The sequence below is a fragment of the Podarcis cretensis genome (assembly GCF_951804945.1).
Source record: "Podarcis cretensis genome assembly, chromosome: 1".
In the NCBI taxonomy this organism is placed as follows: Eukaryota; Metazoa; Chordata; class Lepidosauria; order Squamata; family Lacertidae; genus Podarcis; species Podarcis cretensis.
In genome coordinates this window covers 17,243,179-17,315,267 of record NC_137170.1, presented here as the reverse complement: position 1 = coordinate 17,315,267, position 72,089 = coordinate 17,243,179, and the positions used below count along the sequence as shown (strand labels likewise).

At 46.1% G+C, this 72,089-nt stretch overlaps 1 long non-coding RNA gene across 2 annotated transcripts; it reads left to right on the top strand.

The window, feature by feature from the left end:
• Nucleotides 1–57,100: 57,100 nt before the first annotated feature.
• LOC307200829 lies at nt 57,101–58,844 on the top strand. Of its 2 annotated transcripts, none has more exons than XR_013832442.1 (2): nt 57,101–57,281; nt 58,602–58,844. It is a non-coding gene; the product is annotated as an uncharacterized lncRNA (long non-coding RNA). The 2 variants fall into 2 exon arrangements; XR_013832443.1 differs by having other exon boundaries at nt 58,583–58,844.
• Nucleotides 58,845–72,089: the final 13,245 nt, after the last annotated feature.

Genomic DNA, 72,089 nt, shown 5'->3' with positions numbered 1-72,089 from the left:
ACCACTGTTCAGGGTCTCTCTTGCCTCTCTTGCAAGGAGGGGAGGGAACTCTGTTGCAACAGAAAAATAAAGATCTGTCTTGCTTTCACTGCATCCTGCTTCCATCCATTCATCTCTGACCGATCATGGACTTAAGGGACTCAGTCCCTTGGGCAGTTGGGCAGCAAAAGCCAACCGTTTTATTTTCTATAACACCTTTCACTGGAATAAGACTTACTTTGGGACAGTCCTGAATGTTTCCTTGACCTGTAAGCTCATTTTGTATACTTCCTTATCTTTAAATATATTAGACAGCCCTTCAAACAGAGAACCATCTTCTGTAAAGCAGGACAAGTGGCCATCCTATCTCTAGCCAATCGAGTTTATTCCCTTCGTAGCCTAGTTTGTTGTTAACAACTGATCCCATGCCATTATTATAGTTATGGGAGGTAGATTATATATTTGGGCTCCCTCCAAGCTCATGGCTTTATATCTGTAACCTCAGAGTTTGTACTAGTGGCCAAAGCTGTCTGTTTGTTAAGATAATGACCAAACCTAGCTTGTTTAGCATCCTTTTTTACATGTCTAAAGTGTAGGTCAGGCGCAGGTGTGTTGCCATAGCAACAACTAGCTAGTGGTGTTTCCCAAAGGAGTGGGCAGGCCTTCACTCCCTCACCTGGCTGGAGGCCACATCATGCTAGAAGTTGAGAGCAGTAGTCCAGGGTCAAGCCTTCTCGGTAGTGGCGCCCACCCTGTGGAACACCCTCCCATCAGATGTCAAGGAAATAAACAACTATCTGACTTTTAGAAGACATCTGAAGGCAGCCCTGTTTAGGGAAGTTTTTAATGTTTGATGGTTTATTGTGCTTTTAATTATGTTGGGAGCCAACCAAAGTGGCTGGGGAAACCCAGCCAGATCAGCGGGGTATAAATAATAAATTGTTGTTGTTGTTGTTGTTGTTGTCTCATCTGTGGCTCGGAAGACACTGACTTGCTCTCTGTGTGGAGTCCAAAGCTGAGGCTCTCTGGAAACCTAATGAGGAATCTAGATCTGTTGGAGTGTTAATGCTGTGAGCTCTTCTATATTATGCTAATTTTTTATATATACCACCATATATATCAAAAAAGACACCACAGTCTTCACTGATCTTCATTCCAAGGAAGCCAAACTCAAGGTCAGTGCCAGCACTCCTGATGTCTCTCACCACTTGGAGATTGGGGCGTACATAACATCCTTTCCCCTATAGGTGAGAGTGCTCAACTGGAGGGCTTTGAAAATCCAAACCCCATTAAGCTGCTCTGTCACAGCTGAAATCATTTCAGGTTTTGCCACTTGTTGGAAATTGGGTCAGTTTGATTTTAATCAGGGAGGAAATGACTTGGCTGGGAATTGTAGGATCAAGTTGTTGACTCTGAAAGGAATTTGAGTTGCTCGGGATAACGCACTGGAGGGCAGCACCGGATTTCCTTTCTCATTGAGCATACCTGCATGGACCGCATTTCACAACCCATTTTCTTTCCGTCAATGGGAAGCGAATTAGCGCACTGAGCTTCTGGTCTGCAAATACATGTGTACTTTAATCTCTGATTATGCCGCAGTTCAACTGCTGTGTCAATGAGAAGCCTTGACTTTATGGTTAATGTTTACCATGGGCAATTCTGGTAAACATGGGGCCTAATGTAACATCCGCTCAGGACATCAAAGTTACATCAGGAGCATCATAATTACACAGTAACTGGGTTTTTTCTCTCCAAATGATTGGAATTCATTGATACACTCTTGTTTGTTAGAATGCCAAGGATATGCTCTGCATGGAGCCTGAGCTATGAACCATTTCAGTACTGCTGGTGACATGGGCTGTGCACAAATCATACATTGACTGCACAGTATTTCCCTCAAGGAATCCTGGGGGGGGGGACTGCTTGCTGTTAAGGGTGCTGGGAATTGTAGCTCTGTGAGGGATAAACTACTGTCCTGGGGAATCTTTGGGAGAAGAATGTGCTGTCAGTGTGGTTTAAATATACACTGTGTGCAGTGGCGTAGCATGTGTTGACAGTGCCCGGGACAAGGCAAGGATTGTGCCCCCAACCTCTTGCTGGCATTGTGTGGGAGGCAACAAGCGAACTTCACTGCACCCCTGAGGCAGCTGCTCCTCACAGAGGTTACCTACTGGTTGCCGTGTTGGCCCTCTCAGCCCGGCAAGCTCCCAGAGGGAGCGGTGGCTGGCGCTCCTTTGCGGGCTTGCTGGTGTCCCATCAGTGCTGGAGCTATAGCTGCAGCATGCCTAGGAGGAGAGCAGCAGGGAGCAGGCCAAGGCACCAAGCACAGCCCTTTCCCAACAGCCTCTCCTTTGCCACAGAGCACAAGAACGGGTGCCAGCGGATTCCGGGCAAGTGAGCTGCTCTCCTCTCTGTGCTCCCACTGTGGAGTATGCACAAGGACACACACTAAGAGGGAAGTACCAGTGGAGAGCCAGTGTGGTGTAGTGGTTAAGAGCGATAGACTTGTAATCTGGTGAACCGGGTTCGCATCCCCGCTCCTCCACATGCAGCTGATTGGGCTAGTCACACTTCTTTGAAGTCACTCAGCCCCACTCACCTCACAGAGTGTTTGTTGTGGGGGAGGAGGGGAAAGGAGAATGTTAGCCACTTTGAGACTCCTTAGGGTAGTGATAAAGCGGGATATCAAATCCAAACTCTTCTACCAGCACAGGCTGGGAAAAGTTTGGCATCTGGCCAGCAGCCATGCCATGGGGGTACCTTCAGAATTCTGTGCCTCAGGCCATGACCCCTTGCCCCCCCTCACTACATTACTGGCTGTGTATGCCTCCCGAAGTCCCCCAAATAAGGACCCCCCAACTCTTCATCACCACAACCATCATATATTCTTATACTGCCTGCCTTCAGTTTTAGGCATTTTCCTGACCCTGGGTAAAGATCATAGATCGTGTGTTGCAGAAACCTGAATTCAGCAGTAATGGCAAGGAGCAGACAGGGTGAACTGTCTGCTTAAAAACACATTCCAACACACACTGGAAGAAGGTAAGACAAGTTATTCATTCCGTTGATGTAACCTGCTGATAAAAGGACACTAGTGGTGCAATCAGTTGAACCAGACGGTGTTAATTTAATTGATTCACAGCCCAATCTCATGTATGCACTCAGGAGTAAACACCGCTTGTTCCATTGGGTCACTTCCAGATAAACAACATAGGATGGCAGCCATAGTCTCAAATCGGGCATAAGGAATCAAGGAATTGATGGTCTTGGGTAGGGCTCTTCTTTAGATGGAAATATGCATTTCAAAATGTGATGAGCCAGTCTTCTTGTGTTTGAGGGTCCTCCTGTTCATTCGGCTGAGTGACGCCCTGGACCTCTGCCACAAAGTACTACCCTGAAACATCATGGGTCTCAGGAACAAAACCTTGCCCCATGAAATTCAGAAATCCCTTTTCTTAACCATCTTGCACTAATACAGACCATTTTATGCTGGCAGGTGATTTTATCTGAAGTTCACTTCACCCACCAGCCTCCATTGTATTTTGCTTGACACTGTGCTTTTATAATGATATTGGAATTTCAAGCGCTCACCCTGAGCGATATGCATTCATTAGACAGGGTGGGGTACAAAATTTGATGTAAGTCAGTACATAAGTTAATAAATGGCTGGTTCTTTAACAGCATGGTGTCCCAAAATCAGATATAATGCGGAAAGTGCTTTGAATTTTGGTTGGATAATATCCTAAATTCATGGCATTTCTCTTTTAAAAAAAACGAAAAACAAAACGAAAACATCCTGTTGAATAAGGGATTTTAAACTGTTGAACAAAAGCGTTTTTCTATGGAAGCAAATAATACAGACCTACTTTCTTATTCCTTGTCAGTTTAGATTTTGAGTTTTGGCTTGTTATTAGGCTCGCTTTATCTACAGCATTAAAGCATATGACAAAGAAAAGCTGTCAGACTGAGAGGCCGGTGGCAAACTGCAGCTGATTCTGCAAAGTTGTCCTCATTTGACTGAACTTTCTGAGTGACATAACAGATTTAAACACTAGCCTCTTCACATGTGAAGAGACTTTCCCTTTTTTCCCCCTCCTTTCAATCTGGCCTCAGGGAAATGAGTTTGACAGTCTAAATTTAGCCTCCAGTGAAAGTTTATCCACATTTTTTTAAGAGAGAGAGAGAGATCACTACACAATTATGCACGTCTGTCTAATTGGCAGCCTCTACGCAAGAGAAATCCAAGCTTGGGAATGGCTGGGGTGGTTCAGGTCAAAGAGGGGGCTGGCAGAGCAAATTGTGAAGCTCTCACCAGCCTTATCCGCCCCTTACTTTCATAAACGCTGACCCCTAAATGTTCATAGCGGAACATGGCGTCTGAGGACACATAGTGAGCTACACCCCCCTGGGAACTGCTTTGGAACATTCCAGGAGCAACAGAAATCAAACGTTTGGCGCTGGGAGCGACAATGTGCCCACAGTGGCAGGGGTGGTGAATGGATTGAATCTACTTCATTATAATTTGGAACTGGAAAAGATGGGAGCTGTAGAGTATTGTTTTGTGTGTTTTTTAACCCCACCTTTCAAATACAAATAACGAAAAGCTTACAGGTCATGAAAATAAGGGGAGTGAAAATGGCCTTCAACGTCCTAGTGAAAGGGGGAGGGAATGTACCAGTTATTCTTAACTGCAGGCTGAAACTAGTTTGGTGCCCATTCTCTGGGGAATGTTAGCTGAGGGGGTTGGATTGTTTATTGTTCATTTAAGGCATTTATATACTGCTTTTAAGGCAAACATCGTAAAGCAGTTTATATACAACAATGACTTTTCGCATGTGGCAGTGGGTGCAATATTTGACATGTTTGAGTTCATTTCTGTGAAGATCAGCGCACCTCTTTCTTGCTGCCCATCACCATAGCCACTTTGTGCTGACACCTGCGACACATATCGCAGTAAGAGTTTGGGGCGTCACATTTTTTAGCCCCCAAAAGTGCTGCATGCAATTGTTAGATGTTGGGAGGAAGCAAATCCTCAGACCAGGGCTTGAAAATAGCAGCCTATTGTTATTTGAAGATTCCCCAGTATCTTTCAAGAATGATTTTCTTCAATTAATATACAGTGGGACCTCGGGTTAAGTACTTAATTCGTTCCGGAGGTCTGTTCTTAACCTGAAACTGTTCTTAACCTGAAGCACCACTTTAGCTAATGGGGCCTCCTGCTGCCGCCGCGCCGCCGGAGCACAATTTCTGTTCTCAACCTGAAGCAAAGTTCTTAACCTAAAGCACTATTTCTGGGTTAGTGGAGTCTATAACCTGAAGCGTATGTAACCTGAAGCGTATGTAACCTGAGGTACCACTGTACATACAATATATGTAAAATAGACATTACAGTAAATGACATGCCAGATTCTAAAACGATCAATACCTGCCTGTCCTTGCGCAGAACAAGCTAGCACCCAACTACCCCTAGCAGCGAAGGGAGAAGAAGCTCGGACCATCTAAGCAGGAAGAGAATGAGTTGTGTGCTATAATTTGCTTGCTATCACCGCCTGTGGTATTGTTGCAGGGCAGTTTAGCTCTGTAAGAGAGCTTGGCTTCCTAGAGTGGCCAACCAGGCCTGACTCCACAATTCTTGATTATGGACACCTTTGTCTGCCTTTATCAATTCCTCCACAGGGGCATACAAAGAATTTTACCTTGGGTTGCATGCCATCCATTTGGTATCACCACCAAAAGCATGACACTAAAGGGAATGTTCATGTCCCCACTCTGGAAGGATGTGGGGATCCAGAACTGACCTCCAGAGTCACTTACAGACTCATTGTTAAAACCGTGTTTATGGAAGACAATCTTACTCAACTACGAGTGATTGCCAAAGAAGAAAAAGAAGAAGACCTGGTAAGAGCATGGAAATCATTCACAGGCACATACAGAGGGTGCATAGCAGGTGGTAATATTGAGCTTTCCTGTTGGGGAATTGTGCAGTTGCTTTGGGACAGAGAGGAAAAATAAGTAATGGCGTCACGTACCTCGGTCAGATGGGGGAGGGTCTAGGGGAGAGGTGGTATGGAGAGCGGTGGGGTAAGGTAAAGGTAAAGGTACCCCTGCCCGTACGGGCCAGTCTTGACAGACTCTGGGGTTGTGCGCCCATCTCACTTAAGAGGCCAGGGGCCAGCGCTGTCCGGAGAAACTTCCGGGTCACGTGGCCAGCGTGACATCGCTGCTCTGGCGAGCCAGAGCTGCACACGGAAACGCCGTTTACCTTCCCGCTAGTAAGCGGTCCCTATTTATCTACTTGCACCCGGGGGTGCTTTCGAACTGCTAGGTTGGCAGGCGCTGGGACCGAGCAGCGGGAGCGCACCCCGCCGCGGGGATTCGAGCCGCCGACCTTTCGATCGGCAAGCCCTAGGCGCTGAGGCTTTTACCCACAGCGCCACCCACGTGCAATGTTATAAAAGGAAGGAGTAGACATCTGATATCTGTCACCCCTGCTCAGCCTCCCTGTAACTGAGATTTAATGCCAAGTCAGTCCTGCTCAATCCCTACTCAGTGCTATGTCAGTCCACAATAAAACAGCATTCAGTGCATGCTGTGGATCATAGAATCATAGAGTTGTAGAGTTGAAAGGGACCCTGAGGATCATCTAGTCCAACCCCCTGCAATGCAGGAATACACAGCTGTCCCATATGGGGACTGAACCTTCGACTTTGGCATTATCAGCACCATGCTCTAACTAACTGAGATGATCTAGTGATTATTACAGAGACCAGGGCAGGTGAGCTGGGAGGTCCCTGATTTTACCCATCCTTGCCCAGCTGGGTATGCAGTGCAACATCCCATAGGCATCTGTTTGGCCACTGTGTGAGCACAATGCTGGACTAGGTCTTCTTACTCCTAAAGTGCATCATAAATACAAAGCATCATTATCAAACTCTCCTGGGAAAAGATTGCCGGAAGAAATATCAGCAACCTCAGATATGCAGATGACACAACCTTGATGGCAGAAAGTGAGGAGGAATTAAAGAACCTTTTAATGAGGGTGAAAGAGGAGAGCGCAAAATATGGTCTGAAACTCAACATCAAAAAAACGAAGATCATGACCACTGGGCCCATCACCTCCTAGCAAATAGAAGGGGAAGAAATGGAGGCAGTGAGAGATTTTACTTTCTTGGGCTCTGTAGCAAAAGGAAGAACAAAGAAACAGTGGGGTCACTCAGAGGAGAAGATGGTGAAATGCAAACAGGGGACACAGAAAGGGATGAACTCCTCAATGCCTTCTTTGCCTCAGTCTTCTCCGATAAAGAAAACAATGCCCGACCTGAAGAATTTGGAGCAAATGATTCAGCAGAGGAAACACAGCCCAGAATAACTAAGGAGATAGTACAAGAATACTTGGCTAGTTTAGATGTATTCAAGTCTCCAGGGCTAGATGAACTGCATCCAAGAGTATTAAAAGAACTGGCAGATGTGATCTCAGAACCACTGGCAGTCATCTTTGAGAATTCCTGGAGAACAGGCGAAGTCCCGGCAGACTGGAGGAGGGCAAATGTTGTCCCTATTTTCAAAAAGGGGGAAAGAGAGGACCCAAATAATTACCGCCCAGTCAGTTTGACATCAATACCAGGGAAGATTCTGGAGCAGATCATTAAGCAAACAGTCTGTGAGCACCTGGAAAGGAATACTGTGATAGTTAGCATGGATTTCTGAAAAATAAGTCATGTCAGACTAACCGGATCTCGTTTTTTGACAGAATTACAAACCTGGTAGATGAAGGGAACGCAGTGGATGTAGCCTACCTTGATTTCAGCAAGGCATTTGACAAGGTGCCCCATGATATTCTTGTAAAGAAGCTGGTAAAATGCGGTCTTGACTATGCTACCACTCAGTGGATTTGTAACTGGCTGTCTGACCGAACCCAAAGGGTGCTCATCAATGGTTTCTCTTCATCCTGGAGAAGAGTGACTAGTGGGGTGCCACAGGGTTCTGTCTTGGGCCCGGTCTTATTCAACATCTTTATCAACGACTTGGATGATGGACTCAAGGGCATCCTGATCAAATTTGCAGATGACACCAAACTGGGAGGGGTGGCTAACACCCCAGAGGACAGGATCACACTTCAAAACGACCTTGACAGATTAGAGAACTGGGCCAAAACAAACAAGATGAATTTTAATAGGGAGAAATGTAAAGTATTGCACTTGGGCAAAAAAAATGAGAGGCACAAATACAAGATGGGTGACACCTGGCTTGAGAGCAGTACATGTGAAAAGGATCTAGGAGTCTTGGTTGACCACAAACTTGACATGAGCCAACAGTGTGACGCGGCAGCTAAAAAAGCCAATGCAATTCTGGGCTGCATCAATAGGAGTATAGCATCTAGATCAAGGGAAGTAATAGTGCCACTGTATTCTGCTCTGGTAAGACCTCACCTGGAGTACTGTGTCCAGTTCTGGGCACCACAGTTCAAGAAGGACACTGACAAACTGGAACGTGTCCAGAGGAGGGCAACCAAAATGGTCAAAGGCCTGGAAACGATGCCTTATGAAGAACGGCTAAGGGAGCTGGGCATGTTTAGCCTGGAGAAGAGGAGGTTAAGGGTGATATGATAGCCATGTTCAAATATATAAAAGGATGTCACATAGAGGAGGGAGAAAGGTTGTTTTCTGCTGCTCCAGAGAAGCGGACACGGAGCAATGGTTCCAAACTACAAGAAAGAAGATTCCACCTAAACATTAGGAAGAACTTCCTGACAGTAAGAGCTGTTCGACAGTGGAATTTGCTGCCAAGGAGTGTGGTGGAGTCTCCTTCTTTGGAGGTCTTTAAGCAGAGGCTTGACAACCATATGTCAGGAGTGCTCTGATGGTGTTTCCTGCTTGGCAGGGGGTTGGACTCGATGGCCCTTGTGGTCTCTTCCAACTCTATGATTCTATGATTCTATGATCACTGCAGATGGTGACAGCAGTCAGAAAATTAAAAGACGCCTGCTTCTTAGGAAAAAAGCAATGACAAACCTAGACAGCATCTTAAAAGCAGAGACATCACCTTGCCAACAAAGGTCTGTATAGTTAAAGCTATGGTTTTCCCAGTAGTGATGTATGGAAGTGAGAGCTGGACCATAAAGAAGGCTGATCGCCAAAGAATTGATGCTTTTAAATTATGGTGCTGGAGGAGACTCTTGAGAGTCCCATGGACTGCAGGAAGATCAAACCTCTCCATTCTTAAGGAAATCAGCCCTGAGTGCTCACTGGAAGGACAGAGCCTGAAGCTGAGGCTCCAATACTTTGGCCACCTCATGAGAAGAGAAGACTCCCTGGAAAAGACCCTGATGTTGGGAAAGATGGAGGGCACAAGGAGACAGGGACGACAGAGGACGAGATGGTTGGACAGTGTTCTCGAAGCTACAAACATGAGCCTGACCAAACTGCGGGAGGCAGTGGAAGACAGGAGTGCCTGGCGTGCTCTGGTCCATGGGGTCACGAAGAGTCGGACACGACTGAACGACTAAACAACAACAACATGTGTTGTCACCCATGCCATCTTAGCAATGAGAGTAGATTAGATTTCTGCACCTTCAAGCTCTTAGGCAGATCTTATCCCAGCTAGCAATTTCAACGTTATAACATAAGAAACCTTTGTCAAGCAACAGACGAGACGGGGTGACTAATCAGGAAACATCTGAAAAGGGACTACGGTGAAAACATGATTTGCCGCGGTGTGGCAAACTTGGAAAATCTGCAGCAGGAACGGATGTCTCCCCCAGCCCCCTCCTTCCCACTCACCTCTTCAATCAATGCATGTACACACAGTTGCTTTTGGCAGAGATTGCTTCACTGCTGCTGCTTTCGTGAAGTCAGTGAAGACCAAGTTAGATAATGAGCTGGCACGCGCCTCTGAAATGTTTACTGTGTTCCTTAAAGTAAAGGGACATGCTGCTTCTTAAAACTAATTTGGGGCTTTGTTGATCGCTTCATTCTCTCTTCCCCGCCCCGCCCCCCTTATCCCTTGTATTTGGAATAAACAAAAGTTAATGGTGCAGTGCTGGGTTGGAGGGGGGGGCACATAAAAAAAAATACAACTGGAACATCAAGCATTTCCAGCTAAAGTGAGGAGTGTATTTCTTTTCATAGGTCTCTACTTTATGAATCTGAAGGCAGAAAAAGTGGAGCAAAAATGATGTGGTTTATAGACAGCCAATCTTTTTTTAATTTTACCTAGTGTTGTGCTGTGCTATAGGACAGGCATAGGCAAACTCCGGCCCTCCAGATGTTTGGGACTACAATTCCCATCATCCCTGACCACTGGTCCTGTTAGCTAGGGATGATGGGAATTGTAATCCCAAACATCTGGAGGGCCAGAGTTTGCCTATGCTGGCTATAGAACAAATTTTTAAAGCTGCCATTTTGTGCCCTGATTTGAAATACAGTTCCAGGGTATTTATTTATTTTTCATCTCTCTTGCTGTCTCTCCATCTAAGCTTAGTTCCGATGTTCTGGATTCTAGCTCCCATCACCCCCAGCCTACATGGTCAATGGTTAGTGGTGATGGGAGCTTACCATGCTTCCTCCTCTGAGGTGTCATAAGGGTTAGAGTGTCCAACTAGAACCAGGAAGACAAGAGTTCAAATCTTCTCTCAGCCATGGAACTCACTGGGTGACCTTGAGCCAGTCAACCTTTCCAGCCTAACCTCACAGGGTTGTTTTGAGAATAAAATATGGGAGAGAGGAATGGAATCCTGTCGGCTACCTTGAGCTCTTTAGAGGAATGGCTGGATGTATTGTAAACTGAATAAATAAACACACACACACACACACACACACACACACACCCCTTATCTTTTCTTACGTTAAGTCCAGAATGGTTGGCTGATGTTTCCTCAATGGGAGCTTTCAGGAGGTCCAAGAGAAGGCATGTATGATAGGCTCATGCTTTCGTGAGTGCAGTGGTACCTCAGGTTAAGTACTTAATTCGTTCCAGAGGTCCATACTTAACCTGAAACTGTTCTTAACCTGAAGCACCACTTTAACTAATGGGGCCTCCTGCTGCTGCTGCGCTGCCAGAGCATGATTTCTGTTCTCATCCTGAAGCAAAGTTCTTAACCTGAAGCACTATTTCTGTGTTAGCGGAGTCTGTAACCTGAAGCGTTTGTAACCTTGAAGCGTATGTAACACGAAGCGTATGTAACCCGAGGTACCACTGTATTTGCAAAAAAATTCCCCAGCAACCAAGGTCAGATGGGAGGGAGCACCTTAGCATGCAGAGATCAAAACCAGAAATGATATGAGGGAAGTGTGGGCGTAAGGGAGAACAGCTGAAGATGTGACTGTAGGAAACGTCCAACATCATTTGATGCTTGCAACAGGAACACAGGCAAGAAGGAGATGTCTCCCTCTACCTCAATGCTGCAGATGGCCAAACGCAAGACAAGCTGTGAAAGAAGCTGGCAACTTCAGTCCCTAAGAAGACAAAGATTCCTGAAGTGGGGAAAGATGCAATAGCATGCTTATGTGTTAATTATGTGCAGAAGCCAGCTTAGGAGAAGGAAGGAGGAGGAGCCTAAACACAAAGGCACTGTTTACTTCTGTGGACCAAGGCAACAGGAAAGAAGGAGCCATGTTGCCTGGGGATGATGGGAGTTGTAGTCCAAAACATCCGGACCATGCAAGGATGATGAAGGCTGCCCTAATTCAACCCAACCTTCTGGTCTCGACTCCTTATTTCCTCCACCAGTGGCAATACTTGGGGCAACAGAAATAAGATTAACCTGACTGCTGAGCAACCAGCACAAAATGTAAATCCCCTCTCCAGTATTCATCTGAATAAGGAATGAGCACTGAGAGGAGCGCAGAGAGAAGAAACGCTACGGTGCACCAGTAGCAGCAAAACTGGATGCTTTCATCTTCCCCAGCTGCAACAAAACATGTCTCTCCTGTATTGGTCTCTACAGCCACAGCAGGCGCTGTAGCTCTCCAGTGGTTTGACTTTAACCCCAAAGGCGCACTCCTCCATTGTCTCCTGAGACAGACGGATGACAACAACTTCCGAAAAAGGCCTCCATCTTGAAATCTGAGCCACTACTTAAAGGGGCTGCTATGGGTCATATTGAGGAGTCTAATGACAATCAACCTGCCTCCTGAGATTATGCTGAGAAGCTTTCGTTTTCTCTGGAAGCAAACCAGACACAGGGCCATGGCTAGAGGCAAGCTGTTCTCCTGTCTGCAAGGCCTAGAGATTTGCCATAATACGATCACTCAGTGAAACTGCTTTGAGCAGGACTAAGATGTTTGAGGAGATTGGTGTGTACCTTAGGCATTCCTTTGGAAAGACAGGATAGCTTTATTTTCTTTACTTATTTATAAAAGTATTCCCACACCGCCACATCGTAAAAGATCAGGGTGTTATATGACAAAGAAACACCGCAAGCCATTAAAATCAGCACAAAATAATCATTAAAGCAGCTGTTATTCAGTAATGTTTTAAACCGTCACAAACACTGCGAAAGAGAGAGGGGGCTTTGCCCTGCCGGACTTAAAGTTGTACTATGAGGCCGCAGCTTTCTGCTGGCTAAAAGACTGGCTACTTCTCGAGGACACTGACGTATTGGATCTGGAAGGTTTTAATAATGCTTTTGGTTGGCATGCATACTTATGGTATGATAAGGTTAAAATCAATAAGGCCTTCAAAAACCATATTGTCAGGAAAGCAGTGTTTAATGTCTGGACAAAATATAAAGACTTATTGGAAAATAAAACTCTGAGGTGGCTATCGCCTCTGGAAGCTAAGGCCCGAAAAAGACTCAATATGGAGGCCAAATGGCCGAAATATTGGGAAATTCTAGAAAAAGACGGAGACAATTGGAAATTGCAGAGTTTGGAGAAAATGAAGGATAAAGTGCGAGACTGGTTACACTACGCTCAGATTAAGGAAGTTTTTAAAAATGATAAAAAGTTAGGGTTCCAGGTAGAGAAATCGAAATTGGAAACAGAATTGTTAGAACCTAAGACTAAGGTACTTTCAAGAATGTATAACTTGCTGTTAAAATGGAACACACAAGATGAAATGGTTAAATCGGCTATGATAAAGTGGGCACAGGACATTGGGCACAATATTATGTTTGAGGACTGGGTAAGGTTGTGGACCACTGGGCTGAACTTCACTGCATGTAATGCTTTGAAGGAAAATATAATGAAAATGATATATAGATGGTACATGACCCCAGTTAAACTTGCCAAAATATACCATTTGTCTGATAACAAATGCTGGAAATGTAAAGGAAATGAAGGAACATTTTTTCACCTCTGGTGCACATGCCCTAGAGTGAAGCCTTCTGGGAAATGATATATAATGAGTTGAAAAAGGTATTTAAGTATACTTTTCCCAAGAAACCGGAAGCCTTTCTCTTGGGTATGGTCGGCCAGATGGTGACAAAAAAGGACAGAACTTTTTTCCTGTATGCAACAACAGCAGCAAGGATACTCATTGCCAAGCATTGGAAAACTCAAGATTTACCCACACTGGAAGAATGGCAGATGCAACTGATAGACTATATGGAACTGGCTGAGATGACCGGCAGAATCCGAGACCTGGGAGAGGAGAGGGTTGAAGAAGACTGGAAGAAATTTAGGACTTATTTACAAAAATATTGTAATTTGGTTGAATGTTAAGAAGGATGCTAGATCATAAATAATTGACCACCACTAAACTAGATGGAATTAGGACGATAAGTAGATTGAGGAAAATATAAACCATTTGGAGAACTATTCGACTATATTTAAAAGAATGGGACCTAAGAATATAAACAAGATGACAATTTGCTGGTTAAAATTTAAGACGATGTAAGTGGGAGCGGGAGATGTGAGGGAGTCCAAAGAGGTTTTGAAAATATGTTATGATATATGCTATATTGTTGATTATTTTTGCATTTGTATTTAAAAAATCTTAATAAACATTTATAAAAAAAAATATAAATAAATAAACCGTCACAAACAGGCTTGCCGGTATATGAAAGACTTCAGGATATTCCTGTAAGCGAGGATGCCTGCCAAACCTCAGCCAGAGGACCAACAGCTCAGGACCACAATACATAGCTGTCGACTTACAGATTTGAAAATAAGGGACCAGCAGCCTCGAAAATAAGGGATCAGCAGCCAAAATAAGGGATTTTCAGAGCACAGGTATGTTCAACTTCTGAGCCCCTCTGAGCCAAAGGCAGAAAGCCCAGCCAGCAGCCAAACGAAGCCTCAAGCGGTGGTTCCCACAGCGCAGCAACCCGGCAAAGGGGATGCAGCAAGGAAAACCACCGTCACCTCTCCGCTGGGAAGCAAAGGCGAGTCCCCAGGCAATGCAGCCAATTTGATTGGCACAAGGCATGCAAACTCCACCCCCCAGTCATTCTTAGACTCCTTATTGGGTGAGCAACACAGCCAAGCAACATAGTTGGAGCCTCCCTCCTCCCTGACCTGCAGGGAGGGAGGGAGAGGAGCTGCTTCCTTTGAAACCCGGGAAATTTAAGGGACATCATCAATAAGGGACAGCAGCGGGACAGGGCGCTGGGATAAGGGAGTTTCCCGCCAAATAAGGGACAGTTGACAGCTATGCCACAATACTGTACCTCAAGGACCACCTCTTCCCATATGAACCTACCCGGACCCTGAGATCATCTGCTGAGGCCCTCCTTCATGTGCTGCCTCCTCAAGAGGTCAGGAGGGTGGTAACACAAGAACGGGCCTTCTCTGCAGTGGCTCCCCATCTGTGGAATGCTCTCCCCAGGGAAGTCCGCCTGGCGCCTTCATTATACACTTTTAGGTGCCAGGCAAAAGCATTCCTTTTTAAGCAGGCTTTTGGTTGATCTTATTGACATCCAACACCCTTTTAGAATGTGGTTCTTTTTCGGGTGGGTTATTGGGTTGTTGGTTTTGGTTTGATTTTATACGTTGTTGTCTTGTTTGTGAACTGCCCTGAGACCTCCGGGTATAGAGCGGTGTATAAATTGAATAAATAATAATAACAATAATAACAACACTGTGCCTGGTTTCTAGCTAGGGTCGCCACCCATCACTAGAAAAATGGGATCGCCCCTTTGTGGACAAAAGTGTCCCATTTGGACTTTGAACGGGACTCCTTTTTTCCTGTATTTGAGCTCATCCGGTCCAAAATGGTGGCTGTTGGTGTGGTTGCTGAGGAGTCCAGTCTGGCATGAGCAACAATAGCACTACATCCCTCATCCCCTCCTTCCAGTGTGATGTAGTGGTGAAGAGCGGTAGACTCGTAATCTGGGGAACCGGGTTCTCTTCCCCGCTCCTCCACATGCAGCTGCTGGGTGACCTTGGGCTAGTCACACTTCTCTGAAGTCTCTCAGCCCCACTCACCTCACAGAGTGTTTGCTGTGGGGGAGAAAGGGAAAGGAGAATGTTAGCCGCTTTGAGACTCCTTCAGGTAGTGATAAAGCAGGATATCAAATCCAAACTACTACTACTCTTCTTCTTCTTCTTCTTCTTCTTCTTCTTCTTCTTCTTCTTCTTCTTCTTCCTTCCCTCTTTCTGGTGCCCCTCCTCAGCTGCTGCCTGCTGCTCTAGCATGATGTGGGTCTGCCTCTGCATTGTCCCCTTCCCTGCCTCAACCTGATGTCTCCTCCCCCCTCCTCTGTGCTCAAGTCTCTTCCGCTGCCAGCATGGGTGAGAGGCTGGAGCTGCAGCTCAAGTCGCCCATGGGTGCCGGCCATCTGCCCCAGGACCTTGACCATCTCTCTCTTTTTTCCCCCAGTGCAAAATTATAATAAAAATTGCAAACATTGAATCCAAAATAATACCATACAAACAAGAAAGAAAAACAGAACACAAAAAAGAAAACAAAAAAATGAAAAAGCACACATCTACAAATAAAAGCATATCATCATTCTAATCTGGTCATTACATACATATACACATATAGACTTCCTTCCTTTGTTCTAAGACCTCAAATTTTTTACTCTTACTAAATTGTTGTGTCTAATGTAGATTACTTCCATCTTTGTACTTTTTTACACCATTTTTCTTTTTCTTTAACCCTGTAAAGCATCATTCATTACATACCGATATACATACTCCAGAACAATGTTTTTTCATATACTCTTTAGCACATCCCCATAATTTCTGGTCCGATTGTCCCCTTATGAACGCTGTGAGTCTTGCCAGATTTATATATTCACAAAATTTAATTTGCCATTCTTTCATTGATGGATTTTTTCTCCCTTTCCAATTTTTTGCTATAAGCATCCTGGCAGCTGTCATTGCATAAAGGAATACTTTCCTTTGATTGTCGGGAATATCATTTGTGATTATACCTAAAAGGAATGCCTCCGGTTTTTTAGTGAAAAAACTGACCATCTCTATGTGTGTTGAGGGGAAGAGCGGGGCCGGGATGGTGATGGAGGTGAGTGGCCAAATGCAGGGAACCCCCCTCCACAAAGGGGGGGGGGAGGATTTGGTGTCATGAGAGTGTGTGTGTCCCCCAATCCCAACCCACCCAACCTGTCCCATATTTTGCCCAGCCAAAGGTGGCAAGCCTATTTCTAGCTGAGGCCAGTTGGCCCTCTGTATAGCCCAGGGGACAACTAGCAAGGCTCCTTCAGATGATCTCAGTCATCAAGCTGGGATATAAGGGTTCAGATGTTCCTTAAGGTACCCTCAACCCATGTTTGTTTTTAGATCTTTGTATAGCAGTGCAAAAAAGGGACACGGGTGGCACTGTGGGTTAAACCACAAAGCCTAGGACTTGCCGATCACAAGGTCGGTGGTTTGAATCCCCATGACAGGGTGAGCTCCTGTTGCTCGGTCCCAGCTCCTGCCCACCTAGCAGTTCGAAAGCACAAAGTGCAAGTAGATAAATAGGTACACATCTTGTGGGAAGGTAAATGGCATTTTCGTGCGCTGCTCTGGTTCACCAGAAGTGGCTTAGTCATTCTGGCCACATGACCCAGAAGCTGTACGCCAGCTCCCTCGGCCAATAAAGCGAGATGAGCGCCGCAACCCCAGAGTCGGTCACAACTGGACCTAATGGTCAGGGGTCCCTTTACCTTATATCAGTACAGGAAACCTGAAACTGACCCAGTAGCGAATGAGCAGCCAGTGCTGATGTTTTAGCAGAGGTATCACATGCTGTTGGCTGCCTGCCCCCATTCTGCACTTAGCTGGAGGTTTCAAATAAATAAACTTGTGGGTTTCCTTCTCACCAACATTCTCATCAGTCATTGTTCAGAGATTTAAAAGGAACTCAGCGGCTCAGTGGAGACATTGCTGTTTTTGCAGCACAGTTGCATCATCTCGCTCAGTGCTGCAGTTTGGAGTGTTTCTTAGATGTCAGTTGGGTAAATGGGTCTTTTACCACGTGTGCCCATTTGTTAAGGTTCGAGTTTAGTTTTAAATGTATCTGCAGTTTGTGTTTTTAACTGCTTTTTACTATTTTGTGTGCAAATTGCCTTGAGATGGGTGTTTAGAAGGCAACTAATAAATCAATTGTAATAATAATAAATCAATTGTAATAATAATAATAATCATAATAATAGACCAATGGGCTGGCCATGACTGTGTTCACACAAACTGCATTCACTGTGTACCACCTCTGAGTAGAAACACCAGGTCACACCCACAGTGTCCTGAACATACATTGCCTGTCTGTGGTCCTGGCAAATTTTCCAGCAGCGATTTGTCTAATTCTGTTGGGTGAGCACCACCAGCAAGATTAAAACAGCCCGACGTTTCCAAAATCACACACACACACAAATCTTCATATTTTTAGAGAATTCTCTCCAGAGGATTCAGGTCTGTATGATGTTGGAAAACCTGAACCCAAGAAAGAGCTCAAGGAATCAGATAAAAGATACAGGAATGCTTAATGAAAACTTGCATTGCGTCCTTTCAATATCAGCTGGAAATTTCAAAATAGGGTTACGATCAGCTCCTAGCCAGCAGGCAGCTTGCCCTCCTCCTTCTAAACATTCTGCGGTCTGTATCTAAAACACATGTAATTGTGTTTTAAGCACTTTCCTTCCAGAGCCAAAAATAATTAATCATCGGGGGTCTCTCTCCGTTGTAAGCCTTCCTTCAGGCTGCTGTAAGATATTGCTAATAATGTTTGAGTTAACAGCCTGATTTGAAGGTCATGTAAGGCTATTGCGGGGAGGATTAAAAGATTTGCTCTACTCCCAGTGTTCTTTTGTTCAAAAGAAACCAAAGAAATAAAAGCCAAACAAATGATAAATAAATAAGGAATTATGCAGAAGCCAGGACAGAATAATGTGGGAGCTGGACCATAAAGAAGGCTGATCGCCGAAGAATTGATGCTTTTGAATTATGGTGCTGGAGGAGACTCTTGAGAGTCCCATGGACTGCAAGAAGATCAAACCTCTCCATTCTGAAGGAAATCAGCCCTGAGTGCTCACTGGAAGGACGGATTGTGAAGCTGAGGCTCCGGTACTTTGGCCACCTCATGAGAAGAGAAGACTCCCTGGAGAAGACCCTGATGTTGGGAAAGATGGAGGGCACAAGGAGAAGGGGGCGACAGAGGACGAGATGGTTGGATAGTGTTTTCGAGGTTACCAGCATGAGTCTGACCAAACTGCGGGAGGCAGTGGAAGACAGGAGTGCCTGGCGTTCTCTGGTCCATGGGGTCACGAAGAGTCGGACACGACTAAACGGCTAAACAACAACAACAACAATGTACCAAAAAGAAAAAAAGGTGGTGGTGATTTTTAAAAGATGCATCAAGCCTTTGAAGCAAACTTAAAAATTACTATAAAAGTTGCAAGCCATTGGGGGTTACGTAAGGAATTGTTTATTAGGGAAAACTGATAGTAAAATAGCCAGAGAAGATCTTCCTAATTCATGGTGAAAGATCTGGGTTACATCTGCAAATGAGACATTAGGAAATTGGGAGTATTCCATCCCATAAAGAATATTGGGACTTCTTTGTAGTCTGCCTTCTCACATCCCTCAGCTTAGAACTCTGTCGCAGTTGGGGATGTCTGAAGAAGACTAGGCCCTTTCCATAGAGCACAGCACAGGAGGTATTAACAATTTGGCTGCACCTGCTGACGCTACTACAGCGACTATATAAGGACTCCATTTCAGTCTGTTCCTTGGTGGAGAAACTTTAGAGCTCTGTGTTTCCCAGAGCATAACCTGAGACGTGTCTTATATCCAGCCCAAGCTGTGCCATGCCATGCAGCGCAGGCACAACACATACTGATGATGCCATGCTCCAAATCCTAGGACAACAGCTCCCAGCAGTTTCATGTAGATGTAAAATAGCATAGGAGATAGAATTGACCTTTCTGGGACCTCAGACCACTATAGCCAAATGGAGCTGAGCAGCAATCTCCTAGTACAGGGATGTCCAACTGGTCCATCACGATCTACTGGTAGATCCCCAGGAGGTTTTGGTAGATCGCGGTCGATCGCTAGGTCCCTTTCTGGCCCCACCCCCTCACCCCACCCTCCATTGTTGCTGAAGAACTTTGACCTGAAGCCCTAAAAATGGGGCTTTTCTGCTCCCTAAAAAAAGCTGAAGAACTTAGACCTGAACCCAAAAAAACAGGAGTAAATCACTGCCAGTTTTTAATTCTGTGAGTAGATCGCAATCTCTTGGGAGTTGGCCACCCCTGTTCTTAGTACTACTCTTTGCTGGCAACCCTGCATATAGGACAAGAAGCGCCGTGATACAGTACCTCCAGCTCCCCCCACCTGGAGCTGCACCAGAAGAGCATCGTGGTCAGCCATGTCTAAAGCTGCAGAGAAGTCATTGAGAACCAACAAGGTCACACTCTCCTGTCTCTCTCCTGAGGAAGGTCATCAATCAGGGTGACCAATGTAGTTCAGGGCCAAAACCGGGCCTGAAACCAGACTATCAACATGAAATGAACTGCAATCACTTGAACTCTTTTTTTAATAAAAAAAAAAATATTGCAAAAGCAATGTAAGATGGATGCAGATCTTTGGCCATACCCAGAGATATACAGTGGTACCTCGGGTTAAGTACTTAATTCGTTCCAGAGGTCTGTTCTTAACCTGAAACTGTTCTTAACCTGAAGCACCACTTTAGCTAATGGGTCCTCCTGCTACTGCCGTGCCGCCAGAGCACGATTTCTGTTCTCATCCTGAAGCAAAGTTCTTAACCCGAGGTACTATTTCTGGGTTAACTGAGTCTGTAACCTGAAGCATATGTAACCTGAAGCATATGTAACCTGAGATACCACTATACAACAATGTAGAAGATAAAATAAATCCAAAGGCAGATGCTGTCCTTGCATCTGGCCCAAAGTATGATGACATTCTCTCTCCCGCTTAATTATTATTCCTGCATAGCTCTCTGCATGAGGTTTGCCAGACCATTGAAGCTGAAGCTGTATTTAACCTCATAAGCAAGGAAGAGCAGCCACAGTGCATACCCTCCAAGTGCCCCGATTTTCCAGTGACAGTCCTGGAATTATGAAAGCCATCCCGGTTTCTGATTTGATCCTGAAATGTGTAATCCTCTGTCAGCTGAAATCATTGGGTTATTGGCACACAGAATTTGGAAAGGCTCTTGCAGAACATTCACACTCTTAAGGCTGTAGCCTTAAGCATATTTACCCAAAAGCAGCTCCTATCAGTCCAAGTAAACTTGGCTAGGCTCAGAATGCAAATAACACTTTTGAATGTTGCACAATGGGAAAAGCTACATAAAAGTCGGTGTTGTGCTGAAAATTTCTGCCTGCATATTTTTTTCTCTCTCTCTACATCCTCCATCAATTAATGAGGAAAAAGGGTAGTCAACAGTTATCAAAGGGGAGGGGGGAAATTCAGTGAAATTTTCGTTGTTGTGTTTACTTTTCTTTTGCAGTCCCTGAGGGGATTTTATCTAAATGTGCCCTTTCTCCCTGCAGCCTTCCTGAAAACACAGCGGGTGGCGCTGTGGTATAAACCACAGAGCCTAGGGCTTGCCAATCAGAAGGTCACGGTTCAAATCCCTGTGACAGGGTGAGCTCCCGTTGCTCAGTCCCTGCTCCTGCCAACCTAGCAGTTCGAAAGCACATCAAGTGCAAGTAGATAAATAGGTTCCGCTCCAGTGGGAAGGTAAACAGTGTTTCCGTGCGCTGCTCTGGTTCTCCAGAAGCAGCTTAGTCATGCTGGCCACATGACCCAGAAGCTGACTGTGGACAAACGCCAGCTCCCTCAGCCTATAGAGCAAGATGAGCGCTGCAACCCAGAGTTGTCCGCGACTGGACCTAATGGTACCTTTACCTTTATCTAAATGTGCCCTTTTGTCCTTCCTGAAAACTCCACGACACCTTTGGATGAGCTTTCCTATGAGTGTAGGAAAATGGAGATAATGCCTATCATGTGCCTAACAGCTGTTGCTATTTTTAATGTGGAATCTGTGGCTTCCAGTGCTTCAGTGAAAACCCAGAGATAACTCCTCCAGCAGAGCTTCTGGTTTTTCAGGTCAGGAAGCATGGGCAGTGTGAGAGGGCAAGAGAAATGTTTAATGGCATAGTAGACATATACACCGCTTGTTACCATTTTACAACCCTGCACCCACTGAAATCATAAAGAAATTAGGGTGTGCTCTGTGAATGAGGCATACAAACGGAAGCCTTTAATGGGGGAAGAAATTGTTCAAGTGATTGGAGAACAAGTTTCCATACAGCAGTTGGTTGGTTGGTTGGTTGGTTGGTTGGTTGGTTGGTAGCTACTACCAGAGGAAGGCACAGGGTGGTTAAATAGGATCAGAGCAGGTAGGAGGCAGGCACCTTTTGTGTGAAAAGGAGGCTCCGAAGTCTTGCCATAAGACCTGTGGAGAGCAGGTTATGGGTCCCTTTGGGGCCAACCAGGGTCTCCTACCTGTGGAGCCTTGAAGAGGAGTGGCTAAGGAAAGCCTCTCTCAACACCTGAACAGGTGGGATCACTAGGAAAGGCTAGTGGCATGACTATCCTCAGGTTCAGGGACTAGGTCAGCTTGTTCTGTCAGTTGCATTGAGTTAATACTTTTAAATTTATCATCATCATCATCATCATCATCATCATCATTTATTATTTATACCCCATCCATCTGGCTGGGTTTCCCCAGCCACTCTGGGCAGCTTCCAACAAAAGATTAAAAACACATTAAAACATCCGACATTAAAAACTTCCCTAAACAAGGCTGCCTTCAGATGTCTTCTGAATGTCAAATAGTTGTTTATATCATTGACATCTGATGGGAGGGCATTCCACAGGGCGGGTGCCACTACCGAGAAGGCCCTCTGCCTGGTTCTCTGTAACCTCGCTTCTCGCAGTGAGGGAACCGCCAGAAGGCCCTCGGTGCTGGACCTCAGTGTCCGGGCCAAACAATGGGGGTGGAGACGCTCCTTCAGGTATACTGGGCCGAGGCCGTTTAGGGCTTTAAAGGTCAGCACCAACACTTTGAATTGTGCTCGGAAACGTACTGGGAGCCAATGTAGGTCTTTCAAGACCAGTGTTATGTGGTCTTGGCGGCCATTCCCAGTCACATATCCCAGTCACATACCCAGTACTACACATGTCACATACCCACATACTACACATGTGTAGTAATAGTTGATAAATTTTGGCCCTAGATCACCCGACTAGGTACCTTGCAGGATATTTCCTATGAAAATACTACTTCCCCATCAGCATGTGTGTAACTGCAGGTCTCTATCAAGCATGGAAATATATGCAGTCTTTGGTAACATGTCTTTATCATGAGCATGAAAGCCTGGGACAGGGCCAAGCCAGACATGGTGACAAAGGTGCCTGAATCCACTTTGCTTGCCCTATCCAATTTGCAGTGGCGTAGCGTGGGGGGTGCAGGGGGGGCCGGCCGCACCGGGCACAACATCTGGGGGTTAGGGTTAGGGGGCGCAAATCCACGGGTTAGGGGGCGCAAATTACTTGCCTTGCCCCGGGTGCTGACAACCCACGCTACGCCACTGCCAATTTGCCCTTGTAAAAAGAAATTCTACAACACAGGCTCCTCTCTGGGTTCAGTGTAGAATCTGCCCCTCATAAATCAGCTTTCTACAGTGTCCTCTGCTTTGAGAGCAGCTGCTCTTGGCACTGAGTCCATACAGTAGTTCATATGAGGTTGAGTTGAGATCACCAAGGTCTGAGGTGACAGTTTGATGGAGCAATTCAAGGCCACAGTGATCGACTTAGCCTAAGTTGCCCTCGCTTGAGGTACTGTGAAAATCTGTCACACAGAGTACTTGCCTTACTGGATGCTTAGATATGTGAATTGGTGTCCCAGGTTCACTTGGGTGGGTGGGAAGAGTCAGATCAGAGAGGGGAGGGCTTGAGCCAGTGCTGAGCCAGTAGAAAAGTAACATACTCTGGCTGTCTTCACAAATGATCGCCACACAAGTATATTGTACTTTCATGTTGTACTTCTTCCTTGAAGAAATTAGCTTTATTCAATTGTTGTGAGTCGCCACAGAAGCACACGTGCTGAACTTCCAGAGCCTTCCCAGAATAAGTATTGAATCTTAAATTAAATAGTTCTCTGTGGCATGGATGTGTGGCTCTTATCCACAAGGAGCTGAGCATTCAGTATTGTAGACCCTGTTTTGTGGAATTCCCTTCCAATTGAGGTCCAGCAGGCCCTCTCTCTGTCAAATGTCCAATGCTTACTGATGTTTTGTTTTTTTACTGAACTCTGATTTCATTGTTTAAACTCATTTTTCGTCTCATTGTATTGGGTCTCTTATAAGAGGATGTGATTAAGTGATATACAAATGGCTAAAATAAATAAATTCCTCGGATAGATATTGGTATAGGTATAGGTATATATAATTTTAAAAATTGGTCAACCAAATATAGGTTATTTGTTGTTGTTGTTTTGTTGTTTAGTCGTTTCGTCGTGTCCGACTCTTCATGACCCCATGGACCAGAGCACGCCAGGCACTCCTGTCTTCCACTGCCTCCCACAGTTTGGTCAAACTCATGTTCGTAGCTTCAAGAACACTGTCCAACCATCTCGTCCTCTGTTGTCCCCTTCTCCTAGTGCCCTCCATCTTTCCCAACATCTCTTATCATGAGGTGGCCAAAGTATTGGAGCCTCAGCTTCAGGATCTGTCCAACATAAAGAAGAAAGGGCTGAAAAACATTATCATAGCACATATAACTAAAGCACTATAATAGACACTTATTGTATACTACAGATATGGTAAGGGTAGCCAACAGCTGAAATTCACTGCACTGACAAAGAGGGAAAGAGCAAAACCCTCTGTGCGATCAGAAAACCATTGCTGTTCTTTCCCCTGTTTTTGTGTGGTCCCTTTCTGATGCACTGCTTCCCACTTCTAGGCTGCCTCTGGAAGGATTCCTTTAAATGTGGGCTTATGTGAAGCATGACATCAGAACTGATCTGTGGGCAGAAGCTGGAGGTGGGGAGAATGTACTGTGTCCAGTTCCCAAAATGCTTCAGTGGGTTAGGTACGAGATTCCCAGTAACAGCCAGTACATATATTCAGGCTCCTGGCACGTTAGAAGGATATTACATACAGGTCTTCAATTTCATCCCTGGAACTAGTACTGGAATTCAGCCAGGTCCATGTGATTCATAAAAATTCCCCTGTCAAATCAATGTGCCCTGGTGCTTTGATGCTTTGACTATGTTTCCTCAGAGTGTTGTTGCTGTTAAAGGTTCTGACCTGACCATTAACAAACATGGGCTGGAAACACATTGATTTATAATCATCCGGACTAGAACTCAGGGAACTTTGGCCCAGGATTACAATTTTAAGAGCTGTTTTCATTATCTTTGGGTTTTTGGGTTTTTGAGATATTCTAGCCTGCTGTGAGTCTTAAGCAAGAGTAGAATAGATGCAAGAATGCTCTAAAACCTTAAACTGAATCTTTTATTCCTGTCATTTTAGTATTCAATGCAATTTTAAAACAAGGCTTAGTGTACTGATACCATTTTTTTATAGTTTTGTCACAAGAACAGTTTCATTTGTAGAAGAGAGACCTGAAGACTTAAGGTAGTGTTGTACTATCTCTCAAAGCATGTACAATTGAGCTGCTGGTACAAGGCTGCAGAAACAAGCACACTTCAGGCCACACAATGTCCCCAAACACAGCACCCCACCCTGGAAAACCTATGTTTCCAATTTGTCTCTGGTTTGCAGTCTCAGGGCATTTCCAGACTGTTGCTGTTATTGGATGGGATCCAGTTGCAGACTGGCAAATTCAGGTTGCACAATGGTAGCTGCTTGGGAGATCTTGCGCAACAAATGCGCTCTGCTGAAAGATCAGGCTTTTTGCAATGAAGAGAGTGATGGTGAAATGGACTGGAAAGTGTGGGATAACACCCGCTTTGATGCAATGCCATCTAACCTCCCTGAAAACGAGTCAGAACGAATGCTCATTAAATAGCCAATGTTGCTTCATCTCCCTGTTCATGAATGCTCGACAAATAGGTGGTCTGGAAGTGCCTTGACTTGCAGACACCCCACTTACACAGTCCCACCCGCTGCTCAATACTGGATGTTTTTAAAAGAGGATTAGGCAGCTTCACAGAGGACAAGGCTTTCAGGGGCTACTAGCCACAATGGCCATCTTCATCCTCCACTGTCAGAGGCAATGTACCTCTGAACACCAGTTGCTGAGAATATCAGATGGGAAGAGTGCTGTTGTGCTCATGCCCAGTTTGCAGGCTTCCCACAGGCATCTCATTGACCACTGTGAGGACAGGATGCTAGACTAAATGGGCCAAGGGTTTGATCCAGTAGGGAGTTACTGTGTCCTTCTGTCCTTATCCTATATACCGTATTTTTCGCTCTATAAGACACACTTTTTCCCTCCTAAAAAGTCAGGGGGGATGTGTGTGCGTCTTATGGAGCGAATGCAGGCTGTGCAGCTATCCCAGAGGCCAGAACAGCAAGAAGGATCGCTGCGCAGCAATCCCTCTTGCTGTTCTGGCTTCTGGGATAGCAACGCAAAGCCTCTTCAGGGCAGCAGGAAGAACACTTCCCCTGCCCTGAAGAGGCTTCGCGCGGCTATCCCAGAAGCCAGAACAGCAAGAGGGATCGCTGCTTTCATTGCACAGCAATCCCTCTTGTTCTGGCTTCTGGGATTCAGAATATTTTTTTCTTGTTTTCCTCCTCCAAAAACTAGGTGCATCTTATAGTCTGGTGTGTTTTATAGAATGAAAAATACGGTATGTGCCCAGGACTAGTTGGTGGGGTGGGGTGGAGCCACTCTTCTGGAACTGACATTGCTGCAGCATGGCTGGTGGGCGGGTTGGGGGGTGAGTGGCAGTGATGTCAGGCTGAAGACTTGAATTGGTTCTCAGTCCCACAAGGATCTTCTGATAGAGTGGCCAGCAGGAAGGAGAACCATGTAGGGAAGAACTACACAGTGGTTTTAAAAGAAAAAAGAGCCTGCAGGGATTTGTCCTGTGTTTTACCAATAGATTTGACACAAAATCCTGATCCAGAGCTACATTTTCTATCATACATCACAATCCTGACTCCGATAGTGCTGAATGCAATGTTTATTAGTGAAACTCTATATTTTTATGACTCATGTCACAATAATCACTCTTAAATCTGGGTCAAATACTAAATGAACCATATTATAATTACTTAACTTCAAAATCTCTATGGAAAACAAAATAAGCCAAGATACTTAACCATACTTGAGCAGACTTGGCCTTTGCAAAATAAGCTTAATGCTTTGCCAAAAGGATTATTTTTGGAAAATCTCTCTCTTCCCCCCGCTCCCCTCCCCCAGTCCTCTAATGCAAGTATTTATTCGTTTATTCAAGAGAGGGTGGAAGGAAGCAGTTCCTCGAGCCTTGTTAAATCCCATGGCTATAATCCTAAATCCACTTTTGTGGGGTGCATTGACTTTGTTGGGACTACTTACAAGTAAGTGGCTTTAGGACCACAGCCAACTGGGATTTCCCTCACTGAGGGTTTTGTTCACTTTCGCTTTCGGAGGAAAAGTCCCTGAAATGTAAAGCAGGGTAGTTATGATGACAGACTGTTTGCTGAAACAAAAACACCTGGACACAGCAGATGAATTTCCAGCACATGTTTTCAAACGATGTCATGGGAGAAGCCATGTTGCTTTCAACTGTGTCCCCAAATGCATCATTGTACCATATCCCTATAGGACACTCATGGCAGTTATCCACTTAAATGGTGAGAAGTGAAAGTCTTGTATTCAAGGGCACCATCTTACATAACTTATGAGCCCCACAGAATCAAGCCCTCATTCTTACCTTTGGGAAGCCTGAAAGCAGGTCCTGAGCACAACAGCACTCTCCCCACCTAGGATTCCCAACACCTGATAATCAAAGACATTCTACATTTGATACTGGAGGTAGAACATAGCCATCATAGTTAGTAACTATTGATAGCTCTCTCCTCCGTGAATTTGACCAATCTTCTTTTTAAACCATCCAAGTTGGTGGCCATTGCTGCCTTTTGTGGTAGCGAATTCCATGGTTAAACTACATGTTGTATAAAGAAGCACTTCCTTTTGTCTATCCTGAATCTTCTAACATTTGGCTTCTTGGATGTCCATTAGTTCTCCTGTTATATGGGGGGTGGCTCGCGGGTGGCGCTGTGGTCTAAACCACAGAGCCTAGAGCTTACCGATCGGAAGGTCGGCAGTTCAAATCCCCATGACGGGGTGAACTCCCATTGTTCGGTCCCTGCTCCTGCCCACCTAGCAGTTCAAAAGCACACAGTACAAGTAGATAAATAGGTACCACTCTGGCAGGAAGGTAAACGGCATTTCCGTGCGCTGCTCTGGTTCGCCAGAAGCGGTTTAGTCATGCTGGCCACATGACCCGGAAGCTGTCTGCGGACAAACACCAGCTCCCTTGGCCTATAAAGCGAGATGAGCACGCAACCCCAGAGTCATCCGTGACTGCACCTAACAGTCAGGGGTACCTTTACCTTTACCTTTTGGGGGGGCTTTCTCTATCAATTTTCTCCACACCTTGCATAATTTATATACTTCTATCATGCCCCCCTGCTTACTAGCCATTTTTTCTAAACTAAATGTTGTAATATTTCCTCCTAAGAGAGTTGCTCAGGCCCCTTGATATTGGCTGAAGAATTGCCAGCTGACTAGAAAGGAAAACCTGCCCTTCCTCCTCCTGACCTTTTAAAGGGGGTTGGGTCAGCTGGTGATCTTTTTGTGGTATGAAGCCAGAAACTGATAATTGCTGCAGACCCACTCAAGGGGCTGCTTCATCGCTTGTCGCCCCTATTTGGCATGGGGTTGACATGCTGTTTGCCTCTTCTGACCCTAAGTTAGGAGGAAGGGCCTTGTCAACCACCCAGGGTCCTCTCCACATTCCACCATTTAGTTTGACAGTAGCTATGTTCCTTAACGGGGACAAACTGTTAAGGTGGTCCACACACAGAGGCTAAGGTCTTTGGGGAGTTTCTAACTAACTGGCACTTCTTAACAACAACTCATCTGTCAGAATGTTGGTTGTCTCCACCCCACCCCACAGTCTGCTACTACCAGGAAGTGAATTGAATCGTGCATCCTTCTAGATGTCTTGTGTGGATGACATGTTGGGACATCTCGTAGCTGTCATGGCAACAATATTGTTGTTTAGTTGTTTAGTCGTGTCTGACTCTTTGTGACCCCATGGACCAAAGCACACCAGGCACTCCTGTCTTCCACTGCCTCCTGCAGTTTGGTCAAACTCATACTGGTAGCTTCGGGAACACTGTCCAGCCATCTTGTCCTCTGTCATCCCCTTCTCCTTGTGCCCTCAATCTTCCCAACATCAGGGTCTTTTCCAGGGAGTCTACTCTTCTCATGAGGTGGCCAAAGTATTGGAGCCTCAGCTTCAGGATCTGTCCTTCCAGTGAGCACGCAGGGCTGATTTCCTTAAAAATGGATAGGTTTGATCTTCTTGCAGTCCATGGGACTCTCAAGAGTCTCCTCCAGCACCAGAATTCAAAAGCATCAATTCTTTGGCGATCATCTTCTTCATGGGCCAGCTCTCACTTCCATACATCACTACTGGGAAAACCATAGTTTTAACTATACGGATCTTTGTTGGCAAGGTGATGTCTTTGCTTTTTAAGATGCTGTCTAGGTTTGTCGTTGCTTTTCTCCCAAGAAGCAGGCGTCTTTTAATTTCATGACTGCTGTCACCATCTGCAGTGATCATGGAGCCCAAGAAAGTAATATCCCTCACTGCCTCCATTTCCTCCCCTTCTATTTGCCAGGAAGTGATGGGCCCAGTGGCATGGCAACAATAGTCTTGAGAAACTTCAAGTCAACTCTTCTCCTGCATGCATTGTTTCCCTAGGAAGCCTGTGCTATCAAAGATACTGCAACTGGAACCAACTAGTTCAGGGGTAAGGTATGTTTCCTGGCTGAGCCCTAGCATCAAAAACAGGCTCGGAGGCTACACTCTGGTGGGCCCCTTTCCTCAAATAAATTGCTGTGTCACTTCAGGGTCAGGCCTCAAATATTTTTATCTCACAGGTGTTTGAACAGCATAACTTCTGGCTGGCCTACTGCCCTTCATTTATCAAAGGTTCCTAGTTATCCTGTTTGAAGTCCCTGAGGCAACCTCCTGTTGTATGTGGTTCCAGCATCACTTTGTTTGCTGTCTGGCTCTATAGATGTCTGGCACAGATTGCAGTTACGGTAGCCCACACACACACACACACACACACACACACACACATATATATATATATATATATATATATATATATATATACACACACACATATACACTCTCCTCATATGTGCATTAAGTTCCCCTATCATCATGAACAATGAAGCCAAAACCCAAGAGTTTGCTGTGAAAACTATTGTCTTTTCATATACTTCTGTTCCAAAAATGAAAAGTTGCATGAGATTGTTGATTGAAGAGTTTAAGATTTTATTTTAATGGATAACATTTCTTGACTTCATAAGTTGAAGCAGTGAGACCTTACATTCATGGTTCATTATGGGTTGCAGGTTTAATGTAGATCCTTGGGGGAGGGCGGTATTCAACTAAATTTTAATCAGAGTAGACCTACTGAAACTCATGGACTTGATTGTGTTAGGACCATTCATTTCAAGTATGGATCAAGTCTAAATACACACATCTTGAATTCTGAATATTTCCTGATGATTTGGGCATTTTTCTCCCTAACTGCGAAAATATGTGCATTGGCATACTGTATAACCTTAATAAACAGCTACATATGATACCATAAAATAGTCTGATGTGGTTCAAATACTAAAACTAAGCAGGTCTATTTATGTAGCACTGCAACTGATGCAATGTGTGAAACTTTTGAATAATGACAGAAACAGCAGTAACAATGAGAATTAACTGTCTGATAAAGAGTTTGATATCATTCAAAAGCTTGCGCAATCGAACTAGTTGTGATTGATGCCAAAACCTTTCCCTTTTTAAAAAGAAAATTATACTAATTTAAATAAATGAGACTTCTCCAGAGTAAGCAATGTCTGGATTCTATTCATATTTACAGACAATGAAAACATATTTTATTCATCTTTTTCATGAATTGCTGATCTTGATCTTGCACTGGTAAAGCGCAGAACTGAGTAAGTATGAAGAAACTTAATTACTGGGAATGATCTCAACCTGGTGAAATATAGCCTTGGATTTGCTCCAGCAGTCAAAAGCTTTAAATTGGCAGAAAAAAAATTGATGTTATGTTTCCTCCTTATATTTTTTGCTTAACAGTGTACAGGAACTGGGAGAGAAGAGCAGCAACTTATCTGCTGTAGGATCCTGCCAAGAAAGAAAGAAAGAAAGAAAGAAAGAAAGAAAGAAAGAAAGAAAAAGGGATAAACTTCTAGGATAAGCATTGGGAGACTCCTGTTTAATTTCATGGCAGTTGTGCTGTGGAGCTCCAGCGCTATTTAATAAATCCTGGGAGAAGTCACTCAGGGAATTGAAGCACCATATATACCAATGACACTCTATTCTAATTCTCCATTCCATCTGAATCAATGAAGGTAGCAGACATGCTGTCTGATGGCTGGAAGGAGCACCCATTCACATATGTGGTCCCCATATGGAGAAGCCTCCCACAGCCCCTTAGCCAAATCAATGCAATCACTGCAAATGAGAGGTGATACGGTAGCCATCTTCAAATGTCTAATGAGCTGTCAGATGGAAGATGGAGCAAGCTTGCTTCCTGCTGCTCCAGATGGTAGGAACAAACCAGCGGATTCAAACTTCAAGGAAAGAGGTTCCGGCTAAATATGAGAAAGGACTTTCTGATGGTAACACCTGTTGGGCAGTGGAATGAATGCCCTCAGAATCTGGTGGACTGTCGACTGCTCTTTGCTGAAAGAAAACTACATGAAAATGATGTATAGATGGTATATAACACCAGTACAGATAGGAAGACTGTATAAAACCGGCTCAAATATATGTTGGAAATGTAAGGAAAAAGAAGGGACTTTTTACCATATGCGGTGGGATTGTAGTAAAATTTAAAAATATTGGGAAATGATATATAATGAGTTGAAGAAAATGTTCCAATTAACATTTGCAAAAAAAGCCTGTAGCATTTTTGTTAGGGATTGTAGGGAAAGACCTGCCAAGGAAATTGAAAAACATATTTGTGTACGCGACAATGGCGGCAAGAGTCTTAATAGCACAAGGATGGAAGAACGAAGAAATCCCGACCAAAGAACTGAGGCAAAAGAAACTGATGGACTGTGCGGAATTGGCAAAGTTGGCGCATAAACTACGCGATAAGGACAACTGTGACTTTAAAGAAGAATGGGAACCTTTTACAAAGTACTTAAAGAAACAACAAAATGAATTGGACTCCTTGGCAGGTTTTGAATAAACACAAACTTTTTTATTGGTAACATATAGATAGATAAATTAAGGATCTTTACAATTTTATAATATGAAGAGAATAACATGTGCTGAAAAACCAGAGAGATGAGCTGAGGGAAATCTCGGGTGGGAGGGTGGCTTTTTCTTTTGGGGGGGGAGGGGGAAATGGGGAGAAAAAATGAGGATGATGTGTTTTTGATGAATTGTCATGTTGAAATTCCAAATTAAAAAAAAAAATTAAAAAAGAATCAGGTGGATTGTCATTCATTTGAAGTTCTTAAACAGAAGCTGGATTGCCATCTGTCAGGGATTTCTTTAGCTGTGGTTCCTGCATTACAGAAGTTTGGACCAGATGACCCTTTGGGTCCCTTAAGCTCTACAATTCTATAACCCTGTGAATATCCATTTACTTTAATGGAACATATTTTGCTTAGTTTCATGCCTTCATGGGAAGAGTCCTTGTCAGAGGAGGACCTGGCCTGCCCTGAAGGGAACCTTACCAGAGGAACAGGTAAGGTCCAGGTACCAGTAAGGCAGAACTAGAACCACCAGGTCTTACAGAACCCCAGCTGCCATTGCCTCCCAAAGAAAGCCCAGATTCAGAGACTAAGATGGAAGCTGAGCCTCCTCCAAACTCAAGGGAGCACCAGCACATGAAGCTTCCAGATCGAACATCAGTCAGACATTGGAGTGCCTGCCTGAAGGCAAAAACCTCCTCAGGAGCAACAGACTACTCATGAGAAGCTTCATCACATGTTGACTCAACTCCTTGGTTAGCTCAGGTGTCAAACAACTGTTCCAAAGTGGGGTTTAGAAAGCTTCTGTCTTCAGTCCTTGTAGAAAGATGCCGGGACAACTCTTTGACTTCTCCTGCTCCCTTGTTGTGAGCCTGAATCCCTGGTGTGTATGTTGTGACCTCAGACTGTTACTGGTCTCCAGCTCTCTTTGACCCTGTGTGTGGGACCTCGGACTGAAGCTGGACTCTGCCATTCTCATCAACCCTGGGTTGTATCCAAAAAGTAGCTCTCAGAATAAGCAGAACAGCTTCCACTTGCACCCCTTAAATCTCTTCTGGGGATTCCCACAACCTTCTGCAGAAAATCTGAGGGTGGTCCGGGGTGTGTACAGATAGAGGAGAGGAGGAAAAGTCCCATTGCTCAAGCAAAAGAATACCAATCCCTTTGTGTGTTGCACAAGTGGGAGAATATTGCCCCCTGGATGTATGGCCTGGGGCTGTTGGTGGTCTTCCTCTCTATCTGACTCCCCTAAGATTGGCTGGAGACTGTGACCTGGACTTCCTCCTGGAATCACCCTGTAAATAGACTAGGCTACTGGCATCCTTGACCCTTGAAGTAGGATGCTTTGGTTGCTGTCCTGACAAGACAGTTAATGAATTTTTGACGGAATTTCTACATACCATCAAACGTGCAAGCCGTCATTTACTGTACTTACTGTAACCAGCTGTATGCTGGAGTCAGGAATGAAAGGTATGCTTGTTTAAGATAAGTTAGTTATATAGAATTGTACAGTTCAACCAGCAAGTTCAAAGCTCAGAGGAGGCAGAGGGCAGTTCAATGGGACCACAATTCCCTGTGCATTTTCAGCAGATCCATTTTATTACTGAAGATATCGTCGCCTCTGTAGGTTTCTCCCAGCTTAGGGCATTTTGCTAGAGATTTTATTCTTCTTCTTGTTATTATTTATTTATCAGCTATTGGGCAACTGGGAAAGAAAGTAACAGAAAATTAAGGTTGTAAAGCATTGTGCATGTGTCAGAGAGTTCTGACAAAAATGGAAACGGACCCTGAAATTGCTATCTTTCACTTCTTTGTTCTATGTCTGGAATGGGAACAAATACGGCCTATAGCATGGGTAGGCAAACTAAGGCCTGGGGGCCAGATCCGGCCCAATTGCCTTCTAAATCCAGGAATCGTCATGTTTTTACATGAGTAGAATGTGTCCTTATATTTAAAATGCATCTCTGGGTTATTTGTGAGGCCTGCCTGATGTTTTTACATGAGTAGAATATGTGCTTCTATTTAAAATGCATCTCTGGAATATTTGTGGGGCATAGGAATTTGTTCATTTCTCCCAAAAAAATAGTCCGTCCGTCCCACAAGATCTGAGGGACCTGCTGGAAAAATTTGCTGACCCCTGGTCTATAGGCACTGTCATTGCTTGCAGTCTGCAAACAACACATATTCATTGCATCTCCCCCCATTTGTGTTGTGTTTCCTTTGGAACTGAAATGAACTGAAGTGGACATGTTTAGCACAGACAAGAGAAGACTGAGAGGTGACATCAAAAAGGAGCAAGTGTGTTTTCTGCTGCTCCTAGAGGGTAGGACTTGAAGCAGCGGATTCAAACGACAAGGAATGAGATCCCAACTAAACCTTAGGAAGAGCTTTCTGGCGGTTTGACAGTGGATTCCCACGAGAGGTGGTGGACTCTCTTTTATTTGATCTTTTTAAACAGAGGTTGGATGTTCATCTGTCAGTGATTTGCTTAGCTGTGATCTCGCATTGCAGAGGGTTGGACTAGATAACCCCTGGTATCTCTTCTAACTCCACAATTCTGTATTCTGTTCTAGTACTAGATTAGAGTATGATTTTATCGTGAGCATTTTATGCAAGCTGCTTTCCCAGTTATCCAAGAGCTGATAAATTAAGCAAAAAACATATAGCATGGTCATAGTAATAAAAATGGGTATTTTTGGAGAAATGTTCAACAAAATGTGTACAAATGTACATGCAGGCTTTTTTTAAAAAAATCACAATCATGTGTTCGAATTAAGATGGCAAAAATGAGAAACTGAGACTCCATGCACACCATATACACCTGTAGCACATTATTTCCCCTCCCCCAAGAATCCTGGGAACTGTAGTTTTCAAAGGGTCTGGGAATTGTAGCGCTGTCGAAAGAGAAAGAAAAACTGGCAGAGTCACCAAATCGTATTGCAATGCATATATATGTTTAAGATCGCAATCTGGATTTAAAATTGCAGGTAACATCTTTTCTCTTCACACTGAAACCTGATCAAAACTGGAAATGTTCTGAAGGAAAGTGAAGAGCATTTGCATTTAGATATATTCTAAAGTCTTATTTAAATATAAAAAGGTATCAATTAGGTGTCTTATTCTGAAGCCTGCCTTGATGAGGACATGCAGTTCTTTTGTTAATTTTTTGTCCTATACAGGCTTAGAGTCAAGCAATGCTTACATGGGTCATTTTTAAAAATAAAAAAACCATTTTGGAATCTATAAGAGGCATCAGTGTGTGGTTTTGGAGAAGGAATGACGGACCTTTCATGCAACATGTGCAGTTCCTCCAGGACTAGCTGTTGTCAGGAATGGTCAACATGTGCTAGAAACTGTGCCCTTCAACACAGCTATAAAATGATAGAACATGCAGAGTAAGGGGGAAACAACCTGCCAAACACTTTCAGCTGCCAGAATACAGACTGCACCCGCATCATATATGAATGCAACAACAAAAAGTTGTATTTTATGCATTGTTGTTGTAGTTGTTGTTTAGTCGTTTAGTCATGTCCGACTCTTCGTGACCCCATGGACCAGAGCACGCCAGGCACTCCTGTCTTCCACTGCCTCCCGCAGTCTGGTCACACTCATGTTTGTAGCTTCGAGAACACTGTCCAACCATCTCGTCCTCTGTCGTCCCCTTCTCCTTGTGCCCTCCATCTTTCCCAACATCAGGGTCTTTTCCAGGGAGTCTTCTCTTCTCATGAGGTGGCCAAAGTATTGGAGCCTCAGCTTCATGATCTGTCCTTCCAGTGAGCACTCAGGGCTGATTTCCTTCAGAATGGATGCATTTGATCTTCTTGCAGTCCATGGGACTCTCAAGAGTCTCCTCCAGCACCATAATTCAAAAGCATCAATTCTTCGGCGATCAGCCTTCTTTATGGTCCAGCTCTCACTTCCATACATCACTACTGGGAAAACCATGGCTTTAACTATACGGACCTTTGTTGGCTTTTTAAGATGCCGTCAAGGTTTGCCATCGCCTTTCTCCCAAGGAGCAGGCGTCTTTTAATTTCGTGACTGCTGCCACCATCTGCAGTGATCATGGAGCCCAAGAAAGTAAAATCTCTCACTGCCTCCATTTCTTCCCCTTCTATTTGCCAGGAGGTGATGGGCCCAGTGGCCATGATCTTCGTTTTTTTGATGTTGAGCTTCAGACCATATTTTGCGCTCTCCTCTTTCACCCTCAATAAAAGGTTCTTTAATTCCTCCTCACTTTCTGCCATCAAGGTTGTGTCATCTGCATATCTGAGGTTGTTGATATTTCTTCCGGCGATCTTAATTCAGGCTTGGGATTCATCCAGCCCAGCCTTTCACATGATGAATTCTGTATATAAGTTGAATAAGCAGGGAGACAATATACAGCCTTGCCGTACTCCTTTCCCAATTTTGAACCAATTTTATGCATTATTTTCTGTTTTTGCTTTACAAGGCATCTCTTCATTCTCTTTCACAGAATTAAAACCATAGATCTACAAGGGAGTGTTAAAGGTTATCTGGCTTTAGGCTGTGTTATAAGGGGATTTGCTACGGTGCACTAAACATAGGACATGATCCAGCCAAACCTAAGGACTTCAATTCCATCCCAAGCTTAACTTCCCCATAGAAATCAATATTTAACTCTGGCTGGCCCATGTCCCTTGTACACCTCCCTGCCACATAGAGTTATGTGGCTTGTCCTCATAATTCTAAACCATGGTTTAGTGTTACATGTGAATGGGGCCATTTTGTCAGGAGTTACTGGAGCTAAAACCAAATGCCTTGCCTCTGAATGCTGCTGGCCCAGCTGCAACAAAACATGTCTCTGTCAGGGACGCAATGGGGCGAAGCACTGTTGCCCTGATGTGTCCCTTTCATAGCTGTCAACTTACAGATTTGAAAATAAGGTGCCAGCAGCCTCGAAAATAAGGGATCAGCAGCCAAAATAAGGGATTTTAATCAACCAGCTGAAATACGAAGTTAAAAGGGACCGGATAATTTGGGAGAGCAGCGCCAGTTTTTAGCCCTTCATTTCCAGAGGTTGCTGCTCAAGACACCAGCTGATGAAACACTGTAATTAAATAACTACAAGCAGCAACCACTTTTCATGCAAAACGAAGTCCAAGCTATGAAGATGCTGCTGCAGTTCTCGTGCTCCATCTGCAGCTCTCAGTTTCATCAGGCGGGGCGGGAGGAAGGGGGGGAATAGAGCCCGAAGTAAACCCACAGATCAGACCATCTATGCTAGTCTACCACTACAAATCTATGGGGAAAGCGCTTGCGGTTCTTCCTCTGCTTTCCCCCTCTATGGTTAGCCCTTGGAACGCCTGCACGCGTCTCCCCCTCCACCTCCTCCTCCTCTCTCTGAACTGCTTTCTCTGTGGTTGCCCTCGCTCTCCTCTCAAGGCTCCTCAGTCCCGGTGGGGAGGGGCTCCCGGGGGCCGAGGCTGGTGAGAGGAGGCCGGAGGGAGGCGGGCTGGGCAGCCAAGCAACACAGTTGGAGCCTCCCTCCTCCATGGCCGGCAGAGAGGGAGGGAGAGGAGCTGCTTCCTTTGAAACCCGGGAAATTTAAGGGACATCATCAATAAGGGACAGCAGTGGGACACGGTGCTGGGATAAGGGAGTTTCCCGCCAAATAAGGTACGGTTGACAGCTATGGTCCCTTCGATGATCACCGGGGCGCCTTCCTGGAAGGTGTTCTGACAGTCTCAAAGGAACATGCCAAAGAGCCTTGGTGGGGCTTGCAGAGGGTGGAAGGTGGCCTCGCTGAGTGTTGTGGTAGCGGCAGCAAACAAAGACAAGGCAGTGGTGGGAGAGTGAGGGATTGCTGGCCAAGTTGCCCTGCACAGGTTGGGAAGTGGCGTCTGTGCTGCGCATTGCCTATGTGACATCATGCACATGCAACGCCACCCCCCAAATGTTGCATGCAACTCAGTGCCTCTGTTGTGTTCTTATGGCCTCGGTCCTGTATACCTGAAGGAACATCTCCACCCCCATCGTTCTGCCCGGACACTGAGGTCCAGTGCCAAGGGCCTTCTGGCGGTTCCCTCCTTGCGAGAAGTGAGGTTACAGGGAACCAGACAGAGGGCCTTCTCAGTAGTGGTGCCTGCCCTGTGGAACACCCTCCCATCAAATGTCAAGGAAATAAGCAGCTATCCTATTTTTTAAAAGACATCTGAAGGCAGCTCTGTTTAGGGAAGTTTTTAATATTTAATGCTGTATTGTTTTTAACACTTGATTGGGAGCCACCCAAAGTGGCTGGGGAAACTCAGCCAGATGGGCGGGGTATACTTATTATTATTATTATTATTATTATTATTATTATTATTATTACAGTTTTTAGTTCGATGCCTCTGAGAAGTCCACAAGCACAACTGTACAATCGCAATCACCAGCAATTCTCATGTTACGGGGTATTTTTTAGGAGGGCAGTAGGCTGTATGCTGAGACCCTTCTAATTCCTCAATCCAGGAAGTGTTAAAATCACAGAATTGAAGGTCTAATCAAGACATCGAGGCACTTTTCATCATGAACTGCAGTGCACAGAGTGGGGAAGATTAGCTCGCTTCAGCCAGGAACCTAATTAAAATCCCTCCTATTAGCTTTAGAAAGAATCGTCCCAATGACACCAATGTAAGTTTTAATCCTGAAGCTAATAGCAACATGGGGTGAGCAATTTTCATCAGGATTGCAGCTGGGATAGGAAGGGGCAAAGCAGGACATGCTGCCAGCAGTCAGCCAGGTTGGTCACTGTCTGAGGGCCTCTCTCTGGCCTGAGCCAGCCAGGCTTCCTGGATGCTTATCAGTGGCCATGCCAACTTTGAACAGGAGCCAAATTAACTACAAGATTCGCACCTTTGTGAATTTTGTGGTGCAATTTTCCAACCTGGCAACGATTACCAACATGCATAAGTTATGGGAAAGTATGCCCCAAAATGCATAAATCAGTGGAAATAGCATACTAAAATGTGTGGCTATAAGGAGGAAACCACATGCAAAACAAAGAAGAAGTGCATTTTTAGTCAAAATTGCATTTAAAAATGTATGAAGAGAAATTCATTCTAAAATGCTGGTGCATTTTTGTGAGGGTTTTTTAATAAAACACACACACACACACACACACAAACTGATGTGGAAAACAGAATTTATGACGGGGGTGGTATGTGAGAAACTGAGAAATACCAAAAATGGCAGATTTATCCATTCCTACCTGCAAAGCAGATGCTGTGCCACAGAGTTATAATAATAATAATAATAATTTATTATTTGTACCCCGCCCATCTGGCTGGGTTTCCCCAGCCACTCTGGGCGGCTTCCATAAAAACCAAAAATACACTAAAATATCACAGATTAAAAACTTCCCTGAACAGGGCTGCCTTAAGATGTCTTCTGAATGTCAGGTAGTTATTTATCGCTTTGACATCTGATGGGAGGGCGTTCCACAGGGCAGGGGCCACTACCGAGAAGGCCCTCTGCCTGGTTCCCTGTAGCTTTGCTTCTCGCAATGAGGGAACCGCCAGAAGGCCCTCGGCGCTGGACCTCAGCGTCCGGGCAGAACGATGGGGGTGGAGACGCTCCTTCAGGTATACTGGGCCGAGGCCATTTAGGGCCTTAAAGGTCAGGACCAACACTTTGAATTGTGCTTGGAAACGTACTGGGAGCCAACGTAGGTCTTTCAAGACTGGTGTTATGTGGTCTCGGCGGCCGCTCCCAGTCACCAGTCTAGCTGCCGCATTCTGGATTAATTGTAGTTTCCAGGTCACCTTCAAGGGTAGTCCCACACAGAGCGCATTGCAGTAGTCCAAGCGAGAGATAACTAGCCAACCACAGAATCATTGCAGAGTGAGCTTTGATGCAGTTTAGCCTTCCCCTTATTGACTTGGTTGGAGTTGTTTGTTGTTGATGTTGTTTTGGTTGTCCACTTCTGACCCAGAATGGCAGCAGCACTCCAGGGTCTCAGGCAGAGGGGACAACGTGTTAATGGAACATGGCAGGAAGTGCACTCAAGACCTTCTGCATTCAAAGTGTCTGCTGTACTACTGATGGATGGATGGAAGAACTTTGTTTGAAAACCCTGCTCAGTCCTGAAGCTCCCCAGGTGGTCTTCAGTTGGTCATGGTCTCTCAACTTCACTTTCTCTTGACCTGATCAATTTTGCAGGGTTGTTGTTGTCGTAAGGGGAAGAACTCCATGTTTGCTGCACAGAGCTCGTTGGAAGAGTGGTAGAGGAATGAAGTCTTGCTGCTTTTGTCTAGGATCCATTTCAGACATGCTTTTTCACTGAGCCAGAACAGCCACTGTTTTCTTCTGCATTTAGCAGCACTTTCGAGCAGCTCAGTTCAACCACAATTTACATTGTGGTCGCCATTACTCAATACCAATGACATTTAGGTTTTCGAGGTCCTTCTTTCGAGTGGTAATGCTCAGCTCTAGCTGACCTTAAAAATGTGCTTCAGGAAACACCAGTTGCTTGTGTACGAAGGGGTACACTAATAGGTTTCACCGCCAGCAGCGGAAAATTGTAAGAGGCACTTACATCTGACCAATGCCAAGATTAATGATTACCCACAATCCATGGAAACTCATCAAAGAACCAGACCTCTATTCCTACCACACCAAGGGCTTCTAATTTATTTAAATGTGGAACTTCTCTGTTCATGCTCACTGCACCCTGTGTGTGACCTTTGCTGGAGACATCAAGCATTGTGGCTTTCGAGCCAGAAAATTGGTACTCCAGTTCTTAGCACTTTTTACTTAGAAGTAAACTCCCTTCTTTCAATATATCTCCCTTGAAAGTCAGTGTGTTTAGGGTTGTTTTAACTGTAGACATAATTTAGGGTTTAGAGATGCTTTAACTGTGGACACTGAGGAACAGCAGCAGATGTGTCACATTCCAAACTGCCACTTTTTGACTTCCAAACAAAGCAACTTGCTCATAAATGATCTAGATCAGTGTTTCTAGAACCTGGGTCTCCAGCCGTTTTTGAACTACAGCTCCCATAATTCCTGACAACTGATCCTGCTAGCTAGGGATAATGGGAGTTGTCAGAAACCCAAGTTTGGGAAACCCTGATCTAGAGTGGGGAGTGTGCAATGGGGTGCCCAAGTTTGCCAATAATATTAAATGGAAGTCAGTGTCATGCAATAGAGGAACCACTCACTCACCACGACTTCATGACAAACCGCCCACTAGTGAGCTTCTGATATCAGCAGTGACTGTGGCTACATAACAGGTTGTTTTCACTCAGCATAATTTGCATGCCGAGAGGAAATCCAGATTTATTTATTTATTTAAGTGCAGCCTACATGTCGACAATGACAACGTGATAAGGAAGGAAGGTGTGAAAAATCTTGCTTGCATGAGCAGCACCGTTTCCACAATACAGTGGTACCTCCGGTTACAGATGCTTCAGGTTACAGACACTTCAGGTTACAGACTCTGCTAACCCAGAAATAGTACCTCCTGTTAAGAACTTTGCTTCAGGATGAGAACAGAAATCGTGCAGCCGTGGCGCGGCAGCAGCGGGAGGCCCCATTAGCTAAAGTGGTACCTCAGGTTAAGAACAGTTTCAAGTTAAGAACGGACCTCCAGAACGAATTAAGTTCTTAACACAAGGTACCACTGTAAATCGTTGCTTGGAGGCATCTTACGAACCACCACATTGCCTTTGGCACCATAGATACCAAGGTGAGCATATGCATCCCAAAGAGGAAGGCTCTCAAGGATGTTCAGAGGACTTGGCAGCAAATGGGTTTTGAGGGACCAAAGGGACATAGGAAGCTTCCTTATATTGAAGCAGACCATTGGTCCATCTAGCTCAGTATTGTCTATACTGGCAAGCAGAAGCTCTCCAGGGTTTCAGGTAGGATTCTCTCCTAACCCTACCTGGAGATTGTTGTTGTCTAGTCGTTTAGTCATGTCCGACTCTTCATGACCCCATAGACCAGAGCACGCCAGGCACTCCTGTCCTCCACGGCCTCCCACAGTTTTGTCAGGCTCATGTTTGTCCTCTGTCGTCCCCTTCTCCTTGTGCCCTCCATCTTTCCCAACATCAGGGTCTTTTCCAGGGAGTCTTCTCTTCTCACAAAGTGGCCAAACATCACTACTGGGAAAACCATGGCTATACGGACCTTTGTTGGCAAGGTGATGTCTCTGCTTTTTAAGATGCTGTCTAGGTTTGCCATCGCCTTTCTCCCAAGGAGCAGGCGTCCTACCTGGAGATACCAGGGGTTGAGTCTGGGACCTTCTGCATGCAAGTCAAGGTGCCCTACCACCAAGCTACAGCCCATGTCCACCTCATATTTGATGGGATTATCCTGGCAAAAGTCTGCCATACAACACAATGCTGCTGTGCCAGTTCTAGCTAGGGCTAGTCACACTGATGCATGAGCAATTCATGCCTTTGAAATGCAGCAGATGTTCACCCCTAGCATTTCAAGGGAAGTGTGAAAAACCGTTCCACACATCAGATGGGCCTGTGTTGTGAAATGGGCATTTTTTCTGCTTCATGGCCTCCTCCTTCCATCCCAGAGTCGGGTCCAGTGTCAAAAATCACATCCCACTCTCCTTATCTATATGACAAATGAAGCCAGTGTTCTTACCGCCACCAGCTTACACGACTTTTCAAGGGATTTGACAAATGCACGGAGGATAGATCCGTCGACAGTTATTGCATATAGACTTAGTGTGAGCTCAAGGATATTCTAGAGCTGGAAAAGATTCAGAAAACGCCAAGCAAAATGCGCAAGGAATTGGAGAAACTTCTCTTATGGCGTATGGGGCTTTTTAGTTCTGAGAAAAGTGAGTAAGGGGGTACAGGGTAGGAGTTTATAAGATTGTACATGGTGAAAGTAGATAAACAGATGTTTTTCCTCCCTCATAGCATTAGAATTCATGGACATCTATTGAAACCGACAGACGAAACAAAATACTTCTTCCCACAGCCCATAGTTAAAGTATGGCGTTTGCTCCCACAAGCTGTAGTTCTGACCACTGAGTTGGACGGCTTTAAAAGAGAATTAGATGGATTCATTGATAGGGCTATCAACAGCTATTTTCCAGATAGGACTGTTAGTGGATGGTTCCCTAGACCGGATGGCTGGGTGGTCACCTGCTCTTGATAGGGTTACACTTCCTCTGAAGGAGCAGGTTCGTAGCTTGGAGAACAAGATGGTTTGAGCATATTACAGTGGTACCTCGGGTTACAGGCACTTCAGGTTACAGACACTTCAGGTTACAGACTCCGCTAACCCAGAAATAGTACCTCAGGTTAAGAACTTTGCTTCAGGATGAGAACAGAAATCATGTGGCGGTGGTGGCAGCAGCGGGAGGTCCCGTTAGGTAAAGTGGTACAACAGTTTCAGGTTAAGAACAGACCTCCGGAACGAATTAAGTTCTTAACCAGAGGTACCACTGTACACTGATCCTGGTCTGACTGCACTGGCTACCAGTTAGTTTCCAGGCCCAATTCAAAGTGCTGAGCCTAAAATGGCTCAGGACCGCAGTACCTCAAGGACCACCTCTTTCCATATGAACCTGCCCGGACCCTGAGATCATCTTCTGAGGTCCTCCTTCGTGTGCCGCCTCCTTGAGAGGTCCGGAGGGTGGTAACATGAAAACGGGCCTTCTCTGCAGTGACTCCCTATCTGTGGAATGCTCTCCCCAGGAAAGTTCACCTGGTGCCTTCATTATACATCTTTCAGCATCAGGCAAAAGCGTTTTATTTTTTTTAACCAGGCCTATGGTTGATCTGATTGACATCCTGTGCCCTTTTAAAATTTGGTTCTTTTTTGCAGAAGGGTTGTTATTGGGTTGTTGTTTTTATTTTGATTATATATATTGTAGTTTTTATGTTGATTCTTTCTGTGAACTGCCCCAAGACCTCTGGGTATAGGGTGGTATATTAATACAGTGGTACCTCGGGTTACATATGCTTCAGGTTACAGACGCTTCAGGTTACAGACTCCGCTAACCCAGAAATATTACCTCGGGTTAAGAACTTTGCTTCAGGATGAGAACAGAAATCATGCAGCGGCAGCGCAGCACGGCAGCAGGAGGCCCCATTAGCTAAAGTGGTGCTTCAGGTTAAGAACAGTTTCAGGTTAAGAACAGACCTCCAGAATGAATTAAGTACTTAACACGAGGTACCACTGTAATAATAATAATAATACAGTCATATCTCGGGTTACAGGCGCTTCAGGTTGCGCGTTTTCATGTTGCGCACCGCTTCGAACCCAGAAGTACCGGAACGGGTTACTTCCGGGTTTTGGTGCTCATGCATGCGCAGAATCACTAAATCATGCTTTGTGCATGCGCAGAAGTGCTGAATCGCAACCCGTGCGTGCGCAGACACAGCGCTGCAGGTTGTGAATGCTGCGGGTTGCGAACGTGCCTCCCACACAGATCATGTTCTCAACCCAAGCATCCACTGTAATAATAATAATAATAATAATAATAATAATAATAATAATAATAATAAATCAATGCTCTTTTTTTCAGCCAGAGTGTTCTAGAGTGTAGACCCTGCACCTCTCATGTGGGTGCCATTGTGGTCCAGCACTCCCCCAGCACGCTTTTTGCCTTTACATACATCTGAGAAGCCCAAAGGAAACATTTCAACTTCATGGTGAGTTCTGGCACCTATTTTTCTTGGGCGGGGGGAGCACTGGCTATTACAATGCCTATGTTTTACCTACACTGTCAAAGGTGTTGTGCCTCTGAATCCTGGTTGCTGGGAATCAAGTGAGGATAGCACTGTTACACTCTGGTCCTGTTTGGGGCTTCCTGTAAGCATCTAGTTGGACACTGTGAGAAGAGGATGCTGGACCTGAAGGAAGGAACCAACAGGGATCTTCACATGTTCTCAGTTCTCCAAGTGCCAGTCCTTATGTAACAAAAATGACAGCATCCACACACAAGGGGGCATCAGCGGGCTCAAAACTTTGCAGAAATAATTTAAAATAAATATTTACAGGGTTTGTGGGGAGCTCTTAGGATAAACCTGAAACAACAACCTGATGAAGACTAAGCATCCTTAGCAAGCACAGGGTGCTGCTATTGGAGGGGGTGGAACAGAAAAGATGGAAGTCTGGATGTAATGGAGTATCCTGGGAAAGGGCGTGGCTGGCTGGAACTCTGAATAGCAGAACTGCTGATTGAAGGCCCCCACTTGTTACAGGAAATTGTTTCCCAGTGGGCACCCGGAAGCCACAGCCAAAAACAGAATGCTAGATGGATGGAGGCATGATCCAGCAAAGAAATAACTATGCTCTTGTGTTTATTTTATGTTTGTTTATCTGTATAACTTGTATCCCGCCACGTGACAGAACTGAGCCCTCAAGGTGGCTTGCAACAGTAAAACTGCAAAATACAATAAAACCATGCATAAAACCAGAAAGCAATTAAACAGCGGGGGGGGGGCTGAATACTGCTCAGGCACAAGATGTACTATTCTAAAAAATAATCCATTCCTCCGGAAAAACCTGGTGAAACCAAAAAGGGCCTTAGCTAACTTCCTCATGTTCTTCCAACCTGTTAAAATTAGCTGTAGGGGAAGCGTGTAATTAAGTTTAAGAAATATTTTCGGAGTCTAGAACACAAAGGCCCAACGAGGCATGTCTTTATTCACATCTTTAGTCCTGGGAAACAAATGTGTTCTTGGTGGATTTGTTGTTTGTTTCCATTACTAAATCACCGGCATGGAGGGATGAGCCTGAGAAGGACCATGGCATGTTGGGAAGGGGCCCTTTTGTTGTTGTTTAGTCGTTCAGTCGTGTCCGACTCTTCATGACCCCATGGACCAGAGCACGCCAGGCACTCCTGTCTTCCACTGCCTCCCACAGTTTGGTCAAACTCATGCTGGTAGCTTCGAGAACACTGTCCAACCATCTTGTCCTCTGTTGTCCCCGTCTCCTTGTGCCCTCCATCTTTCCCAACATCAGGGTCTTTTCCAGGGAGTCTTCTCTTCTCATGAGGTGGCCAAAGTATTGGAGCCTCAGCTTCAGGCTTTGTCCTTCCAGTGAGCACTCAGGGCTGATTTACTTCAGAATGGATAGGTTTGATCTTCTTGCAGACCATGGAAGTCTCAAGAGTCTCCTCCAGCACCATAATTCAAAAGCATCAATTCTTCGGCGATCAGCCTTCTCGATGGTCCAGCTCTCACTTTCATATTTCACTACTAGGAAAACCATGGCTTTAACTATACGGACCTTGAAGGGGCCCTTATCCCAATCCAAATCAGGGTGCCCTCACATCACTTGTGGACAATGGGAAACTTCTGCAGAGACCACGGAGAGCAGCCAATGCCAGCTGGACAAATAGTCTGACCTGGTAGAAGGCAGCTTCCATTGATGCCCCTTGTTACAATGCAAGCTGCTCCAGTGTGTTTGAGCCAGGCTTCCATCCTTGAGGATGGTTGTCTCTGTTGCCACAACTTCTTTGGAATAAATTTGGCCTTCACATTATAACTGGAGGCAGCAAATTGATGAGGCTTCTGTCTCCTGCGGGTACCGAGCGCAAGCTGTCGAAGGAGGGAAAAAAATAGATGTTACTGCTGAGATATGAATTTTAAGAGAGACAAGTGTGAGCAAACAAAGCTGTCTCCTTAAACACTGCAGTAAGAATGTGCCAGAATGTCTGATGTTAAAATTAATGTGTTTAATAACAGGGAAGAGGGGTTTGGGTTTTTTAACCCTTTCCTCATCTGCAGAAGCTAAAGCTGCCAGACAGGTTATATGGCAGAAGAACCAAATCATCTGAACTTCCCGGGCTGCAAGTTATGCAATTATCCAAACTAGAGCAAAAGAGCAAAATAACCTGATCAAGTAAAGAAATAGACCCTGTTCATTCCTGTGCACATAGTGTGCAGCAAGAACAAAGGATGCTGCCATACTGATTTGGACCACAATTCTCATTCCATCAGCTGTTCCCATGGAGGCACAACATTTAAATAGGATCTATGTCCATCAAAATGCAATGAATATAGGATCAGACTCTGGCTGCATACATACCATATACTTAAAGCACATGACTTTGCCCAAAGAATCCTGGAAACTATAGTTTACCACACACACACAAACAAAGCTACATTTCCCAGCACCCTTAACAAGCTACAGTTCCCAGAATTCTTTGGGGGAAGTCATGTACTTTAAATATATGGTGTGTATGCAGCCTGTGCAGTCGAGTCCCACGGTTCCTGGAACTCCTACACCCATTGAGTTTTAAATGAGTGTGTCCTATTCAAACAGAATACATCAGATTGTGGATGGCAGTCACATCATAGAGTCACAGAACTGTAGGGTTGTAAAGGACTCCAAGAGTCATCTAGAGATCTCAACTAAGAGGCAGAGGAGGCACATTCGAAGGGTAGGATACCACTTCTGAATGCAAGTAAAGGTAAAGGTAAGGTAAAGGACTCCTGGACGGTTGAGTCCAGTCAAAGGTGACTATGGAGCTGCTGAGCTCATCTTGCTTTCAGGCTGAGGGAGCCAGCATTTGTCCACAGACACTTTTCCAGGCCATGTGGCTAGCATGACTGAACCGCTTCTGGCACAATGGGACACCATGTCGGAAACCAGAGCACACAGAAATGCCATTTACCTTCCCATCACAGTGGTACCTATTTATCTACTTGCACTGGTGTGCTTTCGAAGTGCTAGGTTGGCAGGAGCTGGGACAGAGCAATGGGAGCTCACAACCAACATGTGGATTCAAACCGCCAACCTTCCAATCGGCAAGCCCAAGAGGCTCAGTGGTTTAGACCACAGCGCCACCTGCGTCCCATCTCCTTCCTTGTTCTCAATATCCTTTCTTCACCTTGGCTAAAGTGGTGCAAAGTTCTCATGTCCACAGGCCCTTGGATGGAGAAGATGGAAGGTGCTTCCAGAGCATTTCCACCCAATTATCTTAACCTATTTTCTACATTCCTCCATTAGCTAGAATATAATCCAATTAACTGAGTTCTTTAGTGAAAATAGAAACGAAAACCCTCCATGTACTCCACTTTAATAGATGGAAGGATGGAAGTGCCTATGAACCTGGCAGTGGACAGCATAGATGGGTCCTTGGAAGCATTGCTCAGAAGCACTGCCAGAAGCACATATTAAAATACTGGTATATTAGTACTGTTCCTACAGCATTTGCACAGGATGGTTCTGCCTGCTGTGCGCACTGATTATTCTCATAATGTATCACTTGGGTTAGCTATTTATAAGTTGCATCATAGGAGCCTGGGTTGATTATGTAATTCCTTTGAAGCAACACTGTTTGTTGCCATGACTTAGAAATTGCAAACTGGTACATTTAGCACACCCAGGACAAACTTATTGCTCCTCATGCCAGTGGTCTGTGATTAGCATGCTGGGTTTCTTGGTATCTTGAACCCTATTGTTTATTTTTTAGTCTCGTACAGTATATATTTTGCCAGTCTGTAAGTGCAGCAAATATGTCTAAAATCTGCATTACCTTTCTTGCAACACCAAAAATGGTCTTGAATTTTCTGGATATGTACTGTATTTTTCACCCTATAGGGCGCACCGGCCCATAGGGCGCACCTAGTTTGGGGGGGGGGGCGGAATAAAGAAAAAAAATTCCCCCAGGGAACTCCCACAGGCTCCCAAGGCTTGCGGATAGCTTCCTGAAGCCTGGAGAGCGAGAGGGGTCGGTGCCTCTCGCTCTCCAGGCTTCAGCGAAAGCCTGCATTCGCCCTATAGGACGCACACACATTTCCCCTTCATTTTTGGAGGGGGGAAAGTGTGTCCTATAGGGCGAAAAATATGGTATTTCTTGTTTGCAAAGACATGTAGTAGCTCCAGTGCAATGTTTTGCAAGGAGAAACTGTCAGGGTTAATCCCCAGCATCTCCAGGTAAGACTGGGAGACTGGTGTGGAAATTTTGAGAGCTTCTGCTGATCAGTGTAAACCTGGGCTAGGTGTACCAGTGGTCAGACTAGGTGTAAGTCTGTGTTTCCTGTGTTTCTACTTAGCTGCCTCTTTTGCAGATAGTGTCCTCTGGAGGGACTGAAATGAGGCATTGGGTACCAACTTTCTGATGATTCCAAGTCCCCAAAATTAACATCTATTTCAGAAAGATCGCTTGTTATAGGCAACTGTCCTGATCTGCAAGAGGGAAGTTTCCAGAACTTTTTCAGCCTAGGGAGATAAATTCAACTCCGTCCTCATTTAAAGGTGAACTTGCCAAATTCACATTTTCCAAAACAATTTGCCTACTGAAGCGCAACCGTCCTTCAAAATTCGCCTTCTCCGATTTTTGCAATTTAGTTCTCCAGCCAAGTAAGCAGTACAGAAACACATACGCTAAAGCAGGGGTTCCCAAACTGCAGCCCATGAGCTTCATTCAGATGATCTGTGGCTTTTCTGTGGATTTGCTGTTGAATATGGGAGAATGCAGATCCATCACACTGAATAACAAGCCGGGACACTGAGCTCCAGTTCCAAGGTCATTCTGGCAGTTCCCTCATTGTGAGAAGTGACGTTACAGGGAACCAGGTAGAGGGCCTTCTCAGTAGTGGCGCCTGCCTGTCAGGCATCAGAGGATCCAATCCCCCATGGTAGGCTGCCAGGAATGGATAAGACAAGGAAAGTTCTTACCAATGCCTTTCATTCAATATTCACAGAGAGAGGCTTAGAAATGCAGCCTCTTGGAGAAATGGTGTTGCTCCAAGAAAGAAGATTCCACCTAAACATTAGGAAGAACTTCCTGACAGTAAGAGCTGTTCGACAGTGGAATTTGCTGCCAAGGAGTGTGGTGGAGTCTCCTTCTTTGGAGGTCTTTAAGCAGAGGCTTGACAACCATATGTCAGGAGTGCTCTGATGGTGTTTCCTGCTTGGCAGGGGGTTGGACTCGATGGCCCTTGTGGTCTCTTCCAACTCTATGATTCTATGATTCTATGATTCCAAGTGAGTCTTCATCCCCTCCCTGTCTCCTATTATGTGTCATCACTACAGGTGCCTCTGCCTCTGAGCTCTCTGCTCTCCTACTTTCAATGCCCACGAGGTTCTGGGAGCGATGGGTCTGGAATGCTTTCTAAAGACACTGAGTCCATCAGCTGTCCCCCCCCCCCCCGGTGCTTCTTCTTCCTCCTCTCCCATTATTTCCCAGCTTTTCCCCTCATCTGCCTTTGAGCTGTAACCTCTCTCAAACCCCTGTTATAATTCTGAGCTGTCTCCTTCTTCTCTGGAAGGGTCGGGCTGGGGAGAAGGTCTCCACCATTCCTCCTCTGCCCAGTCCCTGTGGAATGCTCTCCCATAAGATGCCAAAGGGAAAGACAACTATATGACCTTCCATAGACATCTGAACATATCAGAAAGCTTTCAATGTTTGATGTACCATGTGTTCTTTTATACTCTGTTGGAAGCCACCCAGTCAAGTGGGCAGGGTACAAATAATAAGTGATTACTATTATTTGTATTGTTATTGTGTCTTTTATTTCTTGTGTTGTATTTTATTGTGGTACAATTTGAAATCTTCGAGATGACTATCTCTCTACAACAAGCACAAAAATCATTAAGCTTAGAGACCATGGGACAAATGGAAGGAATCGTGGAACAAAGGGAAGTGTGGCTGAGCCCTTAGACAGTAGAGATTTTCAAAGTGGTATATAAGTGCTTTTAAATAAATAGAACAAATTGCTAAATAAACTGGGGTTTGAGATTTCGTCAGAAGTAAATTTGTTCCATCATCTGTGTGATGGGCCCTCACCATCCACCTCTGAGATTCATCTGACCTTTAAAGAGTTTGATGTGCCTTTTTTTCACAAATGGCATTGAGCCTCCAGTGAGATGAGCTGTTAGGATTGCTGTTACCTTAAGCAGATCCCTTGAACAAAGAAGCTACTGTATTGGTTTCAGCCTGTTTATCAGCGTTATTGGACAACCACGTGATTTCTCTGTAAGCTGAGACCCAGACGCTCATTTGGGACTCAGGAGGCAGGACTTCCAAGAAATTTTGGTATGGCACTGAACTACGGACCTCCCCACAAAGCTACTTGACTGCCAATGCTGAAATCACTGAAATTAAATACCATTCATGTTACTTGCTATCCGTAGATCAGTTAGGGCCAAAGTAGATGAAGCTATGGAGCTCTGGGACTGGATATCTTGCCTCCTTAAATATTGGTAGAAAGCAGCCATGGGGATCGTTTTAGAGGAGGTACGTGAAAATCCAGTTCAGGTCCATGGAGTCCATTCCTCTACAGTGGTACCTTGGTTCTCAAACTTAATCCATTCCGGAATTCCTTTCCAAAACCAAAGCATTCCAAAACCAAGGCGCACTTTCCCATAGAAAGTAATGCAAAACAGATTAATCCATTCCAGACTTTTAAAAACAACCCCTGAAACAGTAATTTAACATGAATTTTACTATCTAACAAGACCACTGATCCATAAAATTAAAGCAATAAACAATGTACTACTGTCACACAATCAATCAATCAGTAGCTGAACTGGGTTCCACACAGTCACAAAAACAAAAGAGCTGCAAAAACAAAAACGCAAAATGAATAGCAAAAACAGACAGACTTCAGCGCAACATTCAAAATGGAAGTGTGGCACTCAAATTGTAAGCGTAGCACTCAAAACAGAGCACGTTCAGCTTCCAAAAAAGGTTTGCAAACTGGAACACTTACTTCCAGGTTTGCAATGTTTCGATTCCAAGTTGTTTGAGTTCCAAGGCGTTTGAGAACTAAAGTACCACTTTACATCAGTATTTCCCAAAGTGGGTGATACTGCCCCCTGGGGGGGTGCTGGAATGATCCAGGGCGATAGTAGTAGCCCCATGTGCAATTAGGGGTGTTGAATAAAAATAAGGGGGTGATGGAAGCATAAAGAAAAAGAAATTTTTGAAATATCATTTGTACATGTTTAATTTGTTTTGTAATGATGCTTACTGCCAGGTTGGGCGCCATTGCAGGACAGCATCAATGCTTCCCCTGGATCCGGTGGCCGAGACCATATAACACCGGTCCTGAAAGACCTACATTGGCTCCCAGTACGTTTCTGAGCACAATTCAAAGTGTTGGTGCCGGCCTTTAAAGCCCTAATTAGCCTCTGCCCAGTATACCTCAAGGAGCGTCTCCACCCCATCATTCTGCTCAGACACTGAGGTCCACCTCCGAGGGCCTTCTGGTAGTTCCCACACTGCAAGAAGTGAGGTTACAGGGAAGGAGGAAGAGGAGGAGGAGGAGGAGGAGTTTGGACTTGCTATCTCGCCTTTCACTCCCCTTAAGGACTCTCAGAGCAGCTAACAATCTCCTTTCCCTTCCTCCCCCACAACAAACACTCTGTGAGCTGAGTGAGGCTGAGAGACTTCAGAGACGTGTGACTAGCCCAAGGTCACCCAGCAGCTGCATGTGGAGGAGCAGGGAAGCGAATCCGGTTCACCAGATTACAAATCCACCGTTCTTAACCACTATACCACGCTGGAACCAGGCAGAGGCCCTTCTCGGTAGAAGAAGAAGAAGAGTTTGGATTTGATATCCCGCCTTTCACTCCCTTTAAGGAGTCTCAAAGCGGCTAACATTCTCCTTTCCCTTCCTCCCCCACAACAAACACTTTGTGAGGTGAGTGGGGCTGAGAGATTTCAAAGAAGTGTGACTGGCCCAAGGTCACCCAGCAGCTGCATGTGGAGGAGCGGAGACGCGAACCCGGTTCCCCAGATAACGAGACTACCGCTCTTAACCACTACACCTCACTGGCTCTCACACAGGACACTGGTAGTGGTCCTGTGGAACGCCCTCTCATCAGATGTTAAGGAAATAAACAACTATCTGACTTTTAGAAGACATCTGAGGTAGCCCTGTTTAGGGAAGACATCTGAGGTAGCCCTGTTTTTAATATTTGATGTTTTATTGTGTTTTTAATATCCTGTTGGAAGCCGCCCAGAGTGGCTGGGGAGGCCCAGCCTGATGGGTGGGGAATGAGTAACAAATTGTTGCTGTTGTTGTTGTCATCGTCATCATCTTCATCCCAGGGCCTAGTCCATCTCTTTGTCCAGTTTTGAAAAAAGTGTTCATACATGTTTTATCTGTTGCGTAATGACGATTACTGATGTAACATAGAGAGCACAAATTTGTCGCTGCATCTTTCTGTTTATTCGCTTAAAGAAGGTAGATTTCCAAAGGGCAAGGAGTATTTTCTTTTTCTGAAAAGGGGGTGGTAGGCCAAATAAGTTTAGAAACCTCTGCTCTGCATCCTTTTCCTAATGAAAATCTCTAAACCAGGGATGAGGACCATCTCATCCCCCAGCTTTGCTGGACCCCAGATTTGTTGGACCCCAGATTTGCTGGACCACAGCTCCTATCAGGATGTTGGGTGCTGACATCCCCTGAGTTCTGGATGGCCACAAGTTCCCCATCTCTGACCTAAACATAGCTGCTCTTTGCCCGATTATGGAAAACGCACATGTGCCTTTACAACTTGTGCGTCTGGCACAGTGCCCGTAATAAAGGAGCAGAATTCCAAACAGGTATCTGTCATTTCTCTCTCTTTTGCCTCGCAGTTCACATCTGCAGATAGTTTAGGACTCATTTTGCCATTACCCGAGAGTGTAAACTTTGATTTCACAGAAAGCATATTTGGGGTCTGGGACATCTCAGGAACCCATAAACAAGTTTCCGTAATTAGAACTCTTCCTCCTACAGGTCTCGAGTATAAATTTAGCCTTGCAAAAGCACTCAATGCCCCTCCAAACAATTTTTTTTTTTAAAAAAGAAAGAAGCTCTAATTGCCCGTGAGTTTAAAATGTATGTTTATAACAAGGTGAAGAACTGGAATTTTGTTTAAAATAGCTGTGTGAAGGTAAATCATGCCTCAAATGTAAATAGTGTATCCAAGGGTAGTAATATTCAGAGGAAGCCTATTGAAATGAATAGATATGACTAACTTTAGACCATTAATTTTAAAGGGTCTTAGGTAACTATAACTATGTTTGCAAGGCAAAACACATCTCTTGAGTCATAGGAGCTCAGAAAGCTGCCTTACTGAGTCATACAGTTGGTCCATCCAGCTCAGTACTGTCCACACTGACTGTACTGGCAGTGACAGTCCAGAGTTTCAGACCAGGAGTCTTCACCAGCCCTTCCTGGAGCTGTCTGGGTTTGAACCCAGGACCTTTTGTACGTAAAGCAGATGCTCTACCCCTGAGCTCTGACCCTCCCCAATCCTGAAGGGCACGGAGGGTTGGAGGAGAGTTGCAGTGAAATGTGGCCAGGGGAGGAAGGGTTAAGCACTTCTGCCCCCGGCTGGATTTCTGCTCCAAATGACCTCCTCCTAAAGCTGCTTTTCCCTTAATACATGCACTTGTATGTAATGCATAGTTTTGACCCTTATCTTGGCGTCTTATTGATTGTTCAAAGAGAGCCTTCCTCCTGCCAAAAACAGCAATAAAATAGAGCCCATTCCCAGTCTATGTTACAGCCAACAAGTTGATTACACTGTTACTGGATAGCATCAGCTCTGGAGAATTAGGCAACTCTGGGAGGTGATGGTCTTTATTATATAGCGGTTAGTTCTCACTCTGCAGTCAGCCTGGTCAGCGTTTTCTCTTGATTGTTGGCTCTTCCCTTCTAACCGTTGCAAGAGAGAGACTGGTTCCTGGAGATTTGTAATACAGACATCATAATGAGCATCAGGTTGGAAGAGTGATGTTCTAGCCTTCCCCTTGAGTGTTGGTCTGGGTTTAGCATATTTTAGTCACCGTCTTCTACAATTACAGGCTCAGCATTTGCACAATCCACATTTCAATTAAACGCCCCAGCAGTTTTATACCAGCACGTAAATCAGTCCTTTGGGAATTTTGTAAAGCTTTCAATCAATGTTTTAAAAAATGTGTTTGTCTCTCCATCATCACCACCACCATCCCCAAACATTTACTGTAATTTTTACTCCTTCCTCTTCTTCTTCTTTCTTTTTCCTTTTTTTCTGGACCAGAGTTTTGGCAGTGCAGAGAGGCAAGGGAAGCAATAGCAGCCTGGACTCATCAAATATATCTGAGGCCAAAATTGCCAGGTAGGGGAGCTCAGACTCCAGTCCTAGGCAGAGAGTGAAGTGCATATGAGCTAGAGGTGTTTTGAACCTTTTCTCATAGCCTGTTGCCTGGTAGTGCAACTAGGAAGTCACTTTTCCTTTGTGGTGTAGTGGTTAGAGCAAAGACACCAACCGTTTTAGGCCTATGGGCACATTTCAATGTTTTTTTCAGCAAGTGCTTTGGGTGCCTCTCCTTCTAGTAATTTCACTCTCCACCCTCTCCAACAAAGGCAGAGAAAGCATTCTCTCTCACACACACTTAGCTTTCCCAAGGGAAGTGGTTTAAAGTCAGATCTAGCTGAGTTAATCTGAGCCTTGGGAAAGCCCATTGAACTGAAAGAGGAAGTGGGAACCAGTATCACTCTTCCAACTTCCACTTCAGCTCTGCTGCATACTATTCAAAGGAGAAAAGGGGAAAGTCTCTCATTATCGGGAGGGTAGTGGTCTTGGGCAGTGAGTGAGGATAAGGCTCAGAGGCTTCATAAGCACTAAGGGAAGATCTCAAGGAAACCATGGCACCCACACGCACCACATTGATGATCCCCGTGGCGGGGTTTCGAACTGCCGACCTTCTGATCAGCAAGTCCTAGGCTCTGTGGTTTAACCCACAGCACCACCCACGTTCCCTGGGAGACCAGGATTCAAAACCCCACTCAGCCACCGAGATCACTGGGTGACCTTGGGCCAGTCAAGCTCTTTCAGCCTGGTAGAAAGCAGAAAGAGTCAGCAGGGGCGGTGCCACTACAGAAGCAGTTTTAGTTTAGATGACACCAAATGCGGGGGGGGGGGGGGGGGGGTTTGTAGCTAATGCTGCAGAAGACAGAATCTGAATTCAAAATGACCTTAACAGATTGGACAACTGGGCCCAACCTAACTAATTTCAGTAGGGGTAAATGTAGGGCAGGAAGAACCAGATGCACAAATATACAATGGGGAACAGTAGTACATGTGAAGAGGATATAGGGGTCAAGTGGACCACAAGCTGAACATGAATCAACAGTGTGATGCAGCAGCAAAAAAAGGCTAATGTTATTCCAGACTGCATCAACAGAAGTATAGTGTCCAGATCAAGGGAAGTCACAATCCCACTCTATTCTGCCTTGGTCAGATCACACCTGGAATCCTGTGTGCAATTCTGAAGCCAAAGCAGCTTCATCACGCTGGCCACGTGACCCGGAAGTGTCCTCGGACAGTGCTGGCCCCCGGCCTCTTAAGCGAGATGGGCGCGCAACCCCAGAGTCGGTCACGACTGGCCCAAACTAACGGGCAGGGGTACCTTTACCTAAGCAGAGGCTGGATGGCCATCTATCATGGAAGCTTTTGCTGAGATTCCTGCATTGACCCTCGGGGTCCCTTCCAAGTCTACAATTTTATTATTCTATTACCACTTTGGCCACACCGGGTGCGGCAGGGGGCATCACAACAATGCTGTGGAACGAGGGAGAGAGAAGGGTGGGTGCCGAAATTTAGCATTGAGAGAGTCCGCCTAGGCCACTAGATCCCTTGCTATCTGCAAAGGGACAGCTGCATTTGAGCATGCATAGGCACTCTCTAGGGATGCAGGTGTGGGTTAAACCACAGAGCCCAGGACTTGTCAATCAGAAGGTCGGCGGTTCGAATCCCCGTGACGGGGTGAGCTCCCGTTGCTCGGTCCCAGCTCCTGCCAACCTAGCAGTTGGAAAGCACGTCAAAGTGCAAGTAGATAAATAGGTACCGCTCCTGCGGGAAGGTAAACGGCATTTCCGTGCGCTGCTCTGGTTCGCCAGAAGCGGCTTAGTCATGCTGACCACATGTATGCCGGCTCTCTCGGTCAATAAAGCGAGACGAGCGCAGCAACCCCAGAGTCTGCCACAACTGGACCTAATGGTCAGGGTCCCTTTACCTAGGCACTCTATGCAGATGGGACCAACCCCCAATTGCACAGTGATCCCAGTTGCACGGAATGCCTTTCTACGAGTTGGGAGGGGGGCAGCGGTCCGGCCCGGGCAGCTGCAGCAGCAGGGACCAAGGGCCGCGCTTGCCTTGGCGCGGATCGGCTCATCAGCGTCTCCGGCTGCTGGAGCGCGCCGCGAGTTATCGGCGAGGCCGGCTCCGCCTCCGCCTCGACGGCAGCATCAGTATTCCAGAGCCATTGGCAGCCAGACGCGCTCCGGCTGGGAGCCGCCGCTGTCCTCGCGTGAACCCGGCTCCTTGGCTGCCGCAGAGGGAGCCGGGGGCGCGCAAGGCTAAGGCTGAGCGAGCGAGAGAGAGAGAGAGAGAGAATGAGAGAGAGAGGCGGGCAGATTGATAGACGCCCCCTCCCTCCGCTAGAGGCAAAAGAGATGCTGCAAGCCTATCCCTCCCCCTCCCCACACCAGGTTTGTAGGAGGGGGGCGAAGGGGAGGGCGCCCCCCAAATAACCGTCCGCAGACAGAGAGGGAGACTGGAAAGGTAAGATTCGGAACGAAGAAAGGAAACCAAGGGAAAGGAATCCATCCCCCCCCCAAAAAAGGGGGGGACACCAGTAAGGGGGAGATGGGGGTGGAAGACGGCAGTGTATGGAGGGGAGCCCGATCCTGCGCTGGTTTACTGGGAAGTAAGCCTCGTTGACTGACTGGGCTGGACTGGGATGGGATGGGGGGGGGCTTCCAGAGGTTTGGGCCTCCAACTCCCCTCAGCCCAGCCGATGACAGGGCCGATAGGGGGTTGCAGCGCACAACCTCTAGGGGGCGCCAGGCTGCCGAAGGCAGATTCTTGGTAGATATGCCCAGGAAGTCCTGGTTATTCTATGGAGTGGCAGTCGTGGCTCTGCTCAGCTATCGCGGAAGGGGGTTGGGGGTGGGAAGGAGGAGAGGACTGGCAAAGTCCAGGGCCCCCTCCCTTCTCCAGGGAGGCTTCGCAAGCCTCCTTGACCTCTGGGGAATCGGGGAGGCCCCGTCGTGTGAGTGACCCTGGATGGGGATACAAGCTTTAAAGGCGAGGGGAGAGGAGGAGGTGGGGTGGAGCGATTACCTCCTTCCTCACCCCCCCCACCACCCCCCGCGACATCCACCCCTCCCCCGCAGCTGCTCGTTTATTCTCCACCCCACCCCACCCGTAAAGTTAGCCACGACCTCGGTCACTGTCCTTCTGCTTGCAGGTAGGAAACAGAAACCGACCCGAGGAGAGCATTGAGACCAGACAAAAAAGAGCACCAACGTAACCAGCTGCTGCTGCTGTTGTTTTTGTTGTTGTGGTCGTGTGTTTTGCCTTCCACTTTGGGTGTAGGGTGAGAGGGGAGGTCAGTGGCCGAAGGTATCCTCCGCGGAGCTTGTTTTGACATATTTCGTGCCAGTCCCCTGAGCCTCGTGCGTCAACGAGGAGAGATCCTGCCGTACTCTGGGGGGGGGGGGGGCAAGGTGTAATTATTATCGAATAAGCTTATCTGCGAACAGCCCCACAAGCAAATGAAAGGGCGCGTTGGAGAGGGGTGGAGAGGGGGCAATAGCAAGCCTCGATCGTGCTCTGCCAGCCAGCAGCTGGCCCCTTCTCAAAAGTTGTCGTCATTATTATCAATATTATTACTTCCCTGCAATGGCGCTTTCCAAAGTTACATAAGCGGAAGGCAGATGCCTGCCCCGGGGAGCTTACAGTCTCGAATTTCGAGGAGGAGGAGGAGGACAGCAGAGATAAGGAAAGGGATGCGACGGGTGAACGCTGGTTTGCCGTGCTGATTGATTGATATTGTTTTTAAATATTCCTTGACGGGCTAGCTCCTTCATCGTTTTGCAGACTGCCGCTTGTTTTCACCTTCCACCGAAAGATCATAGAATCGTAGAGTTGGAAGGTACCCGGGGGTCATCTAGTTCAACCCCCAGCAATGCAGGAATCTCATCGAAAGCATCCATGAGAGATGGCAATCCAGCCTCTGCTTAAAAACCTCGAAGGAAGGAGAGTCCGCCACTTCCCGAGGGAGACCGTTCCACTGACGAACAACTCTTACCGTCAGAAAGATTAAACACCCTAAAGTACCAAGTCATGGCGACCTCTTTCCAATACCCCCTGAGCCATGGGCGTAGCGGGGGGGGGGGCAGCGGCCCCGGCTAAAGCAAGTAAATAAATAGAAATACAGCTCGGTTCTGCCTTCCCTCCCCCAACATAAATCCTGGCTGCACGCCCTGAGCAAGTGAAATTGGCCGCCGCTCCAGCTTTCAGCGCCCACGTTTGTACACGCTAAAGCGCTGCAGATGCCAGATCTAGAAGTCGTCAGAACAGCAGCGCCCGGGGAGGGGGAACCGGGTCAGGAACGGGTCGGCTCCCGACAAAGGGGCGCGGAGGGGGGGAGAGGAGAGTCGTGACTCGTCAGAACCGGTTCTCGTTTGCGCTACAGCGCCTTCGATGTACATAGGCTTGCTCGACGAGTTATGGTTTGTCTCTGGGTCTGAAAACTCTAGATTCTCTCTTCTCCGGCCTTTCCGTCTAATCTCCTTGGTGGGCGTTGCCTTTGCAGTTTGTAATCGAAACCACACCCCCTCCCTTTTTCTTTATTGTATATATATATATATATATATATATATATATATTCGGACGCCAATAAAGAAAAAGGGTGTGCTATATTTATTTCTATAGTTATCCCAAAAAGCGAAAGGTCCAAAGTACAAATAAATCTAGCGTTGCGTAAGGGTGGGAAGTTAGGTCCCTGCCTCCTAGGAGCTTGCATTACGATCTTGCGTGTAGATGGCTTGCATTTAGATGGCAAACGGGGGGGGGGCGTGCCAGGGGGTGACAAAAAAAGATGCAAAGCAAGTGGGGTCACAGCAAAGCAGCAGACCGGTTTCCTCGGGAGTAAATCCAAGTGCTTTCGATTATCCTTACTCCTGAATAAATTGTGGGCTGTAATCTTAAACCTGGTGAAAAATCGGGCGTGAGGATTAAGATAACTTTTTAGGAGGGGGTGCTTAGCGGTGGGGTACGTATGTACCCCAAGTACTTATGCATTTGCTTGTCAGTTTCCGCGTCCACGTGCCAAAGACAAGTTCCTTCCTCCCCCGCGTTCAAAGCCTGAGCCCTTTAAAAAAATAAATTCAAAACGCGTTGATTACAACAACAGAAGGGGGAAAGGCTTGAAAACCACGGGAACGCAAGCTCGAACACCTCGGAATCGAATCAGGCTCAGCAGGAGGTGATGGGAAGGAACACTGTCTGCGTGTCCTTTCCTGCATCCTGTGTTTGAAAAGAAAGAGGCTTGCCAGCCCGCTGTGCAAAGCGGAGAGGACCGGGAGTACAAAAGGGCTGGGCACGATCCGACCGCGAATGGGCGCGTCTAAGGCCAATGAGCAAGTCCCCATACTTACTCACTTGCTTCTGAGTACGTATGTATTAAGACTGTACGCTAAGAAGTCCCACGGGTTTCAGCAGAAGCTTTTATGCCCTTTCTTAAGTCCCATCCGCGGTACCCACTGGAACTTAAAGATGTTTAGCTTCGGCTCTTCCTCTCCATCTTCCTGTCTGCCTCGGCACACGCAAGCCCCCCTCCCCTTTAAAAAGAAATCAATGGATAGGGTTTGTATTAAGTCCCGCACCAGCTTTGGCTCCTCAGCACCGAGCAGGTCACTGTCTGAATTCTCTGCAAAACGGGACTGGTGGGTTGGAGAGGAGATCTATAGAAAGCGCTTGGTAAGGTCCTGCGCACCCTCAGTCCCCAAAGCAGAAGGGTACAGGGAATATCAGTTCCCTTGAATTCAGAGCATAGGGTCGGGCAGGCAACTTGTGCCTCTCCCCCGCCAAAGCTGTTGGACTCCAGAGCCCATCAACCGCAGCAATCACGACCAGTGGTCAGGGCTGATGGGAGTTGGAGTCGAACACCAAAATTGGTGGTGTGTATTTCGAGCTGTAGTGTATTTGATAGTCGACCGCTTAGATAATGCCCGTCTGAAGCGGTATACAAGTATATACAAAAATATTAATAACATCTGGGACAAATAGGAAGGAAGGACGAAGCAGCTGCAGAAATATAAGATGCAGGACACTTGGCTTGCCAGTAGTACATGTGAAAAAGATCCAGGGGTCTTATAGTAGACCATGAGTCAACAGTGCGATGCAGCAGCACAAAAAAGATAATCCAGGCTGCATCAACAGAAGTATAGTGTCCGGATCAAGGGAAGTAATAGTATCACTCTATTCTGACTTGGTCGGACCACACCTGGAATACGGGTCCAGTTCTGGGCGCCACAATTTAAGAAGAATATTGACAAGCTGGAACGTGTGCAGAGGAGGGCAGCCAAGATGGTCAAGGGTCTGGAAACCAAACCTTATGAGGAACGGTTGAAGGAGCAGGGTATGTTTAGCGTGGATAAGAGGAGAATGAGAGATGATAGCCATCTTCAAATATCTCAGGTGCTGTCACATGGAAGCGGGAGCAAGCTTGTTTTCTCCTGCTCTGGACGGCAGGGCTGGAACCAAGGGCTTTTGCAAGAAAGGAGATTCAAATTAAACATCAAGAAGAACTTTCGGACAGTAAGAGCTGTTGGAGAGTGGAATGATTTGAATTCCCTCGGGAGGTTGTGGACTCCCCTTACATGAAGGTTTTAAAGCAGAGGTTGGATGTCATCTAGCTGAGATTCAACTGTCATCAAGCTGAGATTCTTGCTTTGCAGGGTGGTGGACTAGATGACTCTAGAGGTCCCTTCCAACTCTACAATTCAATGATTCGATGATCTGGGAGACCACAGGTTGCCCATCCCTGTCTTAAACTATTGATCTTAATGGAACCTACTTCCAAAGTCATTCTGCAGGCTGTAACCCTATGTTTACTTTACAGCGGGGAGCAAGTCCCGTTGATACCAAGGGCTCTTCTATCCCATACATACATGTGTGCCTTGAATGGGGCTGTCAAAACGGCTAAGTCACCAACGGAGAGGCAGGCATTGTAGCCGGATCTGGGCCATACGAACCCAAAAGTGATCCCTCCCGCCCCCCGCCCCCAGATGAAAGGGACTTGCTCCTAGGTTCACGACCTTCTTTCGATCCTCGGGACCGACTGATTCATTTGCAGGAGGATAATGACCCTCCTCGAACCAGCAGCGGCAGGTGCCTACCGATGCATTCCCACCCCACACTTTAGAGTAGCGGCGCTGTGTCCCGGACAATCCTTCCGAGAAATGTGGCAATAAATAAAGATCCGGAGCAACTCGGCGCTGGAGGCGGGAGGTGCGGGGGGGGGTCGGAGGATGGAGCGGAGACTTTGATGCGCCTTTGAAGCCGACGCAACCCCGCACCCCACCCCCAGTGGCTCCGCGGGGAGAGGAAAAGGACTCGGCGTTGCAGAATCCGACCGCCCCTGCAGGCGATGCGGGAGGGAGGGAGGGAGGGAGCGCGCGAGCGCCGAGCTCTGCCTGGGATTGTAAGGTCTTTATCCTCAGATGACTCCGCGGCCGCCTCCGCCTCCCTGCCGCCGGCTGCGCTTTCCTTCTCTCTGCTCTCTCCCCCAGGGCGCTTGCTAAGATGATTTTATAAAACCCGGTTCAGTGGTTATTGGTGTATCTTGTTAAAGGAGGGAGAGGAAGGGTTTTTAAAGGAAATATTTCTCTCTCTCCCACCCCTCTCAAGTCAAATCACCTGCTTCACCTCCTCCACATGTTTCAAACTCTCCCCCACCCCCCAAAAATATACCCCTCCGTTCAAAACTGCTTCAAACGTCAGAGAGACCGGTGGCACGGTGCGTTCCAGGTTCAATTCCCGGCCCCTCCAGTTAGGGCTGGGAGAGCCCCCCGTTTGAAACCGTGGATTGCCGCTGCCAGTCCGTGTGGGCACTGCGGGCTGGATGGACCAGTGGTTTGACTCAGTATAAGGGGGCTTCTCCTGCAACCCCGTGCCTCCCACTGCTGCGGAAGCGAAATGCTTTCTCCCGCGCGCGGTCACTTTTTCTCCAGGTTCAGACTCTTTGCGTAAAGAGAACCCGCGCAGACCCACGCTTCTGTGCCTATTCCTACGGGGCAAAATCCACAGACCCCTTTATGTCACTGGGGAGGTTGGACGACCCTATCTTGATTTGTTTGCTTGTTACACTTACACCCCGCATTTCCGTTTGAAAAACAAAGCCACAGAGGCTAGCCATAATATAATCCAATATCGCAAATAGTCTCAATGCACATACATAATGCAACTAAAAACAACAACGACGCCATTCACTTCAACGGGAGAGATTGACGTGGCATGATCCTATACATGTCAGCGCAGAAGTAAATCGCTTTGAGATCAACGGGATTTATTTCCAGGGGAGTGTGTCTAGGATTGTAGTGCTTCTCTTGAAATGTGAGGCAGCCTTAATTTGTGTTTGTCCTTAATATTCATTGAAGATTTAATTCGCAACGTGTTGCGCGGTCCTGCTGATGACCGCTGGCAGGTATGCGCCTCTTCCAAAAAGGCACGCAGCCCGATCCTAGGTATATTGTTGACTCAAAACCAATGGGATTTACTCCCAGGAGAATGCGCCCCGGGTTACAGCCTTACTCGGATTACAGCCTCGCCTACTCTTTCGTGTGTTTAAGATTACAATCTTCGTTCAGTTGCGGTGGAATAATCGCTTCGTGGAAAGAAGGGACCCTTTTCTCCCTTAAAAAAAGGAAAAGAAAAGACCCCAACCATCAGTGCTCTTGCTAAATGGTGCTTGCAAGCTTCCTAGGAGTTTTGATCTCCAATAATCTGTGTGGGATGTTGGGCGAGGAGGGAGGGGGCGGCCGAGGAGCCGCGTCCTCGTTAAAAGTTTATTTGCAATAAATGGAGTTCGGCGCGGGATCCATTAAAACATCCCTTTAATGTTTTCTCCCCGCCTCTGTCCAAACGCCCAGTTCTCCGAGATCCTATATCTCAGACCCAGAAAGATTTTGTGGCTTGTTAATCGCACCTGTCTTTCGTTTGCAGTTGTGCCCTTAGCCAAAGCGTTTTAGAAGTTCCGAGTCTGAGCGTTTATGTTTATTTGGCGCGCGCGCGCGTGTACCTCCTTCCAATTCTAACTTCTCCGTCGCATTACTATTTATTTATTATAAGATGTTTGGATCAGGGCGAGTGTGCGGGGAGTCTGGATGCCAATCCGTGTTGGCCTCTCTATACATTCCTCTCTCTCTCTTTCTCTCTCTCCACACACACCCGCCTCTCCCCAGTCTCCTGAAGCGGCTTCACTGGCTAAATTTAAGCGCTCCTTTTGGGATTGTTGATGCTCTGCAGAGACGATTCGGCTCGAGTTTAATCTCCGCCGGCGCTTGACTTTTGGAGATCGTATCGCTTTATCGCTGGTGGTGCAACTCAGTTTGACGGGTGCTGGGTCGGAATCTGCTGATTCCAGGACAGTCGGGATCCGGTCCTGAGTGTTTCTGGATTCCTCGAAGCTCTGCGTGATAAAGACCCTTAGAATTCAGATCAGTCGGTTCCCTTAGAAAAAAATGAAGTTCAAAGTGATCCAGTGAAGGTCATTTTACTAACTAATGGGTTAGCAAACTAGATAATTCTATATAGCTCCTCTCCCCCCCCCCCCGTTGCTTTGTTTACCATCAAGCCTGACGAAGAACCCAGAATAACCCAAAAGCTTGCCTCTCTATTTTGTGACGGTTTAGTTGGCTTAATAAAGGTATTGCCTCGCTATGCAATATTTGGGGGTGCTTTTTATGGAGCAACACGATCACCTTTAGTTCTTCAGGCAGAAATTCATTTAGGCGGCGGGGGAGAGAATTCAGTTCATATTCCAGACCTAGTTTTCATTCCTTGTTTCGAACAACTCCGCCTTAGCTGGGAAATGTGATGCTTTTCTCCCCCAAACAAAACGGTCGAGGAAACAGGTCGGATCGCTTGGCAGTCAGAATCAGTGCGGTGCTTTAAAGGCCCCGATTCCAAGCGTCTTTACTCGCAAGTAAGTGCCAAGGATCCCACCACGCAGTGGCGTAGCGTGGGTTGTCAGCACCCGGGGCAAGGCAAGTAATTTGCGCCCCCTAACCCTGGATTTGCGCCCCCTAACCCTAACCCCCAGATGTTACGCCCGGTGCAGCCGGGCCCCCCCCCCCCTGCACCCCCCACGCTACGCCACTGCCACCACGCCACCTCTAACAACGCCATCCGGGGCGTTTAGTTCCGAGGAACACATGTATGATCTGATGGAGGGCTGCGATCCTAGACACCCTTGGGGGAGTAAGTCCTGCTCAACTTACTTCGGGGTACACGTGCATAACAAAGGCAGCTCTCTAGAAATAAAATAGGGGGTAATTGTGTTAAGTTTGTTGCAGCAAAAAAAAAAACCCCAAAAAGGTTTTGGGGGTACCGTGAAGATAGATGCTCAACCCGATCCGGTGGATGTTTATTCAGAAGTAAATACCCGTTGAGTTCAATGGGACTTGCTAAGTAATTGTGAATAACGGCCTGCACCCATGCGATGCGATCCTGTGCATATTTTCTCAGAAGTAAGCCCCACGGTGGTCAGTGGAACTTACTCCCAGGTAAATTTGCACAGAAGTGCTGCTTTAGATTTCTATTCAAAGACATTGATAAATAATAATTAAAAACTTATGCAACAATCTCCTTGTTGTTTTTTAAAAGAGGCTTTATTATGATTCGCATTATTCTAACCGAAATCATAGAATTGCAGAGGTGGAAGGGATCCCAAGGGTCATCCAGTCGAACCCCTTGCATTGCAAGAATCTCAACGAAAGCATCCACAACAGATGGCCATCCAATACCTGCTTTAAAAATCTCTAAGGAAGAAGAGGAGGGAGGGAGGGGAAATTAGTATGACTCACTCCAGAATGAATGCATTTTGTGGCTACCAGGCTATATAGGACAAAAAGTTATTTCCTACAGAGCGCGTCCATCTTTTCGGGTCTTGGCTATTTGCACAGCACATCTACAGATGCGCGACCGCGACTGTTGCCCCGCGATGATGACACAACCTTCTGCAATGTAGTAAACTGCGCTTTCTCCGTCGGGCTTCGGAAAACTGCTCTTGCTGTGGAGCGGAGAAGCCAGGGCTGAGGTTGGTTGGCCACTTTGTTCGGCTCCTTAGTCAGTGGTGCCACCTTGACACCTCTCAGAGCAGCACCCGGTACAACGTTGTACTCCACAGACCTCTCTCTCTCTCTCTCTCTCTCAGACACACACACACACACACAGAGAGAGAGAGAGAGAGAGAGAGAGGAGGAGGAGGAGGAGGAGGAAGCAGAAGGTGTCAGATTTAATCCCCGCCACTTCCAGGTAGGGCTGGGAATGTCCCCCATCTGAAACCTTAGAGGGCTTCTGCCAGTCAGTGTAGACAATACTGAGTTCGATGGTCTGACTCAGTTTCCTTTGTCCCTATTCAGTTGTGGGGTTGGGATTCCCAAGGGTGACATTGAAGATGTCCGGTTTATAACGCCCCACTACAATCCCAAAATAGAATGAAGTTTGCCGGAAGAAATATCAACAACCTCAGATATGCAGATGACACAACCTTGATGGCAGAAAGTGAGGAGGAATTAAAGAAACTTTTAATGAGGGTGAAAGAGGAGAGTGCAAAATATGGTCTGAAGCTCAACATCAAAAAAACTAAGATCATGGCCACTGGGCCCATCACCTCCTAGCAAATAGAAGGGGAAGAAATGGAGGCAGTGAGAGATTTTACTTTCTTGGGCTCCATGATCACTGCAGATGGTGACAGCAGTCACGAAATTAAAAGACGCCTGCTTCTTGGGAGAAAAGCAATGACAAACCTAGACAGCATCTTAAAAGCAGAGACATCACCTTGCCAACAAAGGTCCATATAGTTAAAGCTATGGTTTTCCAAGTAGTGGTGTATGGAAGTGAGAGCTGGACCATAAAGAAGGCTAATTGCCGAAGAATTGATGCTTTTGAATTATGGTGCTGGAGGAGACTCTTGAGAGTCCCATGGACTGCAATAAGATCAAACCTATCCATTCTGAAGGAAATCAGCCGTGAGTGCTCACTGGAAGGACAGAGCCTGAAGCCGAGACTCCAATACTTTGGCCACCTCATGAGAAGAGAAGACTCCCTGGAAAAGACCCTGATGTTGGGAAAGATGGAGGGCACAAGGAGAAGGGGACGACAGAGGATGAGATGGTTGGACAGTGTTCTCGAAGCTACCAGAATGAGTGTGACCAAACAGTGGAAGACAGGAGTGCCTGGCGTGCTCTGGTCCATGGGGTCACGAAGAGTCGGACACGACTAAACGATTAAACAACAACAACTATCATTAGAAAAGGCTGGAAGGGGGCAGTGGATGGGGGGCGGGGCGGTTTTGCCTGGGACGGATGGTGGTGGGAACGAGACTAAAACCGAATCCAAAAGTGATGGGAAGCGATTCGGCAGCGGAAACGGGATCTCGTGGTTGGATCCAGCCCCGGACGTTCCCGACGCAGCGAGGTGTTAGGATGCGAGTGTTCCATACGGTGCAATGGATGGCGCTAACCGGGTGGGTGGAGAGAGCTTTGTCCAAAGATAATCGAGGCTAAATTTTGGCAGGGGTGTGTGAGAAAGAATGATGAGGAGAAGCACGGTTGAAGACAGAGATGGGTGCCAGCAAAATGAGCGGCTCTTCCTTGAGTTTGGTTGCAGCTGGGGTGCCACCATGGGAAAAGAGAAGTCAAAGGTGTTGGGGGCGGGAGAGAAGAGGGAAAGGTGAAGAGGACTGAGAAAGTTTTCTCCCCACCCCCACCCCGTTTCCCACGATCAGCCTCGACTGCGCGTCCTCTCATCAACTTGTTTATTTTGCACAGGAGCTGGCTTCGTAGCCAACTAGAAACCCCAAAGCATAGAATCACAGAATTGTAAAGTTGGAAGGGACCCCAGCGGTCATGTAGTCCAACCCTCTGCAGTGAAGGAATCTAATGAGAAAGATGAAAACCGAGCGGGACATATTTGTAACTGGGGGACGGGGTTCCAAGCCAGCGCTGTAGTGCGCGTGATGCTGAAGCCAGACGTGAAGGCACAGTTGCGCGCAACTTTCTCTCGCTTCCGTGCGCGATGTTGCTGTTTTGTTTGAACCAAAGCACCTCCGGAGCGCTGGCGAATTAAGCCGAGGCAGCGAAGAGCGGCTAGCAGGCAAGTTGGGAAGAAAGACCCTGTCCGGCTAAAGGCTTTACCTGCCTGTCTTTTTAAGACAAGTGAATTTGATTTATTTATTTTTTCCAAATCTCTTTCAAAACCGCATACAACGAAGTTAGGTCTCAGGAAAACCCAGCGCTAAGTTAGGTGAGGAGTCTGGGCAGAGAAGCCTCGTCCCCACACTTGTGCGGGTGTTAGGGGCTGGGTGGGGGTCTTCCTACAGGTGCGCAAATCCCTTTCGCTCGTGGCGAGGTACTAGCAGCAGCTTGGGGGGGGGGAGGGGCGTGTAGTAGCATAAGCGAAGGAAGTGGCTCCCCCGCCAGTCGGCAAAGGAGCACGTGGAATTGTTCGGGGTTCAAGCCTCAACGAGAGCGGCTTGTATTCAGAATCAATAGCAGCCCCGGAAGGAACTTTCTTCTCCTGACCTGCTCGCCTCCTGTGTCTCTCTTTCCCAGTTTTTTGTTGTTTTTTAAAAAGCTCTCGGGACGTTCGAAATTCGAACGCCGCACTACTCTTTCGAACGCAAAACGAAACAAAGCAGCTGACCAGTCGCGTGGGCGTGGCGCGTGGGAGTTAAAAGCGGCGCTCAGCGCTGATGTTCCGCGTATCTCCGCGTTCGGATTTCGAATGTTCGCGGAACAACTACCCGCACTGATGGAAGTAGCCAGGATTTTTAGGGGGGCAGGCCTTTTGTTGGGGGGGGGGGACAGAACCTCAGTTTGCTATGTACAGTATTTTTATTTATTTTTACTTATTGAAGGGGCAGCTGTCCCTCCCTGACGCCCCTTGGCCACGCCCATGCCCATATTTCGCTGTTTTCCCAGACAGATCAAAAAGATTGGGGGGGGGGGACGACAGGAAGCAGGGCGCTTCTTAGATGGGACCCCAGCACCACCATATCTGAAGGTGAGATGTGTGCATCTGTGCACATCTTTGAGCTGCGATTGACCTACAAGACCTGTTTGACTTCAGCTGATAAACTCGCGTCTTCCCTTCAGACGTTACCTGGGCATTCCTTGCGGGGGCATCTTTTTTACTAGTGTGTGAGGCGGCCTTCCGAAATGTGCCAAGGAGACTGAGGGAAGGGGGCGACTCTAATTTCAAAGGGGAGCAGAACGTGCATGGTGGTTCAGCATCCCTGCTTTCGCTAATTGGAAAGGTTAGGGGGATGGAAGACGGGGAGGGGGTTTAGCCTACATTTGTAACCTTCACAGTCTGGAAAAGGCTTTCCTTTGGAAAACTGGAAGAAGATTAGCTTGGTCTTCCTCAGCAAGATCCAAAGTCTTTAAAAACCACTTCTGCTGTTTTGTTATTATTGAGATTTTATCTTTTCTCACAGAAGGTTAAATGGGGAAAAGTAGGCTGCAATTACACTGAAGTTGCAGTGTCGATATATCCTTACTTGGTGGGGTGTAAACCCCTCTAAACTCAATGAGCCTTACTTCTGAGTAAACAATTAGGGCTGTTCTGTGATTTCAGCAAGTACATGCCAAAATAAGTCTTGCTGAATGCAATGGAGTTTACCCTTCAGTTGGTGTATGCAATTAATAATAATAATAATATTTATATACTGCCCTATACCCAGGGGTCTCATGGCGGTTCACAGAATAAATGCAAGACATAAAACCACAGAATACCTATTAAAAAAAAAACAACAACCCCCCAATAGCCCTTCTGTTCTTGCAGGTAGTCATAAGGGAGGGTTTCACTGGAATTGGTGAGACTTATTCAAAATCAGTCTAGCTGGGTAAGGAAAGAAACTACTAGCCAGAAGATTCCTACTGATTAATAAGTCAAAATGACTGTACTGTTATCCATTACAGAGGAATAGCCATGTAAGCTTGTTGCAACAATTACAAAAAGGAGCTTTATGCCTTAGTCATTAAAATGGCTCACGGGTTTGCAGTGCAATTTTATGTATGTATACTCATAAGTAAATCCTATTGAATGCAGGTAATTGGGTATAGGACTGTAGCCTTATTGTTGGCAGTCAGCTTTGTGCTCCAATGCTGCACTGTCCACAATTCTCTTTCTCAATCAAACTGATGCATGATGCAACTGATAAAGGGAGCCTTACATTGCAAACCCTCCTGGCCCCCTCAGAATTATATCCCACTGAGTTCAATGAGCTTTATGTCCATATCTGTGTGTATGGCAGGAATTGCCAGTGTAGTGCCTACAGAGACTTTCTCCTGTGCTTACGGGATCCCTTCGCCCACCACCAGCCCCAGTATCTGCTTGGTTGCAGGGTATGTGGCACCCACAATCATTTCTCCAGTTTACAAATGTGCCCATGGGCTCCACACCTATCAGGACCACAATAGCATTCAGAAAGCTGTTCATGGCAGATTAACTTCAGCTGTCAGTCTTTGTTTTGCCGACAGTTGATCAGTTTTTAGCCTGCCTGATACAGGTAGGTCAGGGGTCAGCAAACTTTTTCAGCAGGGGGCCGGTCCACTGTCCCTCAGACATTGTGGGGGGCCAGACTATACTTTGGGGGAAAAATAATGAATGAATTCCTATGCCCCACAAATAACCCAGAGATGCATTTTAAATAAAAGCACATATTCTACTCATATAAAAATATGCTGATTCCCGGACTGTCTGCGGGCAGGATTTAGAAGGCGATTGGGCTGCATCCGGCCCCCAGATCTTAGTTTGCCTACCCATGAGGTAGATTGCTTTGCTCTGGTTACTGCTGTTTTTATTCTCTTGTTTTCTGTGGAGTTTTAAAATATGGCATTTATGTTGCAATATTCCATGTGATGTTTTTGTTTGAGTTTTAAGCCTAATTGCTGCACGTCACCTAGAAAACTTGTATTAGAAGATGACACAGAAATGCAAATGATATTTTAATATATAAATTCAGGCTCGTTTTCCCATGGAGGCTCAACAAAGCCTGATCTTATGCATCTTCCAGAAGCAGTGTAACTAACACACACCTTCCCAAACTGCTTTTTAATGATGCAGGATGGGGGTAGCATAATTAGCAAGTTGTTCTTCAAGCCCTTGGGTTAAGTCCATTTACGTAAATAGTGTGTTCTATATAGGGCTGCCTTTGAAGACAATGTCGAAACTGCAGTTAGTTCAAAATAATGCTCCATGACTAACTGGGAGCAGGAGATATTATATTACATGGATTCCTCATCAAGCTCACTGACCCTCAGTCTATTTCCAAGCTCAGTTCAAATGACTGGCTTTAGGTTCTTTAATGCATTTCTCAGCTTGGGACAATGGTGCACAAATGATCCCCTGTCCCTACATGTGTCTGCTCACATGGACATCTTTAACAGTTGGTCTTCTTTTTTAAAAGTACCCTATAAATTCATTGTTGAAAGGCAATGTAGAAATATCTATAACAAATAAATAAACATGAACAGGCAATGCTACCTTTAGACACTGGGTGCAAGGGAGCCTCAGATCACCCAATCCTGAATAGTTTTTGCAGTTCATGGGGTCTGTGGTTTGGTTTCTCCAAACTCTATTTTAAGTCTTCTTGCCTTTGCTGACACTGAATAACGTTGTATGCTTTCTCCTCTTAACTTGACATGCCAATCAAATGTTTCCTTTCTGAATCAAAGGAAAGCAAAACTGTACTGCGCTCATGTTCTGTTACGGACAGAACATCCTAAACCCAAATCTATTTACTTTTCTTCCAAATTAGGGAAAGGAAACTGTACTCTCGCCATGAAACCTCACTTTCTTTTCAGAGGGGGGGGGGGGTTGGAAATTCTTGCCACTCAGAAATGAAACAGAAACTTGTTTACACTTGATGGCCCAATCACAGCTGTCTTGCCAATTTTAGAAAAGAGGAGGCTACATCTGACATTTTTCGGGAAACGGATAAGAGTTGTTTTGTTCCACTGCAACTATTGTTCTGCCCATATTTAACTTTGCTCTTTAAACTACAGCTCCCTTCACATCTTTGAAGGCCTGAAAAAGATTAAAATAAAGCGTAATATCTGAACTCATAATTTAGTCTGGTAGTATAGTCTGATTTCTAGGTAAAACTGTTGAAAGTATCTGCCAAAGAAAGAAAAAAAAGGGGGGGAGAAATTCTGCAGTGGCCAACTTTTCTTTTATTATTATCTTATTTCCACCTCCCCATCTCTCAATGCTGCTTATCCCCATATTACAAACAGCTTTACCTGCTACGTAAATCCTGCATATCAAGCTACTGTCAAAGATGCAGGAGCTGAT